This window comes from Nicotiana tabacum, chromosome 6 (assembly GCF_000715075.1).
Source record: "Nicotiana tabacum cultivar K326 chromosome 6, ASM71507v2, whole genome shotgun sequence".
NCBI classification, from domain to species: domain Eukaryota; kingdom Viridiplantae; phylum Streptophyta; class Magnoliopsida; order Solanales; family Solanaceae; genus Nicotiana; species Nicotiana tabacum.
The window spans coordinates 141,694,688-141,766,776 of NC_134085.1; the positions used below are offsets into that span (position 1 = coordinate 141,694,688).

General features: G+C 38.8%; 4 protein-coding genes across 9 annotated transcripts; 1 reads left to right on the forward strand and 3 right to left on the reverse strand.

Annotated features, from left to right (window-relative positions):
• Positions 1-15,379: 15,379 nt before the first annotated feature.
• Positions 15,380-16,551, reverse strand: LOC142182079 (uncharacterized). Its single transcript, XM_075256002.1, has 3 exons — positions 16,230-16,551; positions 15,784-16,121; positions 15,380-15,727 (listed from the first exon to the last, which is right to left on the reverse strand). Exons 1-3 carry the CDS (start codon positions 16,549-16,551, stop codon positions 15,380-15,382), a joined length of 1,008 nt encoding a protein of 335 aa, XP_075112103.1.
• Positions 16,552-30,851: 14,300 nt separating this feature from the next.
• On the forward strand, positions 30,852-34,727 carry LOC142182080 (uncharacterized). The gene is made up of 8 exons (XM_075256003.1): positions 30,852-31,268; positions 31,902-32,024; positions 32,082-32,227; positions 32,863-32,983; positions 33,038-33,041; positions 33,524-33,766; positions 34,141-34,415; positions 34,527-34,727. Exons 1-8 carry the CDS (start codon positions 30,852-30,854, stop codon positions 34,725-34,727), a joined length of 1,530 nt encoding a protein of 509 aa, XP_075112104.1.
• Positions 34,728-37,524: 2,797 nt separating this feature from the next.
• On the reverse strand, positions 37,525-45,357 carry LOC107831691 (putative protein phosphatase 2C 76). 6 transcript variants are annotated; one of them, XM_016659475.2, is made up of 10 exons: positions 45,233-45,303; positions 44,731-44,795; positions 44,129-44,428; positions 42,825-42,952; positions 41,853-41,951; positions 41,179-41,337; positions 40,591-40,677; positions 39,297-39,388; positions 38,319-38,393; positions 37,525-38,050 (listed from the first exon to the last, which is right to left on the reverse strand). In XM_016659475.2, the coding sequence occupies exons 3-10, from the start codon at positions 44,386-44,388 to the stop codon at positions 37,892-37,894; spliced, it is 1,059 nt and encodes a 352-aa protein (XP_016514961.1). In that variant the 5' UTR covers positions 44,389-44,428; positions 44,731-44,795; positions 45,233-45,303; the 3' UTR covers positions 37,525-37,891. The 6 variants fall into 6 exon arrangements, with proteins under 6 accessions (XP_016514961.1, XP_016514965.1, XP_016514964.1 ...); XM_016659479.2 differs by lacking the exon at positions 44,731-44,795 and having other exon boundaries at positions 44,129-44,254; positions 44,371-44,428; positions 45,233-45,276; XM_016659478.2 differs by lacking the exon at positions 45,233-45,303 and having other exon boundaries at positions 44,129-44,254; positions 44,371-44,428; positions 44,731-44,869.
• Positions 45,358-59,413: 14,056 nt separating this feature from the next.
• Positions 59,414-60,004, reverse strand: LOC107831688 (uncharacterized). Its single transcript, XM_016659471.1, has one exon. The coding sequence runs from the start codon at positions 60,002-60,004 to the stop codon at positions 59,414-59,416; it is 591 nt and encodes a 196-aa protein (XP_016514957.1).
• Positions 60,005-72,089: the final 12,085 nt, after the last annotated feature.

Consider the following 72,089-nt stretch of genomic DNA (forward strand, 5'->3'; position numbering starts at 1 on the left):
GGTTAAGTGATTCAGAGGATCAGACCACTTAGGCATCCCAAATCCAACAAAAGATTTATCTTCAAAGAGCTTGTTCTTATCTAGCTACTACCTCAACTGATAGTCCGAACAAGGCTGAAGATAGTGGATCCCCTTGCTTCACACCCCTTGTAGACTTGAAGAACCCTGAGGACTGCCCATTCACCAATACTGATACTAATTATTTGACACCTAATTCCATACCATGTTAATGAGGTGTTTTGAGAATCTCATCTTCCTTAGAACATGTCACAAATATTTCAATGAGACCCTGTGATAAGTGGGGATTTTAACCATTATTTGCTCTCTTTTACTTACGTTTTTGGCTTAAAATGTGTAAAGGTAATCCCGGAAACTGATGTAATATGCTTGCTTGCAGGAATTGATCAAAATGAGCCAAATGAGGCATAATCAACTCATAAAGGAGTCAAATCTGGAACAAAAACCAAGACTAGGCCAGGAGACCTGAACCATGGACCGCACAAATATTGTGCAGCCGCGAAAGCCACAACGTGGCCGTGATCACAAATACGCGGTCCGCGAAGTGAAGAATCAGAGGTTGCATTTTAAGGCCAAATGTTGAGCGAGGTCCGCATTAGAAATGTGCGGCTGCGAAAGTCTCACCGCGGCCATAATTGGAATTATATGGACTGCGGTGGTTGAGATTCAGAGAGTTCACGTTTCAAGCAAAAACAAGGAGTGCGGTTCGCGGTGGAATTACGTGGCCGCAAAAATCCACTACGTGGTTGTGATGAAAATTATGCAGCCCGTGAAACAAACCTCAGCCCAGATCCAGAAGTCAAAAATACGGACTGCGGTCAGTATTACGTGTCCGTAAAAGTAAGAGGGCATCCGCGGATAGAATTACGCAGCCGCAAAACCTTTGCAGGAGTATTTTTGTCCGAAAATTTCAGCTTAGAATAAATAGATCTTTTAAACATTTTTAGGTTAAGTTTTGTTTTTGCTGAGCACATGAGACGACTGGATATTCTGATTTGGGAAATTTTGTATTAGATTCATCTTTTAACATTAGCTTTTCATCTTTTAATCTAGTATTATGGATTTTATCTTTATTTTATCTTTGATTTCTGTTATTTCCATGAGTAGCTAAACCCATATCTAGGGAAGTGACCTAACCCTGGTGTGGGTATTTGATGGATCTTGAATTTTAAGGCTTGAATGTGTATGGGTTAGTAGTATTTAGTCTAGTTCTTGCTAGAACTATGGAATTAGTGGTTGCAAATACTGATTCATGCCTTTATGACTTAGTCTCTACTTGAGAAAGAAGGATTAAGTCTAGGAAAACTAGACTAACAAGGAATTGGGGTGAACTCAAGAAATTGATAGCCCCAATTGAAGGGTTAAAACCTAGAGATAGTAATACCCGACTTGAGCTAAAATCACTTGAATTGCATGAATACCCATTTGTATTTGAGAAAGCCAAATTGGTCAACATTACGCCAACTACCGAGAGGTATAGAGTGAGTACCTGGGTATAATAGCTATATTACAACCCCAATTAATCACATGATTTTCCTAGATTCTTGCTACCCGTTAGATATCTACCTAGGTAGAAGTCACTACCCTAGTCCCTTTAAACCCTTGAAAATCAACAACAAAAACATTATACTTAGGTTCAAATATTGCATGCTATAGAATAGAAGCAGAACTAAAAAACAAAACCAACCATTTGTGGAAGTGTAATTAAGAGCAAAACCCGCATCTAGACTTGGATATAAACCTAATTCCAAACGAATTAACTCCCTGTGGATTCAATCCCGACCTAGTTAGGTAAAACAACATCGACCATCCTCGCTACTCAATAGTAGTGCAGGCTAGGACCCGACCAATTTTTGGCGTTGTTGCCGGGGAGTTAGACGGTTTTAGCTATATATCTGAGTATTTGTGTGTTTTGTTTTTCTTTCCTTCCATTTTTCTAATTTGTGTGTGAATTGCTCTTAGGTACCAAATGGCTCTTAACAATGAAGCCCTTGGAAATTTGCCATTGGGGGAGGAGGTAGATGATGATCACGTGGATGAGATTCAACCCAAACCTCAACCACAAAGGAGAGGCCGACCGCCTCATGATAATATTCCAAACCCTCCCCCACCTCCAACAAGGGCATCACACTGGGTGTTGCCCAACGAAGGCTATGCAAGTGCAATAGTGCCACCCCGGATTAGGGCAGGCAACTTTCAAATAACTAATGTCATGCTTACACTCTTGAAATAGAGGAGTTTCTTCACCGGAGCTCCACACCAAAACGCCTACAAGCATCTCAAAGGTTTTGTTGACACGTGCTGGAGGAGTAAGCAAACTAATGTCTCCGAGGACATATTGCGGTTAAGGCTTTTCCCATTTTCTCTAAGGGGGAAGGCTTTAGATTGGCTAGAAAGGTTTCCCAATCATTCCATCACCACTTAGGATGAGTTGGCCGAGAAGTTCATCAAAAAGTTCTTTTCTCCGGGACATATGGCGACGCTAAGAAATGAGATCCTTGCTTTTAAACAAGAGCCAAATGAACCACTCCTGAGATTTGGGAAAGGTATCGGACGATGGTTAAAGAATGTCCGAATAATGATATGACCAAAGCCATGATCCAACAAACATTCTACCGTGGCATCAATACAAAAAACCAGTATGTAGTTAACCAACTCACCGGGGGGAATTTCATGATCACGCCATATGCCGAAGAGTGTGAAATACTTGATAAGATGGCAGATACTTCTTCGGCATGGCAAAGTCGAGCTAATGTGCCACAAGGCGATCCCAATGTTATTCACCTACACAAGGAGCTCCATGACCATGGCCAAGCAATATCTGAGTTGACTACTACCATGAACTAATTGGCCAAGGCTCAGTTGCAACAAGTTCAAGGGCCAAAACAAGTGAATGCCATGGAAGGAGTGAATATGATGATCAATAAGAGAAGGCAATGAGGTCAACAAGTTCAAAACAATCCGGACCAATTTGAGCAAAGTGGTAATGAGTACAATCAAGATGATTCATATGATGATCAAAGTGAAGAAGTTCAATATGTGAACAATTATCAGAGTCAACGGGGCAATGCTCCGAATCAACAACAGTGGAGATCATAAGGAAATTGGAATAGTAGCAACAACAACAATCAAAATTGGGGTAACTAAGGAAACCAAGGAAATTGGGGTGGCAATAATAATAATAATTGGGGAGGCAATAACAATCAATAGGGTTAGAACAACAATAATCAAGGGAATCGGGGGCCGGAATTTCAAAGGCCTCTGATGTATCAACAACCAAACAACCCCCCTCCATATCCATCACAAGGTCCTAGCTCTTCCAACAATGAGGTGGGGCGGATTGAGAGAATGTTTGAGCAAATGATGAAGAAAAACGCCGACTCCGGTGCCCAATTGGCCTCCTACAACACTTCTATTTGCACTTGGAAGTTCAACTTGGCCAAATTTCTCAAGCTTTGAATACTCTCCCTAAGTGGTCACTACCAAGTGATACGGTAGTAAACCCGAAGGGTGGGAACAATACGGGCCACGCTATGGCGGTGACTACAAGAAGTGGTAGAGGTGAAGTCACTAGTACCTCTAATCCAAGAAAGGTTGTGAGTGATGATGTGTTGGTGCAAGATGATGATGAGTAAAGCAATGATGTGCAAGTGAATGATGAGAATATGAATGATAAAGTGAGGATAGACATTGATGACAATATGGAGGAGACACAAAATAATGTGAACCCATCTAGGGAACATGTGATAGACATATCGGAAACGGTAGTGCCCAAAGCCAAGCCTCCACTATATCCTCAAAGTCTCACAAAGCAAAACAATGAGAACCAGTTCAAGAAATTTATTGATATGATGAAAAGTTTGTCCATAAATGTGCCTTTGGTTGAAACTCTAGAACAAATTCCGAGATATGCCAAGTTCATGAAGGACTTGGTAACAAAGAAGAGATCAATGAACTGTGAAACAATCAAAATGACACATCAAGTGAGTGCTATTGTACACTCTATGGCTCCAAAGTTAGAAGACCCCGGTGCCTTTACAATCCCATGCACTATTGGTAGTACAGATTTTGCCAAAGCTTTGTGTGATTTGGGGGCAAGTATTAACTTGATGCCCTATTCTATGTTCAAGACATTGGAGATTGGGCAACCAAGGCCCACATCCATGAGGTTGCAAATGGCAAATACGACAATGAAGAGTCCATTGGGGATAATTGATGATGTGCTAGTTCGGGTCGACAAGTTCATACTTCATGTAGATTTTGTGACACTTAACTGTGAGGTTGACTATGAGGTGCCAATCATATTGGGAGACCTTTCCTAGCTATAGGGAAGACCTTAGTTGATGTGGAAGCAAGGGATCTCACCTTTCGGGTGATGAAAATATTGTGTTCTATGTTTGCAAGTCAATGAGGCAGCCTAATAGCAACGAAGTGTGTTCGTTTATGGATCTTGTGATCGAAGTGATTGTTGAAGACACAAGTGCCGTGATTAATGTGGAAGACCCATTGGAAGACCATTTTAGGAAGCTCAACAAAGTGACTCAAAAAGACCATTTTCCGCTTCTATTTCTTGATCAAATGTTGGATAGGTTAATCGGACGTGCTTATTATTGCTTCTTAGATGGGTATTTCGGGTATAACCATATTCTTATTGCACCTAAAGACCAAGAGAAGACCACCTTCACTTGTCTGTATGGCACATTTGCATTCTTAAGGATGTCATTTGGTCTATATAATGCACCGACTACTTTTCAGCTGTGTATGATGGCAATATTCACGGATATGGTGGAGGACTTCCTCGAGGTTTTCATGGATGGTTTCTCTATTGTGGGGGATTATTTTTATAAGTGTTTGAATAATCTTGACAAAGTCTTGGCACGTTATGAAGAGACCAATTTGGTTCTTAATTGGGAGAAGTGTCACTTTTGGTTGAGGATGACATTGTCCTCTGCCATAAGATCTCCAAAAATGGTATTGAAGTGGATAAAGAAAAAATTAAAGTGATATCAAAACTCCCTCCTCCTACTTCAGTCAAAGGAGTGAGGAGCTTTCTAGGGCATGCAGGGTTTTACCGTCGGTTCATCAAAGATTTCTCAAAGGTGGTGAACCTTATGCAAGTTGATGGAAAAAGATGCAAAATTTGTGTTCAATGATGATTGTATGAAGGCTTTTGAGATACTAAAGTATAGGTTGACTACCACTCCCATCATTACCACACCAAATTGGAGCTTACCATTTGAGCTCATGTGGCGATGTGGCGGTAGGAGCGGTATTGGGGCAAAGAATCAACAAGATATTCCATCTAGTCTACTATGCTAGTAAGACTATGAACGATGCCCAAGTTAACTATACAGTGACCGAGAAAGAACTCTTAGCCATTTTATTTGCTATGGAAAAGTTCCACACGTACCTCACGGGTACCAAAGTTATTGTTCACACCGATCATGCAGCGCTTCGCTATTTGATGAGTAAGAAGGACTCAAAGGTTAGATTGATGAGGTGGGTACTTCTTCTACAAGAGTTTGATCCTGAAATCATTGACCGAAAAAGGAGTGAGAATCAAGTGGCAGACCACTTGTCCCGTTTGGAAGAGGAGGGGAGGCCCCATGATGGCCTTGAGATCAATGATTCATTTCCGGATGAACAACTCCTTTCCATGTCTCCGGGATGCCTTAGTTTGCCGATGTGGATAACTATCTTGTGAGCGGAATTGTCCCGAATGAGTTCTCTTCAAACCAAAGGAAGAAGCTCAAACGGGACTGCTTGAATTATTATTGGGACGAGCCATATCTTTTCAAAATTTGCATCGATGGTGTTATCCGGAGATGTGTTCTAGAAGAAGAGCAATTGGGTATTCTTGAAGCTTGCCATTCCTCACCCTATGGTGGTCACCATGGTGGGGAGAGAACTGCTACAAAGGTCCTAAGCTGTGGATTCTATTGGCCCACCTTGTACAAAGATACTAGTGAGCTTGTTAAGCGATGTGATGATTGCCAAAGAGCCGGTGTGATTTCCAAGAATAATGAGATGCCTCTCACCACCATCCTTGAGATTGATATTTTTTATGTATGGGGCATCGACTTTATGTGTCCATCTGTAAGTTCGTGTGGGAACACCTATATTCTTGTTGCTATGGATTACGTTTCCAAATGGGTTGAAGCTGTAGCTTTGCCTAAAAATGAAGCACGGAGTGTGGTGGCTTTCTTGAAGAAAAATATATTCACAAGGTTCGGCACCCCAAGGGCCATCATTAGTGATGGGGTTCTCATTTTTGCAACAAAGCCTTTGACACTTTACTCTCCAAGTATGGTGTCACTCACAAGGTGTCAACCCCCTATCACCTCCAGGCAAGTGGACAGGTTGAGGTCTCCAACAGGGAGATCAAGAGTATTCTTTCCAAGACTGTTAATGCAAACTGGACTAATTGGTCAAGTAAACTTGACGATGCTTTATGGGCCTATAGAACAGCTTACAAGACTCCAATTGGTATGTCTCTGTATCGATTGGTATTTGGGAAAACATGTCAGCTCCCAGTGGAATTAGAGCATAAGTCCATGTGGGCGTTGAGGAAGTTGAACCTAGAGTGGGATGTAGCTACCAATCTTCGGGTGGAGCAATTGAATGAACTTGATAAGTTCCGGTTCCATGCTTACTCCAGTTCATCATTGTATAAGGACAAGATGAAGTACCTACATGAAATATATCTGGAACAAAGAATTCAAAGAAGGTGACCTTGTTCTTTTATTCAACTCTTGGTTACGGATGTTTCTAGGAAAGCTAAAGTCAAAATGGAGCGGTCCCTTTGAAGTGGTGCATGTAACTCCTTTTGGTGCTCTAGATTTGAAAAACAAGAATTGTGAGATCTTTAGAGTCAATGGGCACCGAGTGAAGCACTACCTTGGTAAGGTTGATGATGGCCACGTTGTGGCGTTGATACATTTCAAGTGAATGATGGTAACATGCGTCGTGCCACGACGTTAAATCAGGTGCTTCTTGGGAGGCAACCCATGTGTTTTTCTTTCTTTTGATTTTCTTCTTAGATTAGGCATTGTTTTGGACTAACTGGTTGTGAAGTGTATGTAGGAATTGATTGTGCAGTGCGGGAAATTGACAAGGAAAAATTTGGCTAAGTGATGAAATTTCGTGGACCGCGCTCAAAAATATGTGGACCGCGCAAGCACTTCGCGGTCGCACAAATTTGACCGTGCAACTGGTTTATGGAAAATGCCAACTCTCTAAAGTTGGCCTATCACAGTCCCTTCATTTTTCGCGGCCGCATTCATATTTTTTCAGACCGCATAAATTTGGCGGCCGCGATCAATATTTCGCAGACCACGGCAGTGTATTTGAAGCATCTCTACAAAAATGTAACGAGTGCGGATCACGATAAATGTTTGCGACCGCACTCAGGTGAGTTAGTGGGTCCTCTAGGTCTGAGTATAAATAGAGGCTTTTGAAACTTTTTACACTTACACACCGTAACTGTTCAAACTCGCCTAAAATCAACTGTGCATTCTTCTTGCTCTCATTCTCATCTCCCTCACTTCAAGTGTAAAATTCCCATATTATACAACTAGTATGTTAAATTCAATGGATTGCTTTATTATTTTTTCTTTTCTCTTTGTTTTTCTTTTCCTTTTTTAGTTAGGATTGAATGCATGCCCTAACGACAAATTAATTCATTGTTGCTTAAATACGTGTGGGTACTGTTTGTATGCCTAGTGGGGGCTGGGGTTAGTAACTTTGAAAGTTTAATTGCTATAATTAGTGTAACTAGTGAAAACCCTAGTTATAGTTTCTTCAGTGCCGATTTCAATTGATTTTTGCGGCCGCAATCACTTTTTCGCGGTCCGCGGTAGGGTATGCAGTCGTGTCCAAAACTTTGTTGTCCACGATACCCTAACTTCAAAGCACTGAGAATTGTTCAGCTCTCACAACTGCGGTCACTTTTCCGCGGTCTGTGGTTAGTCCTTCGCAGCCGCGACCAAGTTTTCGCGGTCTGCACTTCTTAATTTCAGAGAGCTTATAGTTTGCCTACGTGACCGAGTTTGCTTTTACGTGATCCACGATAGATCATTTGCGGCCGCGTTCCATTTTTGTGGTCTGCGTTTGATCAAGTACAGAGAGTCAATAGTCTGAGCCTGACCTCTTCGCAACCGCATTCACTTTTATGCGGTCCACGGTGAGCATTTCGCGGCCACTCTCACTTTTACGCGGTCTGCGGTGCCCTGTTCTGAGAAGCAATGTTGCATTTCATCTATATTTTGTTTAACACCAGGCACCAGCTTGAAGCCCTTTTCTGACTATATTTCACTGCTTGTATGCTGCAAACAATGGTCTGTTCCCAAGGTAGAGGAGATACATCCAAAGGGAGGGCACTTACCCCCAGCAGTTCAAAAGTCGATCGGCAAGTTAAGAGCCTCCATCAAAGCTGCGAATAGAGACACAGGCCATTCTAACACCAGTGAATATGTCCCTTCCTAGGAAGTTTCGAAAGGAGACTCTGTGCCAACACATGTCCCCACACAATTCTAGGGGAAATTTTATCTAGTTGATGAACCTACCTCCTCTTCTGAGTCGTCTGATGGCTCAGAGAAAGGTAGTGAGGCTTTGGCCCTATCTTCCCCACCTGCTACAATTTCGGCCTCACCAGTTGTCCCTATTACTGTCGATGATGATGACGAGGTCCCGGATGAAGGGAGAGAGGGTGATACCAATGTGGGAGAGTTGGCAAGGTCAAGAAAGCCCGAGGTGTGGGCTAGATTCGTGAGCAACATAGCTTATCTGAAGTTCCGAGAATGGTGGCACTAGAGGTCGCTCACCCTTGAGATAGAGTTCATAGAGAGAGACCTCCTTCCCCATCAATCCAAATGTGAAGAGTCAATTTGAGGAGAGAAAAGGGTGGAAGTTCTTCACCAGCAAAGTGCCGGATGCAAATGAATACCTTGTCAAAGAGTTCTATGCAAACGTTGCCTACATAAAAAAGGGCACCACATTGACAAAGGTCTGGAACTTAAAGATCCAGTTTGATGGCCACACTTTGAACGAATATTACAATTTTGAGGATGTGAAAGCCGTGCAATACTTGGAGAAGCTGGCACTAGATGAAGCAGCCCGTCCATGGCTAGCAGAGATATTAGCCCCAGGGACGACACCAGCATGGCTCACAACTGGAGTCCCAATAGCCAGAAACACCTTCAGCTTTGAACCAAAGGGTGGTCCACATTTGTGTGCAGCCGGCTGGACCTGTGTCAGCATGATAATGTCCTCCCACTCACCCGAGCTATCTTGATATATTCCATCATGGTGAGGTATCCAATCAATGTGGGGACCTCGTGTACTATCACATCACCAAGGCAGTTGGAAAAGAGGAAAGATCATCCCCCTACCCCAACTTCCTCACTATGTATTTCGAGACCAAGGAGTTGAGAAGAAGCATTATGACACAAAGGCAAAGCCTAAAAACCCTTCTCCTAGTATAGCCTCCAAGGACCGAACAACCCTAAAGTAAAGGGTAAAGTCGTTATCTCCACTGGCCAGTCTAAAAAGCCAAGGGTAGTAGCCACCGGGTTAGAGCCTTCCACAGCAAGGGGATCTTCAGCTGCCATGCCTCCTCTTTCATCTAGGTTATCCGTCACAGTGCCATTATCTGTGCCTTCATCTTCCACTTCCCCCAGACTGCACTGCGGGTTTCTCAGACATTATCCAGCATCAACAACTGGATTAGGCAGCTACAACAAAGTTGTTTGTCTTATCCAGTGCAATAGCAGCACAGTCGGCCCCAACACAGCTTCAGGTACCTCCATCAGTGGAGGATTCATTGAAGGAGCTTCTGGACAATCAGAAGACGATCCTGAAGACTTTGGATACACAAGGTAAGCCCATCAAGGATCTGGGCAAGCAAATGAAGAAGATGAAGAAGACTCAGGCCTCAAAGGAGTCAGTAGAGCAGCTGAAGAAGGAGGTAGAGAGGTTTACTTCTGCTGGAGACATCCCACTGGATTTGCTCATAGAGGAGCAAGTCCCAGTAGCATAGGTAGCAGAGCATGAGGCACCAACAATTGGCATGTCTGAGGAGTCGGCTGCTACTACACATATTGCTGAGGAGATGATCCAGATGCTCCGCAACCACGTGGTCCCCCAGTCACAGGATTTTGAGATCCAGTTAGAGGACTCGGAGGGAGCTACTGATCCTATGCAGTCCGAGGATACCACTTATGTGCCTGACCCAATGCAGACCATATGGGGAGTTTCTTCACTCTCTAACTCTTTTCCTGATCTTATTTTGATATTAGCATTGACAACAATGCTATATTTTATTTGGGGGGTGGTCTATTTTGATTGGTGATGATTTGATGACATTGGTATGTAATAACTATGATACTATTTTTATTTATCTTTACTTTATTTTCACTTTTGGTATGTATATATTCGTTACTTTTACATTTTGGTATGTATATATTTTTACCATTTGATGTATATATTCATTTTCATTTATGTATATATTCGCTTTACTTCAAGTTTGTATATATTCAGTTTCATTTCCGTAGTTTACTTCATAACTTCTTTCGCAATTTTACTTCATAACTTCAAATTTCCTTTAGTAGTTTCTTTTTAAGTTGTTAGCTTCTTTTTAAGTTTATGTTGACAATAAGCCTTTGGTTTTCTTAATGTCATGGTTCTTTCCAAATGTGGATGTTGAGTGAATCGGGTGGCTCTTCCCGACGTTGGATGGCGTGACAACCTTCTTAAGGGATTGAGTCCGTTTTTTATATGTTTTGGTGTAAATAGTAGTAATGAATAAAAGTGTCTCTATCAGGCTTCACTTGAGCCTAGCACATTTAGCTTCAACCTTATAGTTAGAAACAAGTTGATTGGCAAAGAATAGTTCTAGTAGTGACCTTTAGACTCTTGTGTTGACTAAACAATCATCGAGTGGCTTCTTGGAGCTATTTGTGATCCTCAATCTTAGCTAGGGTAGTTGTGGGCCCTCGAATATGTCCTTTTTAACAATCCAACAACTTGTGAGGTATTGAATTGCAAGTCCAAAGTCTGTGCCAATAAGTCTAGAACTTGTCCTGAATGTTTGTTTAGGCGAAATTCTAAGTGTAGATCGACTTGAGAAATGATTGTAGGCTCTCTTTGATCCAATTCGAAACTTGAAAGCTTCTGTATCCTACCAATATGATATCCCTAGTCAACCCCTTTGAGCTGAAGCCCTTTTTCTTTTAATAACCACGTTACAAGCCTTTATTTGTTCTATAATGACCCTCTCTTGGCACCCGATATTTCCTTGGCATTCTTGATATACAAGTAGCAAAAGCATAAGTTTGGGAGAGAGATGAGGAATGTAAAAGTGATAAAAGATACAAGAACAAAAAGAAATGAAGAAAAGGGAATGCAAAAGAAAAGAAAGAAAAGCCAAAAAGTCAAAAAGAAAGTGAATAAGATAGAAAAGTGAAGGGATTCAATGAAAGCAATGATGAAAGGCATGGAATGATTAGAAAAGGAGAAAAATGATCGTCATGAGCAAGAAAGAGTGACCGTGTGTCTCTCTAGTTCCCCTAAGGAAGAAGAAAATGACTCAAAGAGTCAAGAAAGTATGAGCCGAAATGAGAAAATCGAGTGCTTAAGGAGAGATGAAACCATCATATGCCAATAAGTCATACCTTGATCCAAAAAGCCTTCATTACATCCCGCTAAAGCCCTATAGGATTTCAAGTTGAGTGAGCTTACATTAGTGGTAATTTACATAAGGGGCAAGCTTATGGTACTTAGAGCCGGACTTGTGACATTCTTTTGAGAGTGATGAGCGCACTTCTTTACAATCCCTGTTTTGAGTGTCACATTCTATAAGGTGAGATTAGCTCATGGAGAGTAGAGGAGGAGGAGTCTGGGATCCACAATGACCTACGTGAGAGAGCGAGCTTCCTTAGTGAGTTAAGTCAACTCTTGATAGGGGTGGGCATCGGTCGGTTCGGTCGGTTATTATAAAAATACGGTTCGGTTTATCGATTTTCGATTTTGTAATATTAATAACCAAATCAAACCAAAGTATTTACGGTTTGGTACGGTTTTTTCAAAGTTCAGTTCGGTTATTTCCGATTTATTTTTTCAGTTTTAAATGGTTCAAGAAAATTTTATGCTTCTCTGGAAATGCTGGAAATGCAGGAAATGAAGCAAACAATAGCTGGAAATTATTTACATAACGATATTCATTCACATAACAAGGCTTGAAATACTTCAACAGTAGCAAAATGGAGCAGAACACACTGTGTAGAATTACAAAAAAGGAGGGACTTCATGTCCAAACTCTAACAGGACTTCACGTCCAAACGTGTTCTAAACACAATAGCAAAATCTAGCTGCAATAGGACTTCACGTCCAAACTCCGGTGTATAATATAAATCATGTGGTAATTTACTACAAACCTTTTATATTCAACATCAACAATTCCCAATTTGAGAACGTCTTTAGCTTTTCCCTTGTTGGCCATGGATATAAGAGCTCGGCTACTGATCACAAAATCCGTTTGGTTATTTGTATTTAGATCAGTTACAATTATAGTTGTGCCCTCTTTTGAACAGTCTTGAGTCCTTGCATCTAATCTGCAATTCAAACAAGTTTATTATTCATATTTAGTAATTCAAATTAATATTCGTAGATTAATTAAATTGTATTAGAAATTAAATTAAAGGTATTAATGATAAAGAATTATGTAGTAATACTGAAATGGGAAATAGGAAATGAGAAATGGGTTTGGGTATTACTATCAGTAAGTTTGGGTTTGGGTAAACTAAATTGGGATTCAAAGTTCAAATAGGTATTGGGCTTCAGCCTAAAATGGGTAATAACTAATATCCAAAATTTTGGTTTTTTGGTTTAACCGAAACACCAAAACCGAAAACCGCATTGAAAACCCAAAAATTAATAATTTAAAAATGGTGCACCGACTGAAAAATCGATTAAATCGAAACTGAAAAATCAAAATTCACAGTTTGTTCGGTATTATGCCCACCCCTAACTCTTGATGCTCTGTGTCGCATTAGAACTATGGTACTCAAAAGGTTTTGTGTGTCGATAATTTATTTGTGTTGAGGGTAATTGTTAGTCCCAATTGATGCATGATTGATTCACATTAGGGCAGTTGAAATATCCTTCTATTTTGTTTTAGTGGAGGTGTGAATTACCTTATTTGCTTGAGAACAAGCAAACACTTAAGTTTGGGGAATCAATAAGTGGGAATTTTTACTATTATTTTCTCTCTTTTACTTACATTTTGGGCTTAAAATACGTAAAGGTAATCCCGAAAACTGATGTAATATTCTTGCTTGCAGGAATTGATCAAAATGAGCCAAATGAGGCATAATCAACTCATAAAGGAGTCAAATCTGGAACAAAAATCAAGACTGGGCCAGGAGACCTGAACCGCGGACTATACAATAAGCCACAACGCGGTCGCGATTACAAATACGCGGTCCGCAAAGTGAAGAATCACAGAGTGCATTTTAAAGCCAAATGTTGAGCGAGGTCTGCGCCAGAAATGTGCGGCCGCGAAAGTCTCACCGCGGCTACGATTGGAATTATGCGAACCGTGGTGGTTGAGATTCAGAGAGTTCACATTTCAAGCAAAAACAAGGAGTATGGTCCGTGGTGGAATTACGCGGCCGTGATGAAAATTATGCGGCCCTTGAAACAAGCCTCAGCCTAGATCTAGAAGTAAAAAACGCGGACCGCGGTCAGTATTACACGTCCGCGAAAGCAAGAATGTGGCCGCTGTCAGAATTATGCGGCCGCGAAATCTCCGCAGGGGTATTTTTGTTTGAAAATTTTAGCTTAGTGTAAATAGATCTTTTTGATATTTTTAGGTTACATTTTATTTTTGCTGAGCACGTGAGATGGCTAGATATTTTGTTTTAGGCAATTTTGTATTAGATTCATCTTTTAACATTAGCTTTTCATCTTTTAATCTAGTATTATAGATTTTATCTTTATTTCATCTTTGATTTCTGTTATTTCCATGAGTAGCTAAACCCATAGCTAGGGTTGTGATCCAACCCTAGTATGGGTATTTGATGGGTCTTGAATTTTAGGGCTTGAATGTGTATGGGTTAGTAGTATTTAGTCTAGTTCTTGCTAGAATTATGGAATTAGTAGTTGCAAACACTAATTCATGCCTTTATGACTTAGTCTCTACTTAAGAAAGAGGGACTAAATCTAGAAAAACTAGATTAATAAGGAATTGGGGTTAACTCAAGAAATTAATAGCCCCAATTGAAGGGTTAAACCTAGAGATAGTAATACCCGGCTTGAGCTAAAATCACTTAAGTTGCATGAATACCCATTTGGACTTGAGAAAGCCAAATTGGGCAAAATCACTCAAACTATCGAGAGGTACAAAGTGAGTACCCGGGTGTGATAGCTATATTACGATCCCAATTAATTACATGATTGTCCTAGATTCTTGCTACCCGTTAAATATCCATCTAGGTAGAAGTCACTACCCTAGTTCCTTTAAACCCTTGAAAATCAACAACAAAAACATTATACTTAGGTTCAAATATTGCATGCTATAGAATATAAGTAGAAGTAGAAAACAAAACCAACCATTTGTGAAAGTGTAATTAAGAGCAAAACCCGCATCTAGACTTGGATATAAACCTAATTCCAAGCAAATTAACTCCCTATAGATTCGATCCCGACCTAGTTGGGTAAAGCTGCATCGACCATCCTCGCTACTCAATAGTAGTGCAGGCTTGGACCCGATCACCCTGTCATAGGCCTTAGCCATGTCTGGTTTAATAACCATATTTGCTGGCTTGTCTCTCAATCTTATATCAGTCACAATCTCTTGAGTGAGTAATATGTTCTCAAATATACTCCTCCCCTTCACAAATCCGGATTGATTTGGAGATATTAAGGTAGACAGAAATTTCTCCAATCTATCATGTAACACTCTAGACAAGACCTTGTTGATGAAGTTACTAAAACTAATAGGTCTTAGGTCGGAAAATGTCTCCACTTTGGGTTTCTTTGGCAGAAAAACTAAATTAGTATGAGTGATGGATTTAGGCAATACAGCTCCTCCATAGAAGTGTAGCACCATGTTGTGTATGTCAACACCAATAATATCCCAGTATATTTGATAGAATAGGCGAGTAAATCCATCAGGACCACTATCACTCTCCCTACTAAGCTCAAAAACTGTTGCCCTAACTTCTTCAAGTGCTGGCATTCTACTAAGCTCCAAATTCTGCTCCATAGTGACCATGGAAGGTATATTGTTAAGCAATGAGAAATCAATAGTATCACCTTCATTGGTGAACTGCCTTTGATAGAAATCCACTATAGTTGTAGCCAATTACTCTTGATCTTCAATCCACACCCCTTTTTTAGTTTGAATGCTTTTCAGTTGCAATTTCTTCCTCTTGCCATTAACATGCTTGTGAAAAAAACTTGTATTCCTATCACCCTCTGCAAACCTTGTCATCCCAGCTTTTTTCTTCCAATATTGCTCTTCAATGCTCAAATATTTCTTCAATTCTGATTGAGCTTTTTGAAGAACAATTCTATTCTCTATAGTAGGTTCCTCTTCAAACAACATCTCCTTTACTCTAACGATGTCTTCTAAGATAGCCAACTGCTTGAAGATATCACCAAATATTTCCCTACTCCATTTTGAAAGAGTTGCCTTCAGCTTCTTGAGCTTCTACTTAAATATCAAAAAAGGATCTCCTATGAAATCAGCTTCCAATTCTGCCTCACCACATCCAGAAATGTAGCATGTTTAGCCCAAAAATTCAAGAACCTAAATGGCTTGAAAAAGTTGGCAGTCTGCTCCCCACATGTCATGAGAAAATCTGCATGATCTGATCCAATTCTAATAATGTGCTCCACTTTAATGGTTGGCAACATGTTTTGGAAAGGAAAATTCACCAAAATTCTATCTAACCTCTTGAATATACATGCTACATTAGGTCTACCCTTCCACCATATAAAAGGACTCTCTTTGTACTCTTGATCAAATAATCCACATGAATTGATACAAGAGGCAAAGTCCTCATACTCAGGAGGGTGTATTGGTAATCCCCCTATCTTCTCATCTTCATGTAATACCACATTGAAATCCCCTCATACCAACCATGACAACTTCATATCACTTGTTAAATAATATATATGATCCCATAATTCCGATCTCTCTAATGCTGAACATTTTGCATAAACAAATATCATTATCATGTGCTGCCCTAAGTCATGGTGAAACACTTTCACAGTCACTTGTTGTTCAGTATCCTCCACTAGTTCCCATTTCACTATTGCATCAAAGAGCAGCCATAATTGCCCATTAATATTTGAGTAGGCAGTATCCATATTCAACCTCCTTCTATACCTATTAATGAATCCTTTCTTTTGAAAAGGTTCCATCAATGCAATTACAAAGAAATTATGTTCCCTTTGCATGTTGATCACTCTAGGAAAGGCCTGCTGTGTATTCACAGACCTTATGTTCCAAATAAGTGTTTTGATCATCATCATTCAGATTGAGATGCACCCTTCTTGGGCATTATTCTTGAAGGTGGAAGTTGCTCTTTATTCTGATTCTTCTTAGTCTTCTTACCTCCATTTGCACTAGCTATAGGTGATAAGTCAGCTTCCTTGTAACTTATTTGAAATTGGTTGTAGTTGATTCGTCATCTTCTTCTTCCTCTATTGGATTCTGTCTCAATATGTATTCCTCCACATGTGCTATATTTTGTGTAATTATATCATGTAAATGTTGCATAGGGGTCTTCAAAGGTACATTAAGTTGCAACTGCATGATTTGATCCGCGCTAGGTTTACAATCAATAGGAGCTGCCTCTAATTCCCCAGCTGATCTTGGTACAATAGCTTGCTCAAATTTATCCTTAGCCTGTTCATTCCCTTTGTTGTGCTCTATAGAAGAAACAACAACCTTCATCAATTTGAATTGCATCTTATAAACACTGCATAGCCCAGGATTTACTATAGCAGTCTGCCCAGAAATCATTGTTCCATTGGGATCACCTTCCTTCCCATAGCCTGTCTGTTGGTCTGACCCCACTATATCATCCCTAACCTTTATATTAACATCCTCATTAGGTCCTTTGTCCACTGCATACACCGGAGCACCATCAACAAAGGCCAAAACCTCCCTAGTTTTGCTAGGGTTTACTGTTCCATTGCCTTTCTTCTTACTCAGAGATAATTGAGTTGATCCATCTTGTTTTCTAGCTTCCTTTGATGATCCTCTATCACCTCCAGTTGATGGTTTAGGTTGCAAAGCCTTATAACTCGAACTACTCTCAACTCTAATTTCTGGACATTTAGGGTTAGGGTTTACTGTAGCTAGGGTTTCAAGTCCCCTTCTTTATTTCTATCTTGGACATTATTTTTATCATTCAAATCCTTTAACATTTGTGTTCTCCACTTCCTCAAATTCATCACCCCAAGTCTTCCTTGCATCAGTTAAGGTCTCAGAATTTGGCAAACATTGTGAACTATCACCAACTGTTTGCGTAGGGATTTCTTGACATGAGTAATTAGTTGCGACATGAATGTCCTCCCGACCTGCGTTGAACCTTCTTACCACCCAATCCGCTATTCTTTCCCTCCTCATATCTTCATTATCCTCATTTCTAGTATGGTTAGGAACTGATCCATCGACAACATTAGTAATTCCATCTCCAGCTCCTTTCATAGCTGCCTTGGTTTCTTTCCCAGTAGAAGTAAGAGATTAATTCCCACTCTTTTCCCTTTCAAGAACCTTTTCCACTGCTTCTTTCTTCACACGTACTAGGTCTTGTAATTGGTTAATCCCTTCTCCCTTAGGATTTGTGATTCCTACCTTTCTAGATGCCCTACTCCCACTGCTATTAGGAATAGGATTGGGATTTCCAAAATTCTTCAACTTCTCCTTCTACTTCCTTTTTTTGGATAGATCTTTGCCTTGCTCTTGCCTTTTCTCCTTGTTATTTTATTCTCCCTTTCCTTCAGCCATTCTCAAAATTATGTTGCATGATTCATCAACCTCCAAAACATCAAAAGAATTCTTAGTTGAGACTTCATCTTCCTTAGCCTTCCCTTTCAATTTGTCACCATCTTTTTCACTAGGAGCTTCAATAATATGACCATTTTTTTCTCTTTGGTATCTATTATTCTTTAGTTGCATCCATTCTTGTTTTGCTAGATTAGGGATAGGTTTCCCCAACACTTTTTCATTGTACAACACCTTTGAAGTATTAGCAGCAGTCCCAATTGCATCACTACGTACCACCAATACCTTCTCCTTACCTTGATCATCACCCTCCTCATTAAATTTCTTGTGCAACTCTGGATGAATTACCCAGCATTCACCTTCATTTTAACCTTATTTCTTGCATGTCTTGTAGTACTTTGGCATGTAATCATACTTTATCTTGATCCATTTATATTCCTCGGGTCCAGTTTCATATGCTTCATCAATAATCTTGATTCTTTGTGGTAATGTAGCAAGTAAATTAACTTCCACCTTAACCTTAGGACAAATAGGTCTTGTGCCATTTTGTGTAGCCAAATCAACATGTAATGGTCTGCCTATTGCATTAGCTAATGAGAACACAAAGTCCTTACCAAAGAAATTTGGTGGGAGGTCCTGAAAATATATCCAAGCAATTGCAATTGGTGTTTCAACATCTGGAGACCACCATGGACTCCATTTAGTGCATCTCATCTGCCAAAACTCCCCTTGTGCCTTCAAATAAAATGTTGGCTTGGACAATAAGTGAATATAATCCTCAATTAATGATAATTTAATCAAAACATGTGTATTTTCTATTAAACCAATCGAGCGTGATCCTTTAAGTTCACACTAGATTGGTATTGCCTTCCTCAACTCTTGGATCACAGGTTTGCCATATGAAAACTTTCCTAGAACTGCTAGATGAAGTCCTTGTTGTACAATTGACTGTTTAACTTTCTTCCACTTTACCATTGGTTCGCCATGAAGGAACTCTACTGGTTTTATGGAGTTTACGTGCATGGGAGCATTTAATAATTGTGGATGGAGTAGGGTTAGCTGGTGTTTGTCGGAGTGGTTTAGGGATGTTTGACGACTGACCAACCTCTGTTAGAGGTTGGCCAATGGCCGGCGCGGCCATGAAGAAGCTAGGTTTAGGCGTCAAGTTTAGGGTTTTTCATGAGAGAGAAGAGAGCGTTTCTTGAGTATTTCTTTCCTTGTTTAGTGAGCTGTTTCGATGCAAGTGGTGCCACTTTTAACGATTTTATCGTATATTTTTGTTTTACTTATTATATAGATTTTGTCTTAGATTGATCTTCAAAGTCACGAAACTGCAATATATATCCACTAAAAACTGATTCACATAATTTCAGCAACATAACCAGAAAAATTATGTACAACTATAAATATCTCTAAAAAAACTTGTGCGTGGAAAAAATTAAATAAAGCTTTAAACTCGGATGCAAATCCGTCTTCCTCCACCTCAAGCCATCTTCAATTTTTTATCACATATCATCTGTCATTAAAAATCTTTCAGGGAGATACATCACAACAAAAACAAAAGTTAACCACTTAGTAAAAAGTGAGGAAATATGTCAAGTATTTTCAAAGAACTACAATTATCTTGACCGAGGATTCTAACTCATATGGCGATCTTAAATGCTTAGCATCATATGATGTATTTATCTTCCAAGTAAATCCGGCCTAAGCACACAATAGAAGCTTGAGAGCTTTTAGATGTAAACCAATAGCCATACAAATATTTTATTCAAGATGTATACTTCATACAACATACCACATGACATAAGCCAAAATCCATTCCTAGTTCTACTTGAACATCAAATGCAATAGATGCTACAAGAGCAAGCTTATTTCTGGTAAATCGGCTCAACCAGTACATACACCAACGTGGAAAAAAGGTAAATGTATTCTTGGAGCAAAAGAGTTTGGCTACAAACAGCAGCGAGTTTGAAGCAATTGAAAAACAACAACAACTGTTAGAGCTATATGCACAGATACAACAAAGTAGGTCAGAAAGTTATATATCCTCCATGAATCCCTTTTCTTGCTCTTCTTTTTTGTTATCTTATCGAATATATATCTCTTATATTAAATGAGGAACTTAATTATAAGTCCTTACTAGTTTCACCAAAAAAAATAATCTAGGAACCCACACAAGGAACTGATGCTCTTGTGGTTTCCTCATAGCAGTACAGAGTCAATTGGACAGCTGAAAATGAAGTGACTGACGACACTGTTTCTGCCACACTGCACTGTCCGCCCACTCATTCTCTAACCAAACAAAGTACTCACATCATTTCAAGTGATGAGATCAAGATGTACCCACAATGGGCTTTATACAAAACATCACTGGAAGGTTTCTGTTTCTCATTCAAGCATATTGCAAAAACAGAAGAAATCAATCCTCACAAGCTTGAAAAACAAGGTTGAACACGACTTCGGACCAGTTCCTAAAATATATCCTATTATTGTCCTAGTTGAGTTGTAACCTTGTTGTTGTACTTATTGTATCTCCTAAACTGCTTACCTAGAAGCGTTTGATTAGGAATCCTCTAGAAAATCCGTAAACACCTTGAGTTTATATTGTGACTAGATTTATTCATAAGGAAAAGCCTGTGTAATTGTAGAGTTACAAAGTGGCTTGTGGTGAGAGCATCACAAGTTAGAAAAAGCCTTTGTAACTAGGAAGTCGCAAAGTGGCTTATGGTAAGAGTACCATAAGTTAGTTGAGTAAATCCTTTGCAATAGGAATTATTGTAAAGTGGCTTGTAATAGGTAGATTACAAGTTAGTGAAGTTAAAAGCCTACAAGAGTAGGTCGTGGCTTTTTGATCCCCTTGTGTGGGATTTTTCCACGTAGAAATCCTCTGCCTTATTTACATACTATTTTTTTAGCATTCTCAACAGAATCTTGTAGAGGACCAGATACTCTACAATTTGGTGGACCCATACAAACTAACAATTGATATCAGAGCGGGTTCCTCCTATCAAGATAACACCTAGGAAGGATCCTCACGGCGGCTCCACCAAATTTTGAAGAAGGTCATTCCATATACCGACCCCCCAAGTTTAATGGACAATGCTATTGGTGGTGGAACGCTAGAATGCACGATTTCATCATGGCTGAGGATTGTGAGCTATGAGATATCATTTGCGATGGTCCTTATGTTCCAATCGAGGTACTAGATGAATTTCTATTTTCAATGGCAAAAACCAGAAAAGAATACACTGAAGCAGACAGGAAAGCTGTGGAGAAGAATTTTCGTACCAAGAAAATTCTAGTATATGGAATGGGACCTAAAGAGTACAATAAAATCTCTACCTGCGACACTGCAAAGGAAATATGGGAAGCTTTGCAAATAGTTCATGAGGGAAATACACAAGTAAAGCAGTCTGAAGATAAACCTAATACTGGTGATAGTTCCATGATGGCAGTTGAAGGCGAGGAGATTGGATATGACTCAACTTTTGCTTTGATGGCTCAATCAGATGATGATGAAGATAATAGAAACAAAGAGGTAAACTTCAGGGATGTTCAGAGAAATCTGAAATCCTATTCTCCAAAAAAACTCATGTCTTTAGCTGATGTTTTAATCACTACCTTTCATAGTCTTGCGGAGGATAGGGATTCTTTGATCTTAGAATTAGGAGAATCTGAACATACTAGAGACAACTTAGTGGCTATAGTTACTGACCATAAGAAAACCATTGAAATCCTCAGAAAAGAAAAGAGTGATCTGTTCTGCAATGGGAAACAATAGTGAAACCATGGACTAAGTCAAAACCTGAAAGTGCTGAAAATGGAAAGGAGATAGCAAGTGAGGAACACATTAGGCTTGAAAATGAGGTGAAAGCTTTGAAATTTAGGATGTGTGCTGAAATTGAGAAAAACGAGCTTCTCCAAACCAATCTAGAAAGAGTAATGAATGATCTAAAAAAGTCTCTAAAGTGGACCTGGTCCTCAGAAGCTACCACTGCCTTGCTTACTAATGATTGTGAAAAAAGGTAGGGAGTAGGATTACAAAGGGAGAAAACTCCTCACAACCATCACAATAAGTACGTCACTGTCTTGGATAACTGGTCTCGTAACCGATGTGGGAATACTGGGAGCTTCAAGGAAGGTGTCCAGGCCAAAAATCAATCAGTTCAGAAAGATAAAGTGGTTGCTGAAACCGCGACTACAAAAGAGGGACTAGGTTCCACTCACAAAAAACGCACATTACCTGCATGGACTAAGAGAACTCTTATTCATCTTCTTGCTTACTACAAGAGACCCAAACTTGTTTGGGTTCCTAAAACTAACTCCTAATCTCTTGTGCAGGGAACAGTGAAAGGAAGCGGTCAACAATAGTTCATAGATAGTGGGTGTTCGAAACACATGACTGGGAACACCACAGACTTTCTTGCACTAAAAGCCTACAATGAGGGAGTGTATCCTTTGGCAATGGTAAAAAGGGATACATTCTTGGAGTTGGAAAAGTTGGGAAGTCACTCACTCATTTTATTGAAAATGTGTACTATGTCAATGGGCTTAAGTACAGTCTCCTGAGTGTTTCTCAAATATGTGATAAAGGAAACAAGGTGGAATTCTTGTCCAAAATATGTACACACTGACCTTGTGACCGGTGAAATAGTACTGGTGGCCAAAAGATACAAGAACATCGTGCTAATTTTGAATCTTTACAGAGTGGTGATCTGAGTTGTATGAAAGCTATTGACGATGATGCTGAACTATGGCATCACTCACAACTTCTCAGCTCCCAAAACTCCCCAGCAAAATGGAGTAGTAGAAAGGAAGAATAGAACTCTGAAAAAAATGGCAAGAATAATGTTGATTGACAGTGGAATTGCAAAAAACTTCTAGGCTGAAGTTGTCAACACTGCATGCTACTTAGTGAACAGGTGCATGATCAGATCACTTCTGAACAAGACCCCGTATGAATTGTTGAATGGAAGAAACTCAAGCTGACTCACCTAAGAACATTTGGATGCAAATGTTATGTTCTCAACAATGGAAAGGATCAGCTTGGTAAATTCGATGCCAAAAGTGAGGAAGGAATATTTCTTAGTTACTCTTCTCAAAGCAAGGCTTACAAGATATATAACAAGAGGACTCAATGTGTTGAGGAAAGTGTCCATGTTATTTTTGATAAATCTTATCCATCATTTGAGAAGAGTGCTGAGGAAGATCAAGATGGAGAACCCTTATTCGTTCCTAGTGAAGTCATTAACATGACAAACGGAAAGGCAGATATGATGAGTCAAGTAAAGGAGCCAAATGAAGACAACACTGCATCATCATCAACAGAACCAAGCACTTTAACTACAACCACTGAAGTTGAAGAAAGGGTGGTTGATACAGTTCAGGTAACTCCACTAGCACCTGAGAGAAGGATAGAGGAAAATCAGCCAAACATACCTTCCTCCTCTCAGAATTAACCTCAAACGTCTAACTGGAGACACCAAAGCTCTCACCCTATAGACAACATCATCACTCTTCTAGATTCCGGAGTACAAACCAGGTCAAGAGCCAGAAATTCACTTGCCTTCTCAGCCTTTCTTTCCCAAATAGAACCCAAAAACATCAAGGAAGCCTTGAAAGATGTAGATTGGATTACAGCCATGCAAGACGAGCTGCATCAGTTTGAGAGAAACAATGTGTGGCACCTGGTACCTAGACCCCCCAAATCAAACTATTATAGGAATCAGGTGGGTATTCAGAAACAAGCTCGATGAATATGGAATTACCATAAGGAACAAGGCCAGGCTAATGGTCCAAGGATACACTCAAGAGGAAGGGATTGACTATGATGAAACGTTTTCTCCAGTGGCTCGCATGGAAGCTATCAGAATTCTAATCGTTTTTGCACCTTATATGGAATTCACATTGTTCTAAATAGATGTCAATAGTGCATTTTTGAACGGACTCCTTAAGAAAGAAGTCTATGTGAAGCAACTCCCAGGGTTTGAATGTCATGAGCACCCTGAATATGTGTTCAAACTGGACAAAGCTCTGTACGGGCTAAAGTAGGCTCCTCGAGCTTGGTCTGAAAGACTGTCAAATTTCCTCTTAGAAAATGGTTGTAAGAGAGGAAAAATTGACAACACTCTTTTCTTAAAGAAATGAGGAAGGAACCTGCTCATTATTTAGGTTTATGTTGATGATATCATTTTTGGAGCAACAGATGACTCTCTGTGTGAAGAATTTGCAAAACTTATGGGAAGTGAATTTGAAATCAGCATGATGGGAGAATTAAACTTCTTCTTGGGTCTTCAAGTAAAACAGTCCCTAAAGGGTACTTCCATTTGTCAGCAAAAATACATTAGAGAATTCTTGAAGAGGTTTGACATGGAAGCATCAAAGGTGATAGACACTCCCATTGCAACTGCCACTCGACTGGACATGGATGAAACTGGATCTCCTGTGAATGAAACAATGTATAGAGGCATTATTGGGTCTCTCCTCTATCTCACTGCCAATTGACCTGATATTATTTTCAGTGTGGGGTTGTGTGCGAGTTTTCAATCAAATTCCAAGGAATCTCACTTGAAGGTTGCCAAAAGAATACTAAGATATCTCAAAGGAACACAGGACCTGGTGCTGTACTATCCATCAGGTGAAAGTTTTAATTTGATTGGGTATGCTGATGCAGACTATGCAGGTTATCTTGTCGACAGAAAAAGCACTTCTGGAATGGCTCACTTCTTAGGTTCATGTCTTATCTCTTGGGGGTACAAGGAAGCAGAATTCAGTGGCTCTTTCAACAGCTGAAGCTGAATATGTAGCTGCAGCATCCTGTTGTGCTCAGCTTCTATGGATCAAGCAACAACTGGATGACTTTGGGGTATGAGAGTGTGCCCCTTCTATGTGACAACACCAGTGCACTCAACATGGCCAAGAATCCAGTTTAACATAAAAGGACAAAAAATATTGATGTGAGGTATCATTTTCTGAGAGGCAATGTGGAGAAAAGGTTGATATATATGAAGTTCTGCAGCACAGAAGATCAAATTGCAGACATTTTCACCAAGGCACTAAGTAGGGAACAGTTTGAAAGAAACAGAGTAAAGTTGGGACTGTTGAAGCCAAATTAAGAACCTGATTCCTCTTTGGCTGGCTCTTACCCCTAAGAAATAACTGGCTCAAACTATTTTCTGGCCATGTCTAACTCACTTCAATACCGTTGCAGGTAAAAATGCATGATGAGCATAGAGGCGATAGATGCAGTGCATGAATGATAAAAGAGGATTGATTCTTTTCCAAAAAAAAGGGGAACAAAGAAAAAAAAATCTAGAACCAGGTTCTTGTACTAAAGGTTAGTAGTTCTGTGCATCCTTTTAATACACGTCTTAAAAAGGGTACAAAATACAACTGCCATGTCATCAAATTTTCAGATCCTGCTGTCACGTCCCTTTATTTTAAAACGTTCCATCTCCCTCTGAAATATTGCAATTCTCCATGCCCAACCGCCATTTCAGAACCGGTACATATTCCTCTCTCTTCATAATTATCCTCTCCTTTTAAAAACACTCTCTTATACTCTTCTTCACCATACGTCCTACACTAGAATCACCCAAAGCATAGGATCGTCACACCACTTCTTTCAATAGCTGAGAAAACTTCCGATCTTTCTGCCTCAGTTGTAACTACCACTAACACATCTATGGAACCTTTCATTTTCACTGAGCCTTCCCCACCCTCTATCACTCCTGCTGTTGTAGTCACACCTTCCCCAGTTTCCCAAGCTCTTCCCAACTCAGAAACCCTTGAAACTACTGTTCTGTTCTCCCCATCGTCTGTTGTTCCCACCAATCAAACCCTAAGTGGAGAACAAGGTCAAAATACTGAATTCAAAAAGGGTTCTGCTATCGTTGCCACCGATTCCTTGGTTGTGGAAGCACCAGTTGAAGAAGATAAAGATGTTGTAACTGTGTTTGTAGTATCCGCTGATGGGGTATTGCATGAAATTACATCCTAGAAAAATGAGACACACAGTGTGGAGGAAGAAAGGGCCATTGTGGCTGCTGAAGGAGATGCAGTAGCAGATACTACTAGGGCATCACATGAGGAACCTGATCCCTCTACGGAGGACCCAGGTTAGGGATCTCATCCCCAGGACAGTGTTGTTCCTTCATTCGATGTTGTGCCTCTGGAAATTCAAGCACCTGAAATGAGATCCGGTGATGAAGAAGACCTAGATAATGTGGCTCTTGATGCATTCATAAGTAAGTGAAGGGTTGTGTCCACCTCTGAGTCTGAAATCAAACGACCTACTACCAGGCTTCAAGTCAAAGTGGCCAATGACTCTTCTCTCTAAAAGAGCAAGAAAAGTAGTAAGAAGAAAAGAAGAAAGTTGGTGAAGGATGGTATACCTGTAAGTGATGAAGCGATCCCTGTAGTCGAGGTGGAAGAAGGAACCCCTGAGTAACCTGGTTCACTTGTTAGCTGTCCTCGAAAAAGTCAAAGCCTGTTTCAATAGAGAAAGGGTCAACATCTAAGTCTAAGATGAAGGAGGTAGTGAGTGAGTTTTCCATGTCTGATGAGGATGTACTAGTCAAGTCCAAGGGAAAAGGCTAATTCAGTGGAGAGAAGTTTAGGAAATGCAAGTCTGAATCTGTTGAAGAACGTAGTTCTGTCAAGAAAATGAGAAGTGAAATCAGCCCTGGCTTTGAGCGCTTGAGGCATCAAAAGGTTCTGCTGGGTTGTACGTTTGACCCAGCAACCTCTAAGATGGCTAGAATGCGCCAAATTCTGGAAATGGTAGAGTTTCAATGTTGGGTGCATTTATTTTACATTGATGCACCTAAGGTGTATAAGGAGGAGGTACAAAGTTTCTTCGCTAGTCTCTTTCCAGTTGATACTGACTATGTTTGTGCCTTGGTCAATAGGATTGACATCGTCTTTGATGTAAAAATGCTTGGAGAAATCTTAAAAGTTCCTACAGTTGGTGTGTCGAGTGTAAGAGATGTATGTCAGTATAACTTCAGAAATGCAGTGGTAAAAGACAATCCAAACCAGAAAGGGGACCAGATCCATAAGAAAGCCCTACTTCCGGTTCACCAGCTGCTGTTCGAATTGGTTAACAAAGTCCTATTGCCTCGATCTGAAAGGAGGTCAGTGACTTCTAAGTCTGACCTATTCCTAATGGAGCAACTGGACGGTTTCAATCTTGTGAGTTTGCCTGCTATTATGATTGAACACATGCAAAAGGTTGACACCTTCAAGGACGGTAATCATGGCCTTCCCTTGGATTCTTGCTTACCCCAATGTTCAAATTCTTTAAAGTCCCACTGGGAATGGGTAAAGTGGGGACTCGAAAGCAGACCTTCTCACAGACAACTTTAGAAGAGTGTGAGTGTGTGGAAAAGTATATGGGGGGTAGGAAGTACATCAACCGTTTCTCAGCTTATCAATGCCCAGAACAGTGCAACCAAGGAAATTCGTCGGTTGAAGGCCAGGAATGTTATCCTGGAAGGTCAGCAAGCCCGAGGGGTTCCCATATCGAATGATGAAGTGGCTCGTTTGACACAGGAGAATGTTGATCTCAGGGCGCAAGTAGAGAACCTGAAAGTAAAACTGCTCAATAAGCAAAAGTCGGTAAACGCCCGAATAGACCTCGTTCTCCAGACACTTGCTGCAGCTACCAAGCCTTTTACTCCTAGTGCCCCCTAAGTACCCCTTCAGTGACCAGTTTTCTGGATATGTTTCTTATGTTTTTGTTTCTTTGTTGATGGTTTGGCGGATGTTTTTTTGTTTTCTTTTTTTTTTTATGGTTGGGATGAAACACTACTGCTCCTGTTAACAAGTCCAATGTTGCCTCTTCCTTTTTTTTAAAAGGCAGAGGCATATTAAATCGTTATTAATATAAATCCTCTTTTTATTATGTCAGTACTCTCTCTCTCTCTGTGTTCTATTCTCTATCATGATTGTGTGCACATATGTGGCATGAGTTAGCTTAGCTGGACTTCTTTGTGCTGTTGTTCTTTTTAATAATTCCAAAAGGAGGAAAATAGGACTTAGGGGGAAACACATGGGGGAAATGGTTCTTACTGCTCTGACCATGTAAACTATTGTTACAATAAAGCATAGTCTCAGGAGGAATTCCCTGCACTTTAAAACTGGTTCTTATTGCCCAAATTCCACCCTATAAATGTTAAGTTTGTCATCATCAAAAAGGGGGAAATTGATAGACTTTAAATACTCTTGCCTTATGTTTTGATGATCTAACAAACTTATTGTTAAGAACCAGACAGGGAACCTGACCTACTTGGACTGCTGCAAGCTTTAACGGATTCTAGCTAAAGGTGAACTGCTACAACTTCAGGAGCTAGGAACCCATATAAGGAACTAATGTTCTTGTGGTTTCCTCATAGCAATACAAAGTCAATTGGACACGACTGGAAATGAAGTGACTGACGGCACTGTTTCTGCCGCATTGCACTGTCCTCTTACTCATTCTCTAACCAAACAAAGTACTCACATCATTTCAAGTGATGTGATCAAGATGTACCCACAATGAGCTTTAAACAAAACATCATTGGAAGGTTTCTGTTTCTCATTCAAGCATCTTGCAAAAACAGAAGAAATCAATCCTCACAAGCTTGAAGAACAAGGTTGAACGCGACTACGGACCAGTTCCTAAAAGATAGCATGTTGTTGTCCTAGATGAGTTGTAACCTTGTTGTTGTACTTTTTGTATCTCCTAAACTGCTTACCTAGAAGCGTTTAATTAGGAATCCTCTTGAAAATCCGTAAACTCCTTGAGTTTATGTTGTGACTAGATTTAGTCATAAGGAAAAGTCTTTGTAATTGTAGAGTTACAAAGTGGTTTGTGGTGAGAGCATCACAAGTTAGAAAAGGCTTTTGTAACTAGGAAGTTGCAAAGTGGCTTGTGGTAAGAGTACCACAAGTTAGTTGAGTAAATCCTTTGCAATAGGAATTATTGTAAAGTGACTTGTAATAGGTAGATTACAAGTTAGTGAAGTTAAAAGCCTACAAGAGTAGGCCGTGGTTTTTTGATCTCCTTGTGTGGGATTTTTCCACGTAGAAATCCTCTGCCTTATTTGCATACTGTTTTATTAGCATTCTCAGCAGAATCTTATAGAGGACCAGGTACTCTAAAGTTTGGTGGACCCATACAAACTAACATTAAATGAATGTGCACGCTTGGTGCTATAATACTTAGCATCATCTGTATGAATCTCATATTAGACAAAGTAGACAACAACGAAATATAACAAGCATAGATAAAGAAAATAATCTTAAGCTTCAACCTGGATTCAAAAATCGTGTTCTTCAAACTTCAAATGCAAAAGCCTAATTGGAGCATATGAAAGGAAAAAAACACATGAACTACTAATTGTTAAAGTTACAAACTCATCAAAATTATCGAATAAAGACAACATATAGAAAGATACAAATCTTATTATTACAATATTACTATTTAATAAGAGAGGCCTTTCACTATTTTGAATAGATACATTAAAATAAAATTAAAAAAAATAGCAGATTTAGAAATAGGCAAAGTTTTCCTAAAGAAGATTATCAGGCACTTTATGAACATCACAAGTCTTAAAAGCGGATTCAAAAAAGAGAAATGTATGAAAATCCACCAAAAGTCACAGACTATATAAAAATAAATCGTCAAACATACATGTGCAAATCAGATACTATTAAGATATTTATGTATAAAATTCAACTAATAAATATCCAAGAACAGAAAAGAAAGATATATCCATCAAAATCCCTGTAGTATTAACAGACAAAATGAAGATAAACTTACCCAAATTGATTCATTTTAAATCCACAATTTTTTCGTTGCCCGTGCAGGATGAATATCATTGCCAAGAACTGGGAACATAATTGGTCAATTGATGGTAATAGAGACGACAAAGATGTGCAAGAGTAGAACTACCAAAATAAACCTCCAAAAAATAAATACTATTGAGTATACTGGAAGAAAATAAGAAGTATAGACAGCTATAATTCTAACTCATCTTACATGTTCAAGAAGTTAGTTAAGTTAGTTGAAAATCAGTTACAGAGATGCACTTAGTAGCAGTGCTCTTAGAGCTGTCGTGGATATTTGATTCTCTATATATACATGCAACTATACTCAAAAATCAATCAATGGAGCAAATTCACTTTAGTCTCACTCAATCATATCTCAGTTTCTCTCCCTCCCTCCCTTTCTTCTTCTTCTTCTTCAATCTTCATTCTTCTTGTTATCAGCTCTAAATCTTGCTGTGAGCAAGGTGTATGCTTGAATTTCTACATGGTATCGGAGCAGTAGAATCCAATTACTTTTGCAAAATCTACAGTTCTTGAAATTTTCCAATTCTTTCAAAATCTTTCTTCAATTCTTAAGAGTTCTGAGAATCTGCATTCTAGAAATTCATATCAAATCAAGTGTTGTTGGTTAATTCTATTCTGAAAAACGGTTCAATCTTTGAGACATGACAATCGATAATTCCGAAAATCTGGAATTAGAACTGAAACCACACCACCTGTGATTCAAGTTGATGCAAATGGAACGCAGTCTACACCATGAATCATACCAGTCATGGATCATAATCATCCCGTGTATATGCATTTAACAGATGTGAGTGGCATTTCCCTTATCTCTTTACAATTAACTGGATCGGACAATTACTCTCTATGGAGCAAATATATGAGAAAAGCTTTATTAGGAAGTAACAAGTTGGGATATATTGATGGTTCTTGGATAAAAGAAAACTTTAGGGAGGAATTCTGGTACCAGCGGGAAAGGTGTAATGTCATAGTCCAATCTTGAATAATGAATACTGTCTCTAGTAATCTGTTGGGAGGAATGGTATATATTGATAGCGCTCAAGATGTTTGGGAAGATCTGAAAGAAAGGTTCAATAAGGTGGATGGATCAAGATCTTTCAGTCTACATCAAGAAATTGTAAGACTAACCCAAGGAACAGCTTCTGTAGCAACTTACTTCACAAAGTTGAAAGAGTTGTGGGTTGAATTAGAGGCTTTAGTGCCACCACCTGGATGTAAATGTGATAAGTCAAGGAAATTTGTTGCCTATCTCCAACGACAAAAATTGTACCAATTTTTAATGGAGTTGAATGATAACTATCTACAAGCTAGGAGTCGAATTCTTCTTATGACACTACTACCTTTAGTGAATCAAGTGTATACTATGATAGTCAGTGATGAATCACAAAAGGCTATGGGGGCAGTATCTAACTCAATTGGTATATTGGGTACTATGCACAGCCTTGATCCCACTGCCATGTATTCTAAAACAGGATATCAAAACCAGAAGTTCAAAAAAACCAACAATCTATATTGTGATCACTACAAAATGAGAAATCACACTAGAGAATTGCTATAAACTGAAAGAATATCCTCAAGAGTCTAAGTTCAAAAGGAAAGGAGGATCAGGAGGGTCACTGCTGCTTACAATGTGTTCTCAAAAGAAGCAAATGAACAGCTAACACGGCTGGATAATCAAGGAAACCATAAAGAAAGCATTGTTTGCTACACAGACACTCCTACACAAATGGCTCAAATGAACCAGTTCCCGGGGCAAATAACTCAAACTGGAGCATGTACCTTCACTCAGACTCAATATGAACAGATTGTATAACCGCTGAATCAAAACCATCAACAAAGTACAAATTCCAACACTGGCTCTTCAGCCAATGTAGCAGGTAAAGAAACAGGTATTAGTAGCAGTAAGGCCATGTTAGTATCCAAAATTTTTAGCGATTGGATCATTTACACTGGTGCCACAAACCACATGATGTTTGATATCAACATGCTAAATAAAGCCTTTTTGTTAAAAAGTACAAACACAAAAAATGTGCAGTTACCAAATGGTGAGGTATCACAAGTAGCTCATATCGGTTCAAGCACAATTTCTGATAACAGTACTCTAACTAATGTGTTCTTAGTGCCTCAATTCAAATATAATATTATGTCAGTGTCACAGGTAATAAAACAATTGAATTGTGTAGCTGTTTTCTATCCTAACTTCTATGTGTTTCAGGATCTTTGCAATGGCAAGGTGAAGGATATTGGTAAGGAGTGTGATGGTTTATACCTCCTATTAAATAATTCAACTGGAAAACTTGGAGAAACAGGCTTAAATGTGCATCAAGCTATTGTTGTCAGTGCAAAAGAAATAAAACTATGGCATATAAGATTTGGCCATGTAGCTAGTACGACTTTAGACAAAATTCTACCTGCTAACAGTCAGATTATAGTAGAAACTCTCAACAAATGTAGCATATGTCCATGTGCAAAATAGTGTAGGCTACCTTTTCCTACTAGCTTAAGTAGAAGCACTGCTAAGTTTGATCTTGTTCATATGGATGTATGGGGACCTTATAAAGTTCAAACTTTTGATGGGAGCAGATACTTTCTAACCATAGTAGATGATTACACTAGAATGACATGGGTTTACTTGCTAAAATTAAAATCTGATGCCAGTACTGTCATTCCATTCTTTCTAAAATATGTCCAAACTCAATTCAATATTATGGCTAAAGTTGTTAGATCAGACAATAGTACTGAGTTCCTTAATGAAGTTTGTAATAATATATTCAACAATTAGGAATAATACACCAAAGGTCTTGTGCCTATACACCTCAGTAAAATGGCTTAGCAGAAAGAAAATACAGGCATGTTCTAGAAATAACAAGAGAAATTAGATTTCAAGCAAACATTCCTCTGAAATTTTGGGGATATTAAGTTCAAACTGCTGTATATTTGATTAATAGATTGACATCATCTATGATTAAAATGTCTTCTTATGAAAAAATGTACAGCAAAAAACCTTCTCTTAACCATTTAAGAGTAATGAGATGTCTATGTTATGCTAAGAACATTGCTGAAACTGATAAGCTTCAGCCAAGAACAAGAACAACTATCCTAATGGGATACTCAGAGGTACAAAAAGCTATATACTATATGATTTAATGACAAGTGTTTCTTTGTCAACAGGGATGTTAGTTTCAGAGAAGATGAAAATGGAATACTACTCAGATTCCAATATTTACCAACATTATGTCAGAAATGTCACAAGGAGATGAACACAATACACAAGTTCTGGAACTACAAACTCCTAGCTGTTATCAGGGGTCGAGCAGTAACAATGAGCCAGCACAATAACAACAAACTACCACTTCACCAGTACCTTTAGTCCAGATTACTCCAGAAACACAACCTAACTCACAGTCTCAGACTAATATAGACACATAAACTATGTTACAGATCACCAGGGCATCAACAATTCAACAACTGCCTACTCAGTTTGGGTCAAGATCAAAACCAAGAGTGGAACCTACCAGAAAATCTATAAGAACTTCAAGGCCACCTATATGGAAAAAGGACCTCATATCACTCAACTTACACAACAAATCCAACTATCCAATCTTAGACTTCATTTCTTATGACCAGATCTCACCAAAATACAGTGCCTTTTTTTAGCTTTTTCGTCTATCACAGAACCTCAATCCTATACTGAGGCAGCTCAGGATCCAGCATGGATTGAAGCTATTCAAGCAGAGATTAATGCTCTGCAAGAAAATAATACATGGGAGATAGTAAGTCTACCAGAAGGAAAGAAGCCAATTGGCTGCAAGTGTATATACAAGGTCAAATACAAGGCAACAGGTGAAGCAGAAAGACTTAAAGCAAGATTAGTAGCAAAAGGCTATAGTCAACAAGAAGGTATAGACTACCAGGAAAATTTCTCTCCTGTAGTCAAGATGGTAATAGTCAGAACAATTTTATCTATAGCAGCTGCAAAAAGTTGGCATATACACCAAATGGATGTATATAATGCCTTCCTACAAGGAGACCTTACCGATGAGATTTACATAGAACTGCCACAGAGATTTTAGATTCAGGGGGAGACTAAAGTGTGTAGACTCATAAAATTCCTCTATGGATTAAAGCAGGCACCAAGGTAATGGAATGCAAAGTTGACAGAAACTCTCTTGAGTTTCCAGTTCACTCAGAGTTAATTTGATTATTCTCTATTCATTAAGAGAACAGACAAAGGCACTACATTCTTATCTATATTTATGACATGCTGATAACAGGTGACAGGTTGGACCTCATAGAAGATACCAAAAATGCACTACAGAAGGCCTTCAAGATGAAAGATTTGGGTGAATTAAAATACTTTCTAAGGATTGAATTTGCAATATCAGAAAAAGGAATCTCATTGCATCAAAGAAAATATGCATTAGAACTAGTATCTGAACTTGGACTCTCAACTGCAAAGCCAATAGGTACACCTATGGACAACAACCTAAAACTCACAACTAGGGAATATGATGAACATCTCTCAACAGCTTCACTCGCAGGGGATGAAGTCTTATCTGACCAAGGACCATATCAAAGACTTAATGGAAAACTACTATATATCACAGTCACAAGGCCTGACATAGCTTTCAGTGTGCAGAACCTAAGTCAATATCTGTAGCAACCAAAAAGGTCACACATGAAAGCAGCTCAAAGAATAGTCAAGTATATCAAGAATGAGCATGGACTAGGTGTACTTCTATCCAATAAACCACAAGATAAAATTACAGCATTTTGTGATGCTGACTGGGCAGCATGTCCACAAACAAGAAAATCTATCACTGGTTTTCTAGTGAAGATTGGGGAGTCAACTGTGTCTTAGAAATCAAAGAAGCAAACCACAATTTCAAGAAGCTCTACTGAATTTGAATACAGGAGCATGGCCTCAGCAGTAGCAGAATTGACATGGTTATTAGGAATGCTTAATGAAATTGGTTTCAAGTTTGAACTTCTTGTAACTATTTACAGTAACAGCAAAGCTGTAATTCAAATCGCAGTTAATCCAGTCTTCTATGAAAGAACAAAACATATTGAGATAGATTGTCATTTCATAAGAGAGAAAATACAACAGGGACTTGTGAAGACAGAATACATCAACACCACTGAACAGCGAGTTGACATACTTACAAAAGGATTAAATAAAATTCAACACATGTATCTGAGGTCCAAGCTAGGATTACTTGACATCTTTACTCCACCTAGCTTGGGGGGGGGGAGGTATTGAGTATACTGGAAGAAAATAAGAAGCATAGCCAGCTATAATTCTAACTCATCTTACATGTTCAAGAAGTTAATTAAGTTAGTTACACGATTGCAGTTAGTAGCAGTGCTCTTAGAGTTGCTGTGGATCTTTGATTCTCTATATATACATGTAACTATACTCAAAAATCAATCAATGGAGAAAATTCACTTTAGTGACACTCGATCATATCTTTGTTTCTCTCCCTCCCTCCCTTCGTTCTTTTTCTTGTTTCTCTTACTGTTACATTCTTCAATCTTCATTCTTCTTGTTATCATCTCCAAATCTTACTATGAGCAATGTGTATGGTTGAATTTCTACAAATGCATTAGATTCACTCTCTAAGTTGTAAAACGCGAGGAAATTAGTGAAATTAGAAGACCATCCGGTGGTATTCGAGAAGCAACATTAATACTGAGTTAGAAAAGAAACAGACGTAAAGTTGTAGTAGAGAAAAGAAGTTAGCAACCTGGGGTTTGATAATGAAAGGGGAAGAAGATGAATTTTCAAAGTACACATGTTTGCAAATGAAATACACGTGTTTATGAGAGAAAATGCCACAATTTAATCACCAATGAGAGAAATTCAAGTTTACCGTACAATTCACAGTACAATTTGTACAACTTTCAGATGCAGTGTTCGTACGCTTTGTTCACTTATATATATATATTAAAAAATCTCAACGAAGCAGTGGCCCGTGACACCGTTTGGGTCCATGTAAATCCGCCCTTGAATCATCTTACTTCATTTGAATCATCCCATATTTTAATTAGAAACTCATTTTGAGTATTCTTGTAATAGAGAGTTTTGTTATATTCCATAAAGTTAGTATTGGGAAACACTTTGAGTGAACCTTTTCTTTATGAGTGATTGTAGCGAGGTTATTCTCTTGGGATAGATTTGGGATAATTAGAGTTTCATTATACCCGTTGTTATAGTGAAATTGCTCTTCTCCGCTTGTGGGCGTAGATCACCCTAACCGAACCACATTAAATTATGTGCCTTCTTTATCTTCTTTAATTACCGGTGTTATCAACTTGCATTGCCGTTGTTATTGTTATTATAATGTTGTTTGGCTAAATTTTGCACTACCTGGATTCTCGATCCTAACGTCTCGTCAATATGAAATTGTCACAAGAAGAAATTCTTGTTCTTCATAAACAAATCCATGTTACGAAATGAGACAACAAGAAAATAATTTAAATACGCAAGGAAAGATTATGAAAAGATTTGGAGAATTGGAGGTAAAAATAAGGATCGACTAAAAAGAAAAGTGTGACACATAGAATGCAACATGTGAAGTAATAAACAAATAATCATAGGAAATTTCATTTATGAATCATGGTGATCTAGGTTGGCAATGGAGGCAAATCCAACATATATATAATAATCTTGCTTGTTCAAAACATTTAAAAATTTGGATATTCAGGGAGTTATAGTTTAGATATGTTTGTAATTCTGGCTTCTTAGTCAAAGCTTACAATCATTGTTGAATTTCTACGAATGGTCCTGTCAGAAAAATTCAGCTCTTCAGATATCCGGAAGGAAAAAATAAATAAGGAAACTGCGATCTTCGTTTAAACAATATTCAAATCAAAATACATGTATAAACATAGAGAATATATTCCATCCGACAGCTTATGCATGGAGCAAAAAATGTCAAATATGAACGAGATCAAGTGTCAAATATGATTTACGTAGATGTCCATATTTCAACCGTGGTAGAATTAAATTTATCATTTATAAGCTGCTCGTTGAGTTCAAGGTGGTACAGAAGAATCTAATCTATTTTCAATTACTATATAAATCTCCTCGTATGCACACATTGGTTGCTAGGTTGACTTACAGCAATTATGATAGTCTCTTAACACTATGAACTATTTTGATTTGACTCAAATGTCGTAAGGCAAGCCGAATTCCTGCACTCCCAACTCCTAAGTCACTCGATTTTCACTTCACTCATCCAGGACATATTCAAGCATCAAAAAGATGAACTCCCATGGTGTATTTTAACTATACCGGTGCAACAGAAACACTCATCCACAGTTACGCGGGAATACTTTAATTTCAGGATTGCTGGGTTTGACTTGGTTTCGAACTGCAAATAACTTTTAACATAAACTCGCTACATAAAAGCACACGCTTGTGCATATATATCTTAGCATGAGCACTGCACGTCTATATTGTAAGAGCTTTTTGTTTCCGTCACAACTACACTCTATGATAGTAAACAACGCTGCATACTCCACACACTACACTTCCGGCACCTCCCTTCCTCTGGCACGACAATATGTCACTCACCTGAAGGTGGAGTCATTTACCAACTTGGTTTAAAACTGAGGTTAGCGATACACATCCAACCACTTCGAAACACTAGTAAGTAGTCATTCATCAAATCATCTTTCTGTGAGAGGTAATATGCCAAATCATAAGGGATGCATGGAAATCCTTCAATGGCTCCATGCAGCCAGGTCGTACTTAAAGTAGAACTACCAAGTTTTTTTTAACCTTTTAACTACGTTTCACAGTAAAGTTTATCCAGACAATACCTCTACAGAAAAGGAGAAAGCAGACGCACAAACGCAGACACCTTAAATACAACAGTTAAACAGGATGACGGGGAAAAACAATGCAAAGAAATGAATGAAAAAATGACAGCCCCTGTGATGCTATCGTCAGCAACTTGCACCGGCATCATTGAAGCAGCCTTCCACCAGGAAAAGGCAGATGCAGCATCAACAAATTCTTCAACCTTGCTGGCTCCCCTCTGGTTCAACCTTCTTGTGGTGAAACTTCACCACTATGCAGGTAATATTGTCAGCACTACCCCGAGTAAATGCAGTTTCTGTTAGCTTCCTAGCAGCTGCTTCTGGTTCTTCTTCTGCTTGTGCAAGTGAAATAGCATCCTAAAGGAAGACAAAAATCAGCAACTAAATGAAAAAACACTGATATCAAAGGAGATCACCCACAAAAGAGAAGCCAGTCTAGAAGTTCAGGCTTTGAGTTCTCACAACAATTACAGAAATCTGTCAGAATGCTGTGACATAGCCTAAAAATCTTCAAGTTACCACCGAAAGAAGGCCACGAAGACTGGAAACAGCGCGATTCCGAGGGGCAAAAAGATATGGAACGAAAGAAAGAGCAAGCAAGCGTGCCTACACGCACAGGATTTACCTCATTTGGTACAACATCCCAGAGCCCATCGCTGGCAAGCACGAGTAGTTCTAATTCCTCATCAATCTCTTGATCCTGAAACATATAGAGAGATGATAAATGACTATGATAAATATCAAATGCCTTCAAGGCTCCAACACTTTAGTTTCATAAGTAAATTCGTCCAACTTAGCATCCCTTTCCAACTATCCCTTTCCAACTCTTTAGTTTCATAAGTAAATCCGTCCAACTTAGCAGCCCTTCTCCCCTCTATCCTCCCATAAACCAATTGGTCTAGTTGTTTTATTCCTTAAAAGTACACCATTCTTGGTACTAAATTCTTGACAGGCCAACTTCACTAAGACTTAGACTGTTAAAAAGGGCGTGTGACGGATACTAGCCCTGGCAACTGAAAAAAGATTCCGAAGATGTGGAAATGACAATTTTTATTAACTGTTCATTAGGAAGCTGCTGCTTCTGTAGCCCCAAAAAAAAAGGAAATTGAAGATTTTCCGCACGAGCGAAGTAATCAAGTCCTCTTTGAATAGAAATATAATAAAATTAAAACATCTATCTATTTTAGCCAAATAAGGCAAGAAATTATGATGCATAACTCATACACACAGGGCTTTAGCGAAGATGACGGCGCTAGATAAATTGTTCATGAAGTGCAAGTGTTGGGCATAAGTCACATACATTTCCCAGTTATCTCAACTCTTAACAATCCCTTGGAGCACATGCACTGACCTGCACCTCATATAGGCTACAATCCATGCCAGTGCATGAAACCTTAAAATATTGCAGTACAGTAACTGCTGGCAGGTAGGCTGTAGGTCTTGCCAGATGGGACAGGGCATCCTACTAATCCAATTGCCCAGCAAGTATATTCTTTTTTGGTTGGGTGAGGGAGCAAAGTATCGCAAGTCCTCCAGCCACTATGACTTTCATTTTTACACATCTAAAGAAGCAAAAAAATAAATAGATAATAGATAAATCTACCTGAATCTCAGGTTCAGCCACAACAAATTGCTTCAACATACGGTTGCCAAAAGCACGTGACATTGCTAATACACCACCAACTCTCCAGGTACCTGATAATACAGAAACAGAAAGCATAAATGGTGTTTAACGCAGAGATTATACAAAAGCTCATGCAACAAATATGACAGCAGCAAGGGTCCACTCACCAAATAAGACGTTCATTAAATGTGAGAACATTAGTTTAATCCAGCAGTAAATACGGTTTTCCAAGAAAACAAATAGTTCGTTAGATGGATGCAAGTGGACATTACCCCACATGCAAAACATCAATTTCAAGATGGAAGTGTAGCATGCACACGTGCAACCATATTTTAATACAAGTATAAGCGTAACTTGATTCCCACATGACCTATACCACTCTGCCCAATCTACCACTAACAGAAAGGTAAGAATAAACTGGAGGATTACCGAATAATTCAAGTCAAACTTTATGACAACAATGAAGTCTCCTCCCGCTAGCTTCTTTATTCCAATAAAACAAATAGTTAGTTAGATGCATGCAAGTGGACATCCACATAGGCAAGGCATCTATTTCCAGATGGACACCTGCTCCACTCCCACGCACTAAACATCTCATAGTTGTAGCATGCACACATGCAACAACATTTTAACAAAATTATAAGAGTAACTTGATTCCATGACGACCATGGGCAAAGCTACACTATGGTAAGGGTGGTCAATTCGATGGAAAATTACACTGCATATATAGGTAAAATATTTGGTTTTAGAGGTATATAACAAATATTGAACACCCTTTGTCAGAAATTTTTATTACTTTTTTCAAGTTTGAACACCCTGCGGAAAATTCCTGGCTTTGCCACTGATGACGGCCTATAACACTCTACCCAATCTACCACCTAAAGAATGGTACGACGAAACTAGAGAACTACCGAAAAACTCAAGCCAAACTTTATGACAACAGTGAAGTCTCCTTCCTTTAGCTTCTTTCTTCCATTCTCCATGGTTTGGAGACATTTTAAACCTCTACAATTACATCCATGTAGCCTAAAAATCTTCCCTTTCACAACTGTCTGCACCACAATGAATTACATCAATGCAAAACAAATGGAGGACATGCAAGTTGAGTCTTTGTATCAGATGACTAATTGATGACAAAACACATTCTCTTAAAGCATCAGAAAATTCACTACGATGGTCCATTTCTGACGGGACAACCCACAAGTTGAAACTATCAATTAACAGGCAAGCAACCCAAATGAGCAATGCCTTATAGGCAGAGAAAATTGCTTACCAGCCCACATCACAACACCTCCGGCACTTTCAATTCTCTTCCTCTCATCAGTTCGATTGGGCTTATGATCCTCAGAAAGAGCAATTGCTGTCAAGCATGAAACTAAATTAATTGTCTAGCCAAGATGCTAGTTGTCTCAAGATTTTAGGCTACAAAATGACAAGAGAGTGACGATAAGCTATTAACTATAACATATGAGAGAAATATTACCATATAAAATAGAGCATAAGGCATAAGAAAATAACAGAACTTCAGGACCATGGAGGATACCAATTATTTATTGCTTCAATTTCCAGCTATGCTATCACTTCCACTTTTGTATACCACAAAACGGGAAAAACCTACGTAATTGTACTAACTTACTTAGTTGTTATCTGGTTTTACATGGTAATGCCTGCTTTAAAGGAAATGAAATTTCGCGTTTATAGAAATCACATGATCTAGCGAGTCCGCCAGTATCACATTTTTACATGAAGTAGAGATACCTATACAATTAAAAAGGGATCATTCCTCACCCCTGGTGGCTGCTGAAACTATTTCTATTATCAAATTCCAGAACTTTTTAAGCTGTTAACAATCTGATGTTACCTTTTCCGCCCTTCGATATTATAGTCCGTGAATCTCCAACATTGGCAACATAGAGATGGTTACCAACTAGAACTGCTGTTGAAGCAGTGGAACCATCATCTCGGAAGGTATCTTTTTCAGAATCTAAGAAGTCCATGTCTGTTTGTTGATATGTTTCACCTGCAATATGATGAAAGTAGTCCACAAACTTAATGTCATGAGCAAAATAGAGTCGCACACCCCTTTGTCCCAGTGTGATAATCATGAATTGGACACACAGCTACAACTTCAGAAGTAATAGAATTCAAAGAGAGAGAGACAGAAGACACCCACCCACACACACACACACACAGAGAGAGAGAGAGAGAAAGAAAAGTTTCTAAGTTTCAGTATGCTTGAACTGATGTGCTGCTCAAGTAATTTGCCCTTGTCATTTTCATGTGCGATACATTTTAGATGTTATGACAGCATAAATATGTCAAACTTAGATATATCAGCTTCAATGCACAGATAGCACATTTCGAGCCCACTGAGAAAGTACAAAAGTGGAGATTCATATTATCCATCCGTAGGACAACAGATATGAACTCTATATGTCAGCTTCAATGGACGGATCGCACATTTCGAGCCTACTGAGAGAGTACAAAAGTGGAGATTCATATAATGCATCCGTAGGACAACAGATAGGAACTCACTTATGGCCAACTTGGCGTTCGTTGGGAACTCTGGATGTTTCATTAGATTCTCAAAGAGATGTTTCTTCAGAAACTCAGCTGCTCGGGAACCACCATGGCCTGCAGTAACATGACATAATGATTAAAAAAGAGCAATGCTTATTCTACCTAGTCTGCAGAAATGTAAGAATTTAACAGTCAACCTCAGAAAAGACCAAAGTTGTCACACGCTCATAAAATATTTGAGACTAATATAGAAATACAGTTTTTAGATTAGAAAACTGTTCAGCTAGCTGCCAAGTAAGAGAAATCAAATAGCTGAAACTAAATGGAAAATAAATTTCAGAAACCCCACTTGGAGATCATTATTAGTCTTTCGCTGAGGACCGCCTCTCTCTAAAGCCCCCACTGGGAAAAAAATTAAAGCAGTTAGATCGAAGGATATGTGATTTTAGAAAGGAGTACAAAACTCTCCCTAGTTTGAGGTTCTACCAATTCCATTCCAGTAGAGCATCCCTCTATTTTGAACAGTAGGTAGCCTTTGCATTTCAACCGGAGTTAGATGTTGGTTTAGTATTTGTATGGTTTTATTTTGGAAGACAATAAGATCTTACATATGGATTTTCATTTGTTATGGAAGAATAAGTTCTGAGTGTTAAAATAAGTGTTTTCGGGAAAACAACCTTCTGGCTAGTTTTTTGTTTTCCGGAAAACAAAACAGCTCTGTCCCGCACAATAAAAACAATAGCTTTTGGTTTTCAAAAATAAAACTGCTTTCAGGAAAATAACTAAACAACAGACCCTTAGATTCACCAGTTCATGCAAACAATAGCTCACCGACCCGTATTCATGCAAAACACTAAGCTACTAATATAAAGACGAGGCATAGCAAATACAAGCTTCAAGCCAGAAGATTCGCAATGATTGACTTATTGGTCATTATGTAAATCCTAAATCACATTCCAAGCTGAAGGATGATCGGCAAGTTCTAACCATCAAATATCCCAAATAAGCTAACTGTTTGTCCATCAACTTTGGAAGTTTTAATGTCATAAAAATCCTCCATGGTGGCTCTTTTCCCTCTAAAGCTTGAATAACCACAACTCAGTCTTCCATCTTCACTGCCAAGCGGGAATGGACAAAAATAAGTATGAGCAATTTTTACAAAGAATTTTGACAACAAGTATGAGTTACTCATAGCAAAATACAAATGAACATCTATTATACATGTAGAGTAAACATGGTGATAAAAATGAAACATGTATCTTGTCAACTCACAACGAACAACATATATAATTTCATCACAGCATATAACACTTACTTAGTCAATCTCAAAACCTTTATCAACATCATCCCTTTGTATGGCAAGGGTAAAGAAGCAAATGAATGAGAAAAAGTTCACTCTCCGAAGAAAATATCACCAATACTACAAGCAGTTAAACACTCTACTTTTCCACCAAATTAGGAGTTAAAATAGAACATACGAAAGCTTGCCATTTTTAGAAGTGAAGATCACAAATTCTCTATCACCAAGGAAATCTTATAGGAGTAATAGTTTTGAACGGTTTTCTGCATATGATATCCCTAAGCTCTTTTCGTTGATTTTGTCACAATATTCTGCTAGAAATTAAAAATTTTGTACATCTCAAAAAACATAGCCCACAGGGCTGAAAAATTAACATGTAAACCATCTGTTCTTCCATCAATAAGTAGAATATTGATGTTGCAAGCCTGTTAAACATTAGTATCATGCATCTGTACTCAGGAGGAGTAAGTTGTGAGACAAAGCTATCGACTACGACAAAGAAAAGGCAAACAAGGGAGCAGCTTTTTGAATGATCTAGTCGAGGAAACTGTTGAAAGTAAGAGTAATATTAAACTTCAGAATATCAACTCTCCATACTCACCCATACCCTGTGCTAACTTCTTTTATTTTTTTGGCATGAAGTGCTAAGTCGTAAAACACGAGTTATGTTAAGGGACACTAATTTTTCGACAAGGGCTGCACATTTGTCCCCTTAGACATCTGGATGATCAAGTCAAACATTGTGAGTATATGTCACAGTCACAAAGCTTCATGGAGCTTATCAGCACCGTGCAGTGCAAAGTATGCGCCTTACTACCTCAATAAGCCAGAAGAACGCCAAATGGAATCTACGAAGAATGCTATTTGTTTTGCATGACAAAGTCTATGGTCCATGAATGCTCCATCAGGTAAAACTATAATTGGTTATCTTGCAACAATACATATCTCAAGGATATAATATTACAATATTATATCTGCTAAAATGAATCACCTCTTCCATCCTCCGCTAGCGAAACCACCATTATTATCATCCTTCTCCGGTGAAACATCAACGACAGGTCCTCCTTTAGCAGTTGCTCCAGTATCCACCATCATCGTTCTCCTTGCTGTATATACACTATTCCAAGAATAACTTATGCTACGAGTTGCATTCAAACTTTTAATGAGTTTGATAAATTGCCTTTGCACAATGTGTGTATCAATATGTGCTGCTTGAAAAAACACAAATCTTACGCAGCTATTGCATAACATCTAAATTTGAATTTGCCGCATTAACTGCCGGAACTTGAACCTGAGAAGAAAAAACACCAGCACCTACGATCATCAGATAATCCGTTAAACAACTTTAATAACAAAAAAAAAATAACAATTCCTCAAAGGCTATTAATTACCGTTTCTATCACTTTAATTGCTAAACATTGTTTAAGCATTTAATGAAATTACAAGTAGAGAGAGAATTAAACAATTTCCCCATATTCTCAGTGAATTAAATACAGTTTAAAAAAATATACCGTCTCTACTTCAATTAATTCCTTCTTAAGAAGATCAGAAAGAGAAAAGAAAATAAAAAAATCATGATGGATCTGATCTTACAATCAAAAGAGTAGATTCCGTGAATCTCGAATACATAACTCGAACGGTAGATCCTATAAATCAGCCTTTATTCCACGATAAGGTAAAAAAAATTGAATATTAACAGATCGATCTGTGTAAAACATGCAGGTTCAGGTCTACAGAAATCGGAATCGAATGATGAAAAAAAAGCAAGCACAGAAGATCGTAGAATATCCGGAATCAGATTCACCGAATCAGCTCCAACTTTATTTTCGATCCACAAAATAAATATATAAAAAATAATAAAAAAATTAATCCGAAGATAAATTAAAGAGAGAGGGAGAGACAGAGAAGAATCGAAGCCTTTTTTAAGCTTTCTCAATCCAGAAAGCTGAAAAGGAAGAATCAGGAAACCCTAAAAATCTAGAGAAAAAGTAATATGATGATAATATGGAGAGAGGAGAGTAGTGTGTGTGTATGTGAAAATGAGTGAATGTGTTTGTTGTGAAGTGGCGGAGGAGAGAGAGAGAGAGGAACTCACTCAGATACGAGAGAGACGCCTGGCGTTTGAAGCTTGTCACCGAAGAGAGAATGGCAACGTGGCGTTCCACATGCATCCACTTTACATGCTTATAATCCTCTGTGCTTTGGACCCCACCATTTTATTGAAATGCCAGATCCAATAGATTTATTTCTCTTTCTTACTACTAAATAATTTTACATTTACGAGCTTACGTGGAGAGGATGCCATTGGGGTACTTCCATGCCTCGTTGTGTATACTGAAAATTTGGCCAAACTTTTACTATGTTTGATTTAGGATAAATGTATTATTTTATGTAAAATTGTAATATTACTAAAAAAAATATATGGGATAAAATTATTATACAAAATAGTTAGATAAATAATAAAATATGATTATTTAATAATAAAAAAGGGCAAGATGAGAGGAAAAAACAAGATAACAATGCCACCATATTAAATTTATCGTTCCATAAAGTAACATTTTTCGCCGTTACGTAACAACCGATTTAACGATACGATACAATAAAATTTAAGTAATAATCAAAACAAACATTGTATTTAAAGTAACAATACAATACGATCAGGGGCGGAGCCACCTTATCGGAAGCGGTGTCATCGGAAAGATTTATTAAATTGACATATATAAACATAGGCAAAATCAGATTATTTGTATAATCAGAAAGAGGTGACACCACCTAGACAGGGAAGGCTCGCTGGTTTGGCGGTCAATTGCTTCAAATTTGTAGTTGAGGTCGAGTTTGAACCTGTTTATGGCATTCTTATGTTTTATCATTTTCGAGATGTTACTTGTTAAAATATACTTTGTATTACCGATACTTGAATCATTGACCTATAACAAAATTAAGGAGCAACAAAAAAAAAAGACATATTTAGTACTATTTCATGAGAATGTTATTGATACATTTCAAAAAAAGGAAAACTAGCCGTACAGAGTTATAGTAATATTTTCGGATTTTGTGCCTTTTTAATATGATATTACTAAAGTAATAATTCATTTATTCACTTAATTCTTTGTCTACTTAAAAAAAAGACACTATTTACGAAAAATTCTGTCTAGGTCATTGAATACAATACAATATGTAACACCATCCAAACAGCTTGTTAAAATCAGTTATTTTAAAAAGTATTTCTAAAATACTTTTAGTAAAAATAATTTGTATTAGAACAAAAAAAAAAAGCAGCAACTAGTATTTGGCTTTTAAATATATATTTTTCTCAAAAGTAGGAGAAGATACTTTTTTTTTGCTTTTCAAAAATTACTTTTAGTTCTGCTCAAAAGTAATTTTTTCTTTCTAAAAACTTAACCAAACAACTTAAATTTGAAAAAAGAAAAACTAGCCAGAAAAGCGTGGCCAAACAAGCTATAATTTTACTGAAATCAAAATCACCCACGCCTGTGGTAAAATTGATAGATTCCCTTCATATTTACTTGGATGCTTTGATTTCGAGCCTAAAACTAAAGGTGTCTAACGGGCCGGGTCAGCCCGTTTTCGGACCGGCTCAGACCGGTTAAAATCGGAACCGGCCCGGACCGGTAGAAGGGGGCCAGGTGGGGCTGGTTATAGGGGTTGGGCGGTTTGCACCGTTCACTTTTGAACCACCGGTTAACCGAACCGGTCAAACCCGGCAATGAACAGTATTCTCCATCCGGTTAACCGGCCCAGACCGGTTTAACGGTAACAATTTTTTTTTAAACATGGGCTCAGATTTCTTACCGTTGGCAATGGTCCATTTCACAATATGGTCGTTGCCCAACGGCTGAATTGCACAAATAGCCCATTTTTGGGGTTTTTTAAAAAAAAAACAACAAATTAACCCCCCTCGAAAAACTATAAATACCCCCCCCCTTCCTCATTTCTTCACTCATCTCTCAATCTCAATTCTCATATTCTCTCATTCTTCAATCTTCATCTATTAAAGTGCAATCAACTATTTGGCTCTTTTTTTTTTGGAATTTAATTTATTGTAGTATTTATTATTTGAAGTTTGAACAGTTGAACTTCAAAATTGGAACAATTGACGTTTCTTCATGGTAACATTGGAGTTGCGAAATCATCAAGTGCTCGATGTATTGTCGAATTCGGTGCACTCCCTCCAACTCTTTCTCTCGTTTACTATTTTATTTGCATATTTATTTGTTTCTAGTAGTTAAATTTTTACAATATGTTTAATGCTGCAAAAAGAGTTTGTAACAAGGTTACTAATCGGAAAAATAAAAAAAGAGGTAGTAGTTCAGCTTCAGCATCTTGTAGTAATTTAAATACTTCTCCAAATATTCCTGAAACATTACCTAATAATAATATAGATTATGAACAATTCCAGGAAGATTTTGGTATAGAAGATAATGAATTAGAAATGGAAGATGAGATACCACTTACACCTATTAGTGTTGGAACTGGTAGCAAGGGTGGTGGTCGTAGTGCTAGTAGTAGACCACTTGTGGCCCCGACTAGTAATCTTAGAAAAAGAAGTAAAATTTGGAAATTTTTTGAAGACTTGCCGAATAGTGATAGAGTTAAATGCAAACTTTGTAATGATACTTTTAAACATAAGACTGGAGGACAATTAGGGGGGACTGGGACACTTAGTAGACATATGAGAATTGAGCATCCTATAGAATGGGGATCTAATGGAGATGGAAATCAATCAACTCTAAACCCTACTGCTAGAGGTCTTGTGAAATATGATAAAATGAAGGATCGTAATGAGTTAGCAAAAATGATTGCTTTGGGTTGTCTACCTTTTTCTTTTGCTTCTTCATCATATCTTATTATGTATATTCAAATGATTTACAATCCTTTATTTAAAGGTATCCCTAGAAGTACTTGTAGATCTGATATCTTTAGACTTCATGGACAATATCAAACATACATACGTTATTTGTTTAGCCACCTTCCTTGTAGAGTTTCTCTAACTTCTGATATTGGCCATGCTTTTAATGGAAATGATTATTTGACAATTACATGTCATTGGACAGATGATACTACTTGTATGCAAAAACGTATTATCGCTTTTAAATATGATGAAGATCAGAGTCATATTGCTGCGTTTATAAGTAGTACTATTTGTGAAGTTATTGAATTTTATAATCTCAAGTAAAAAGTATTGTGTATGTCTTTTGATAATGCTTCTAACAATAATGCCGCAATTTCAATGTTAAAACTGCATTGAAACCACCTCTTAATGAAAGTTTTTCATGTTATGTGTGCATGCCATGTTTATAATTTAATTGTTAAAAGTGACCTTGATTTATTTTCAACTGAGATTACTCATGTTAGACGAGTAGTTGGTGTTATTCAAGGAAATAATAGATAATCTAGAATAAAGGAATTTAAGAATAAGTGTATCCAGTATAACCTTAAACCCAGATTCATGCCAGACGAAATTGTTACTAGATGGAATTATACATATATATTTTTAAAATGTTGCTACAAATATAGATTCCCAAAAACTGGAGTTGCTAATGTGCATTGTACTAATCCAAATTGTATGTTAACAACTACTACTTGGGAGGTCATTAATGATGTTGTTAAATTTTATACAGCTACTGTTGAGTTTTCTTAAGCATATTATCTTACTGTTACTATGGCTTTAGTACATATAGCTGAAATTTCTTTTCTACTCTTTGAATTTAAGAAGAAAGATAAATATAGGGATGTTGTTGAAAAAATACAAGCAAAATTCAAAAAATATTTCTTTTCAATTCCTCCGATTTACTTAATTGGTGCTGTTTTAAATCCTTCTATTAAGATGTCTCATTGTCACCAATTAATGAATGTTTTATATACTTATATGGAGATTGGACCAACTGAAACCCCAGGTTTATATACTTGTATGAACAAGCTAAATGACTATTTACAACAATTATATAATTATTATGCAAATGTAATTGATGTAGGCAATGTTAATCCCACTATGCATTGTACCACTTCTGCTACTGTGGATGATGAAGAGGGCCTTGATAGTTTTAATATTTTTTCTACATTTTCTAACGCTCAAACCAATAGCAGGAACATTGATGAACTTCAATTCTACTTGCAGAAGCAAAAAAAGCCTCGCACAAAGAAATTTTCACCGTTGGGATGGTGGCATGAGAATGGAAAGCAATTTCCTGTTCTTTTCACTATGGCTCGGGACGTGCTGAATGTGTCAATTTCAACTGTTGCATCAGAGAGTGCATTTAGCCAAGCAAGACAACAACTTGGAGACACCCGTCACTCATTGGGAAGCTATACTTTGGAAGTTTTAGTATGTTTCAGAGATTGGATTAGATCGGAACGAAGAAATCAAGGACGTGAAGATGTTGATAGCATAGAAGACGAGGAACTTGGAGATATATTAACACATGATAACCCATCCGAATTTAACACTTCAGAAGAAGGTCACTCAGTTCATATTGATTATGAAGAACTTACTAAGGCAATGCAAAACCTTTGAATTTACTCTTTTTTGGTAATTTACTTGTTGTTAAATGTAAACCTTTCAAATTGTAAGTTTGAATTTTGAAATAAATGTAGCACTTGCAATTTATAAGTGCAATTTTTTCTCATCTTCCTTGTATTTTTTATATTTTTACTTTATATTAATATAACTTACAATAGTTATATTAAAAAACCCGACTCGGCCCGGCCCCATGAACCCGTAACCCTTACGGTTCAATTTTTACCCGTTGAACCCGGTATGCCCCAACCCATAACCGGCCGGGACCATAACCCGTACGGGTACTAAATTTCCCTACCCAGCCCGCCCGGTCCACCCGTTAAACATCGACATTCATTTATTCATTGTTTTTCTATTATTTTGCACAAAGTTGGACAGCTCTGTTAACAAATGTTGACTGCAAAATTGCAGGCAACTCCAAAGAATTTAAAATTTGCACGAGTAGTTGTGTTATTCCTTGCATTATGGATTCGGAAGTCATCACATTTTATGAAAAGTGATTATGGCCTCAATGTTGAGATTTCAGCCAACATTTTGAAAGTGATTATCGTGTTCCTCACCTTAATGTTGTAGGGAAAATAAGTCAGGTTGAACTGAAAAATGATTATTTTCAAGTGATTTGTTCCTCACCTTAGTTGCGTTAGTATTTGCTCTGTTGTTCTTTTTATATTCCAAAACGTCTATCCAATCGAAGTTGAGCTAGCCTGAGGATTATACTGAAGCCTGAAAGTCTGTTCAAGCTTTAGTGGATTGTTTTATCTCATAGAAACTTCAACCGGGTCAATCTGCTAATTGTCAAGTTGCTCAGCCTCCATGCTTGAAAATTTTGGTGGTGGTGTCACGATCCATCTCGCTTATAGTTTAGCTTGAGTTCCCATTGTTTACATGTACCTTCAACTAGATGTCTTTTCTTTAGTTTACAGTTTACCTAAAATTACATAATTGCAGTCAACTTCAAAGAATTTAATTTTGTGACTATTCAAAAGCAACATAACGCCTCCTTGCCTGAGTCAAAGTTCTTAGAGCATTATGTGCTGCCTTTCAAGGATGAAATGCCTGAGGTCTATGATGTATACATAAAAAATAGGAGTTGAGAAAATTACTTTCTGACTAAGCTGCAGGCAGACTATAGAGAATGTTCGTCAAGATTTTCTACTTTCTTAGTAATGTAGAACTTTATTGCTACTCACATTTCATTGTTGTGTATTCTCCTTTTCAAATCATGATAATTTCTGGTATATGGAGAAGGAAAACAGTGGGGAATTTCTCATGTTTTCCTTGTTCTATACTGTCAATTGTATGAGTCCATATCTTAATTAATGAGGACAATATGCCTTTTCTTTTCTTCTTTGTTGGTTGACTCATTTGATAGTAGTAGTCCTGTATTGCAACTAACTTTAAGCTTCTCTATGCGTTTGTCCGTGTTTCTTTGACTAGAGGGAGGTGGACTGAGGTCTTCACTTGTTCAATATACGAGGGAGAGTAGCTTCTCTCAATTTGGTCTACTATATTATTCAAATAAATAAAGAAGTTGACCTTTGGATTGCAGTTTTGAAACAAATTCATCTGAATTGGCTGTTTTATGGTGAGACACAAAAATATGAGACGAAACAAGCTGGAAAAAAAAGACGGAAAAAAAATACTCCAACATTGCTTATAAGGACAGATATGAGAGACTCTATTTTAGGTCTAGGCCAATTACGTCACAAATACAAAACACATATCATATCTTTTCTTGAAATCATAATTTGTACTAGAATTTGGCATTGATCAGTTTTCATAGTACTCTTTTTTAAAAAAATAGCCTCTTACTGATATAGCTATCCTCAATGAATGTACAGATTAAGAGAGAACCTTTAGTGTTTCATCAAAGAGAGCAATGCAAAACTTTACTGTTTGAATGGGGTAGATACCAGCTAGCTTGTGCTGTAGCTAACATACAAAGAAAAATAATTTGTGTGTTAATTCAACTCATGTGATTATTCAAGTCATTTGATTTTCATATCGGATTCAAGGTACTTTTACTCTAAAAAGAGTTGTTATTGCTTATTGTTGTGTAGTCTGTGTTCAAGATCAAGTTATCCTTTGGTACTTGTTTTTCTGACACATTGTTTTTCGGTATGACAGTTGGTAGTACCATAAGGCAAAAACCAAATGTCTAACATTTGTTGCTCTATATATCTTTCTTACCCTTCACCCTTCAAATTTCTAGTAATGTTTTCTATTGTAAGCTATGTTGCTCGAACTCTCCAAAAGTGTCGGTGGGTGCATGTCGGATCCTCCAAAAAGAGTAAAATTTTTGAAGGATCCACACGGGTGCGGTAGTTATTTTGGAGAGTCCGCGCAACATATGTCGTAAGGTACTAGACTTAGTGACTGACACTGGTTACTGCAGAACAGTAACCAAATTGATTTGTTGTAGTAGACTAGTAGTTACACCTTGCTTTGCTCTCCTCTACTTGTATTTTGAAGTAGTAACTAAGTAATGAGGTATTGATCACATCATTCTCCTTGGATAATTCCAAAAAGCACTGGTTATCCTGTCTAGTTCACAAACATAGGTTACCAAGGTATCCTGCCCACCAAGAATGGAGCAAATGAGCTACTGGTTGGACTTTGGAGCAAACGCCCATCTAAGAATTCCCTTTCTAAAGAGAATTAGTATATCAACTGTATATAATCCTTTTTGAATTGCTAGTTGCCGTAATAGTAGATAAAATGTTGGTGTTAACTTCATTGAAATGATAGCTTAGCTGTTCTCTTTAATTGTTCTATATTCTGAAAGGGGTATCAGCATTTGCGAAAAACACTTTATCTTTACCAATGAGCAACTTTAACTTCAGAGTGGATATACATACATCTGTTTTATTGAAAATTGAAAAATGTGTGTTTGGTTAATTGAAAAGGAGTATCAAACTTTAAAACTGGTGGTCTAATCAATAGTCCTGGACAAATATATAAAGACAAGAAATTGGAGCAGCTATCTCCTTCTAGGTACAACACAACCAAGATAATTCCTCCGATGTTCTTTAGACTCGTGGTCTATTGCTTGAGTTTTAGCTGTCTATTGATCCCTTGTTATTTAAAATATTCAGATGATTTACAAAATGTCTTAAATGTTCATTGTTTGAATGGATATGCGTGTTAGATGTTTACTGTGGCTGATTAATGATTGATCTTTGTGGAATAACTTTCTGCAGCTCAGTTCATTGACATTGTTTTACCTCTTATGTGGTTAAAATTTGCAAAGTCATCTATTTATTATTTCTTTCACTAAATTTTGTTGTCTGGGTGGGGGAAGCAAGTTGGTTGTATCCTAATCATTGTTGAGACTAGACTCTTTCTGAAAACTTGAGTATCTATACGTCTGTTATATATAGTTTTTCTAACTTAAATTTCTTATTTATTCAACAGGTTTTTGATATTAAAGCTTACTAGAAGCCGATTTTTGACAACATACAGATTAACCATCATTTTGTTGGGAATTTCAAGAAATTTTTTCATTGCAATCGAAGGATATTATTAGTATATGTAGTTTTTTGCTAAATGTTTATGAACACAATGTTGTGACTAGCTTACATCATTAATGTACGGTGCAACTAATTAACTGATGTTGATCATTTTTGGTATTATTTTATGAAAGCAACATTATCTATATATTATAATATTCCTGATTTTCTAGTTGCAAACTAAATGTGATTTAGGGACTTGTGACTTGTTTCTTTAGGGACCAGCTTAAAACTTCTCCTAATAGATATAATGGCTAGCTTCTAACTGGTCGTGAAATGTTTTAATGACCACATTTAAACTAGTCGCGAAAATATTTTAAGGACCATGAATTTAGTTCCTAAAATATGCAAATAAGTACCAGAAACATGGTCCTTAAAACCCATTTAACGGCCAGTTTTAAACTGGTCGCGCAACTGGTTTACCGACCAGCACACTATCTCGTCCTTAATAACCTTTAGCGGCGGAAGCTATAAGGATCAGATTAGCTGGTCGCTATTGAGTTGCGACCAATTCCTTACTTTTTGGGATCATCTTTCCCTTAGCTACTGAGCATTTTTCTTGTAGTGTCATACCTAAAACCTAGATATCTATCTTTTTAATGAGGCTAATCAATTCAAATTTGAATTAATTGAATTTCAATACAGATTACAGACATGGAACACCAATTTAGGGAAATATAGAATAATTGATTGAGAAACTAGGGGCCAAGGAGGAATTTTCGGGTAAGCAAGTGATGTGTAAAGTTGTTTCTGATCTTTTTTTTTTATATTTACCAATTAGGTCCTAATCCTCTCTTTCTAATAATTTTTAATTCATTGAAAGAGATGGTCGGCGAAGGCAATAAATGTTAGTACAAGGGTTGGATCTTCATCATCAATATTACGATCGAAAGGATTAGCCATTTAATCTTGTTCCAAATGATCTGACTTAAATTTAACAATAAGTAACAAATTTAATGCTTCTTTCAATACATTTGAGATCCATATACTAGTACTTGTTAGTATCTGAAATGGCTCTCCCAACACGATTAGTTGTCTAACTTTTTGAGATTTGTACGCAAATAATTTCTTAACTGGTACACATAAATTATGATTTTAAATGCTAACATGTGATTCTTGATTTCTTATGTGCCTCCTCGACTATTCTGATTTTGGAAGGTGACTAATGATTCTACACTATCATTCACCACTAACAATGCGCATTGGTGCTAGATCCCATTCTTGTTCAGGCAAATTGAAGTCTATTTCAACGTTCATGTCAGTGTCATTCCAAGAAGATAGTAAAAGCAATTGTTTGAGCAAAATAAATGCTAAACCAATTAATAACAATTTAATGGGGTGAATCTTAGTTGAGCTTAATAAATTCCAAACCAAAATAGAACGAGACTCTCGTATAGTGAGAAGAGTTTAGGAGTATTAATTAGTGGGTTAAATATACTAAGATTCGCAGAATACGTAATATCATAAACGTGCAATAAATGCAAGAAATGACAAATGACAATAATGTAAAAGAACTGTCCCCCAATAATTGTGTGATTGGGTGCCTTTTCCCTCTGACAACGTAAAAGGATATGCAGTTGATATGAACGTGGGATCTTTGAGATTTATGGATGAAGGTTAAATAATATATGCTTGAATAAAGTGAATAAGACATATCTTTCGTATATTCTTCTCTTGACTTTACAATGTGTTTCTCAGCTCTCAAAAAGGTAGATCCCTCAATTGTTCATTGTTTCCTCCTATTTATAAGGGACATTCCCCAAAAAATCCTAAAAAGTACAACACGGAGAATATCCAAAGGAATATTCTTCCTGTCTCTTTCTAAGTTCAAGTTACCGTTATTCATATCATCTCAGCTGCCCGCTTTTGGACTTCGGCCTTTATCACAACGATGGTTGGTCACTATGTCGTGGTCGACCCCGTCCTGTGTCTTGCTTATCCGTTACCGTGATTGCCAAATTTGGACCTATACAGTTAGTCCCTCCACTTGTTGAGGTCATAGCCATGCACATCCTCGATAAGCGGACATCGTTCGTTTCCGTTGTGGGAGAATTTGGCTACTAAATTACATCGAGTTGACCAAGATCGAGAGAGCGACACATCCTGCTGAATCCTGATTGATGTGGTTATCAAGATGTGACGTCACTCCCACACGCGTCATCATTACGCATCTTTCCTAGGCAGTGTCTGAATGCTTATCGCTTTGGTTTTAGCGCCATTGGCGGTCTTCCGCTTCGATTCTCATGCCATTTAGCCTTATAAATAGGTGAGGGTTTTGTTTTTTTAGTAATTTTTCGCCATTTCCTTCCTTCTGCATACATTGTTCTCCTTTGACCATCTTTCTCAATTCCTAGCTCTGTTCATATGATTTTGCTTCTCTTCTTCCCATTCAGTCATCATTCCTCCTTCCAAGTTTTACTAGCATATCCTCTATTATCAAGATGCCCCAAACCTCTCCTGTACACGATAAAGTTTCTGACGTCACTCCATTATCAGTGGCTCCTCCTTCCAGTGGCAATGATATCGTGGCTGAGGAGGGTGACAATTTCCCTATCGTGGAAGAAATACTCCCCAGAAACCCTATGTCCAGGAACGATTTCCACAAGGAACCTATTTTTTCTCCCATTCCGGTGATCTCTGAAACCGGGCCATCTCAGATAAATGAACTCCGGTCTACGTACAATAGTCCTCCTCATGTCAAGATGGTTTCTGTTGGGAGGGACATCTTGAAAGTCCACAGACCTGGATATTGTGCTTTTTACGTATATCCTTTCGTGATTGGTCATACCTTCCCTCTTCTTCCGCTGGCGGAGGAGTTCTATCGGTTTTACGAAATCTGTCCAGCAATTTTGTCTCCGTACTTGTATAAAAATTTTCTAGTGCTGACGAAGTATGCAGAGTTGGTTGGGTGTGAGGTTGGCATTCACCACCTTTTACATTTATTTTCCCCGAGCTTTCATAGGGGTACCATGATACATCTGCGACATCGTGGGACCAGGGGATTGGTGGTTGGAATGGATGACAGGGCGAGTCGAAAGTTTTGGCACTAGTATTTTTTCATCAAAACGGAGCACTTATTGTCGGACCCCGCTGGATTTCCAAAGCAGTGGAATCATAATCGTATGTGTTGGTGATGTACATATGTTATTTATTTTCGTTCTCTTTGATTCTTATTCACTTGTGACTTTTGTGTACATCTGAGAGGCGTGCACCTTTTCCCGTTGTCGGTATTGAGGATTGGGTAGCTCGCGTGCTACCTCGCATGGTGAGGATTTGAGATTGGGCCGCTTTCCTCAAATGCTTTGGACCGAAGGTTCCATCTGGTAAGTGTTTCTTTTGCTCTGACCTTCAGTTATTTGCCATCGTTTATTGATATGACCTTTTTGTAGTGACAGGCCGACAGATTTCCAAAAAGAAGGCTCCAGTCCTAGCATTTCCCCAGGCTGTTGCATCGGCGAGGATGTAATTTAATTAGCTGAGTCCGTCCGCGGAGGTCATACTCAAACTGAACCAACAAGGGACCCTCCTCGGGACGAGATCTCTTCCCAGCTTACCTACCATTTCTTAGTTAAATCTTCCAACGGGGATGAATCACAATCGAGAAAGAGGAGGAGGGTGGATCTTGGGAAGGCCATCGCCACCGATCTTGAAAAAAGAAAAATTATTGCTCCGAGAGTGGCGTCTTCGCCTAGGTCAGGCACAAGGGCTGTTTTAATGGCGGATTCCATTTTGGTGGGGAGGTCCCCTGGGGTCGAAGAGGTATGCCAAGGCGGGGGACCTGTACGATCTGCTGAAGGCGGCACGTTACCTAGTACCGGAGGAGACGGGACGGTGCACGCGGAGGATAATGGTTCGGGCTCGGACATCGATCCCGAAGATGTACAAGCTTACTTGGAGCGACATACCCGCATGGAAGTGAAGACGGAGGGTCCTAACCAACACGTGGTCATTCCTGTGGATTATGACCTTTTGTCGAACTCCGAACAGGCTACATCGGTATTTTCCCCTTTGTGCGCTGCTTCCGAGAGCACGACACTTCAGGCGATGAGTGACGCGGAGCTCTCGCGGAATATTTCCGGCATGGCTTTGCAGGTAAGCATTTTCTCTCTTCTTTTTATTTTCGGATTTGTTTTGTATGTGTGATTTACTTAAGTTGAGATTCTTTTCTCTGCATGTCAGACTCACATCATGGAGATCGAGCGCGACTGGAGGGATAGGCGAAGGACGGTCGTTTTTGGGAAGGTGGCCTCTAAGTACAAAGACTACCGAACCAAGCATCGCGTATTGGCTGATGTTTTCACTCAAGATAGCGATTTTCAGTTGTTTTGTGACGAGCTTAAGCAGAAGGAGAAAGAGTTGGCGGAGAAGGTTAAAGAGCTAAAAGAGCGGGATGAAGAGCTGATGAAGGCCATTGGCCGGCGTAGTGAACTTGAGGCAGACCTTAAGGCCAAGGAGGATGAGTTTGAGGTGAGCAAGGGGTGATGGCTGAGAATGCCGACCTTCAGACGCAGGTGGCCGCCTTGACTGCTGAGCCTTGTCGAAGAGAGGCGGAGGCTGTCAATTTGAGGGGCGAACTGAGTGTTAAGGCTGATGAATTGGTTCGTGCTGAAAAGGGCAGGGTGACTGCCGTTTCTGAGGTAGCAGCTCTGAAAGATGCCCTTCGCGTTTGTAGGTCTGAGCATGACAATGAGGTGGAGACGTCGGCGCTCAAGGTAGCGAGGTTGGAGGAACGGATCCAAGATTTGGAGGCGGAGTTGTCCATCTTGAGCGAACAGGTTGTCGCTTTGAAGGCGGAGGAGGTACGGCGGCAGTCGCAACCTTCCACGTCTCATACTTCAGTTGATCCCATCATACCGTGGGAGTTGTATGAGATATAGGTCCATGCCGAGGCCCAACTTGATGTGTACAAGCCCTTGCAGGCTAACAGGAAGGTGTCCGAGGCAGAGCTCGAGGGTATTTGTTTTAAAGCACGTGCAACCCGTGAAGAATGTGGTTATGATCCCAGTACCCCCAGCGGGGATGTCATCGATGACGATGATGATGCGGACAGGCTTGCCTCCGATTCTTGGTGTAACAAGGACTATGCCGTGGGGGATGACGCGGCGTAGGGCTGTTGTACTTATTTTGTTTTGCTTTGCTGTTTTTGTGAGGGCGTCTTTGAGCCCTTTGTAAAAAGTTTTTGTAATACAACAGTTGTAATGGAATGATTACCTTTTTGCTGTGCACTTTCAGATTGTTATTTATTTGCTTTGAGGGGGTTGCCGGCTTTCCCGCCGCCTATGTATAATTGTTTTGGCATAGTCGATTGTAGGTCTTGGTAATCCGTGCGAGATCGAGTGCTTAAGTAATTCGAGCGAGGTTGAATGTTAAGTAATTCTAGAAAGATCGAATGTTAAGCCATTCGAGCAAGGTCGAATGTTTTCTTTAGAGATGGCCTTTGGACGTAGAGGTGTTATTTCGAGTTAGGGTCGAAATGTTAACCTATTATAATTCGAGCGAGGTCGAATGTTTTCTTTTGGCGATGGCCTTTGGCCGTAGAGGTGTTATTTTGAGTTAGGGTCGAAATGTTAACCTGTTGTAATTCGAGCGAGGTCAAATGTTTTCTTTTGGCAATGGCCTTTGGCCGTAGAGGTGTTATTTTGAGTTAGGGTCGAAATGTTAACCTGTTGTAATTCGAGCGAGGTTGAATGTTTTCTTTTGGCGATGGCCTCTGGCCGTAGAGGTGTTATTTCGAGTTAAGGTCGAAATGATAACCTGTTGTAATTCGCGTGAGGTCGTATGTTTTCTTTTGGCGATGGCCTTTGGCTGTAGAGGTGTTATTTCGAGTTAGGGTCGAAATGTTAACTTGTTGTAATTCGAGCGAGGTCGAATGTAAGATGCAAAAGAAAATGACGAAAGGTAAAATATTGCTTTATTTCACTTCGTTGGAGAATATCTTGATGGAGTACAAAATGCTGCTTTATTCCATTTACTAGAGTACTATACATGTCTGTTTCATACATATGTTGGAGAAGTTTTTCATGTATCTAGTCCCTTCATCGTTCGGCCTGGAGAGGTCATCGGCAGGCGGGGCGATGAATTATACTTTGAACTTCGAAATGTCCCCTCGTAACCTCGTTAAAAACCTCTTCGAGAAAACCTAATTGGGACAAAACTCGGGTAAGGGAAAAAAAGTACGACTTGAGGGGCGTCCTCTTCAGAAATTGAAGTATTTGAGGTGGGAGACATTCTAGTTGTTTGTAGTGGTTTCCCTTCCATTGTTTCTAGTTGGAATGCTTCTTTGCTTGCTGCCACTGTAATTTTGTACTGCCCGTCCCAATTTTCCCAGTTTGCCTTCTCTTGGGTCTTTTGTAGCTTGTGTTTTTGCTTTGAGAACATAGTCTCCGACTTTGAGTGGTCGTATTTTGGCCTTCTTGTTGTAGTACCTTTCCGCTTGTTGTTTTTGGGCTACCATCCTTACGTAAGCCATGTCTCTTTGTTCTTCTGCCTCGTTGAGGTCTTGTCTTCTATTCTCGTCGTTATTTGATCCGCTTTCGTTGGAGTATCTTAGGCTAGGTTCTCTGACCTCAACAGGTATTATAGCATCAGTGCCGTACACTAATGAATATGATGTTTCCCCGGTGCTTGTTTTTGGCGTGGTGCAATAGGCCCATAATACCTCTGGTAGAAACTTCGGCCATAGCCCTTTGGTATCCTCAAGCTTTTTCTTTAAGATATTCAATATGGTTTTGTTGGAGGATTCGGCTTGACCGTTTCCAGCGGGATGGTATGGCGTGGAGAGTATTCGCTTGATGCGCCATTTTTCGAAGAACTTGGCCATCTTTTTCCCGGTGAACTGGGGTCCGTTATCGCATCTGATTTCTTTGGGGATGCCAAAGTGGCATATGATGTTCCTCCATATGAACGTGATGACTTCCTGTTCGCATATCTGGGCGAACGCACCTACTTCCACCCATTTGGAAAATTAGTCAGTTAAAACTAAAAGTAAACATGATTTACCTCGCCCCGCTGGGAGGGGTCCGACGATGTCCATTCCCCATTTGATGAACGACCATAGTGAGGTGACAGAGTAGAGGTGTTCGCCCGCTTGATGTATCATAGGAACGTACTTTTGGCACTGCTCGCATCTCTTGACATAATCTGTAGCTTCCTTTTTCATGGTGGGCCAGTAGTATCCTGCCCGAATGAGGCATTTGATGAGGGGTCAGTTGCATGTATGGGCACCACAGTGGCCTTTGTGTACTTCTTTGAGCACGCTCCTGGTCTGACTCATCCCTAGGTATTTAGCCAAGGGGCCCCCAAACGTTCTCTTGTACAGGTCGTGATTTATGATGTTGTACCTAGCCGCCTGTATTAGAAGATTTTTGGCTTCCTTTTTGTATGACGGGAGTATTCCCTCCTACAAATATATCATGATGCGGTTGCGCCAGTCCCAAGTCAAATTTATGGAATGTACTTCGAGTTGGTCTATTGACAAGTGGAGGATGGTGACCACGCTTTCTTTAGTGATATTTTTGGTGGCAGCTATTAGTTTGGCGAGTCCGTCCGCCTCGAAGTTTTGAGCTCGGGGTATCTGGTCGAGTAGGCATCCATCGAATTCCGGCAGCAGTTTGGGAATTTCTGCCTGGTACTTTTGTAGCCTTTGTTCTTTGACTTGGAAAGCCCCTATGACTTGGTTGACGACGAGTTGTGAGTAGCATCTGAGGACGACTCGTCGTGCTCCATACTTGAGAGCTAGCTTTAACCCTGCAATTACGACCTCATACTCGGCCTCATTGTTAGTCATATCGGGGAACCATATGGACTGGCGGATAACTTCCCCGGTTGGGACCTCGAGTACGAGTCCTAGTCCCGAACCTAACGCATTAGATGCACCATCGGTGTAAAGAACCCAAAGGTTGGGTTGCCCAGGGGAGGTACGAGAAGCTTCCTGCTCGACCTCGGGCATTATTTTGGCACTAAAATCGATGATAAAGTCGGCGAGTACCTGTGATTTTATCGATGTTCTTGGCTGATATGTTATATCATGCTCATTTAGTTCGATGTCCCACTTGGCCAGTCTTCTCGACAATTTGGGTTTATGTAGGATGCTCCGCAGAGAGAAGGTTGTCACTACCGATATAGGGTGGCACTAAAAATAGAGTCTAAGCTTTCGTGAAGCTATAGCCAGTGCTAAGGCCAACTTCTAGAGGTGGGGGTACCTTGTTTCGGCGTCGACCAGGGTTTTGCGAATATAATAAATCGGAGATTGCGTACCTTTGTTCTCGCGGACCAGCACCGCGCTTACCACGACTTCTAAGACGGCCAAATACAATAGTAGGTGCTCATCGGGCTCTGCTTTGGCGAGTAATGGGAGCGAGGAAAAATACGCCTATAGTTCTCTCAAGACATCGACACATTCTGAATTCCACTGGAGCCCGTTATCTTTTTTCAGCACATTGAAGAATTTGTGGCATCTGTCGGATGACCGCGAGATGAATCTTGACAGAGCGGCTATGCGGCCAGTCAATTTTTGCACTTGTTTCTTACTGGTCAACACCTCAAGTATCCCTTTAATGGCTTTGATTTGATCTAGATTAACCTCGATGCCTCCTTGTTGTTACACCCGCAATATTATGATGATATTGTGCCTTATAGTATTATATTACGATGATGTTATGCTTCACAATATTAAATTACTACAATGTTGCATCCTGTAGTATTGTACGTTGAATTTTTCGTAAGGTAATTGACATCAGTCCAAGGAAAAGATTATTTGGAGATTATAAAGATTATGTTATTTCACAAGTGATGAGTAAATTCGTGAAGTTGAGAGGGGAAGCAAGTCAAAGAAAATGAATTTTCGTCCAAGTTTGGCATGTTGGGATAAAATTCGGGCCGAGCATTAATATATGATATTTATGGACTATTACCATACGAGGTACCATATAACCATTATAGTATGATATATAAAAGGGTATTAAAAATAAGTAGAATTTTAAGTAATTTGAGACAATTTTTAATTATGCGGGTAATTGGTTAATTACCGGGTAACGAAATATTTTCTAATTAATTAATTGGTTATGGGATAAGAATATACCCCCCACACCCTCCACTTGGCAGCAAGACATTAACCTACCAAATGACTCTTGATCAATTTGGATTAGGTGGCAACATAGTGTATTAATCTCAAGAAAACTCATTTCTAGAATCTAAAATACCAAGACTACAATTCAGACGAGAGCTTTGCTATTTAGAAACATGAAATGCTTACAAAATCCTACAAAGAAGTACTACAATAGAAGACGTGTGCTTTGCCATTTAGAAACGTGAAATGCATGCAAATTCCTACAAGTTTCAATAATTCCAACGAAAATTATTTACACATTGTCACACCTCCTTTTTCACCTACACCCCGAGGAGGGTATAATAAAGGGAGTTTTTTCCAATTTAAGTGACAATCGAAACGGGATTATTTTAATTAAAATTTAGAGTCGCCACTTGGGATAATTAATGGTGTCCCAAGTCACCGGTTCAAATCCCGAATCGAGGAAAAGATTGACTCTGTATTACAGTCTGCGAACATAGAAATTCGGGTAAGGAATTCTGTTAACCCGGGAGAAGGTGTTAGGCATTCCCGAGTTCCGTGATTCTAGCACGGTCGCTCAACTGTTATAATTGGCCTATTATCTGATTTTAGTACATGTTTAAACCTATGTGCAAATTTTAACTTAAACCGCTTTTCTTTATTTAATTTTTTAAGAAAAATTCAACGTCATCTAAAACACGTCTTGAACCCCGTCACATAAATGCACCCGCGGTCCATGACGTATTTTATCCAACATTGTTGAGATTTAGATTTGGGTCACATAAATGCGCACCCGAGTTTAGGAAGATAAATTATTAAAATAACGCGCCTAAAGCAACTACGCACTTTCAAATTTGCGAGGGCCATGGAAAATTCAACTAATGGCACGCCTCGATTTCTAAAGGATTAAAATTAGTTATATGCGGGCTATGGATTATGAACAAAATATATTGTGGAAAACCATCTTCAATAGGAGAACTATTGTGGATACATCTGCGGTACATTACTGCTAAAGTAAACATTTGCTCCAATATGTGCAGAAAACAAGCATATCAAAATTGTTTGACATAGGTTCAGGTGAAACCAAAATAGAATAGATCAAAAGATATTAAATTCTTTATTGACAAAATATCGTGAGAATATTCATAGGATTTAATAATATGGAACATGGCCATTTCACAAGTAGATATACGATACAGTACATCATTCAGGCATCTTTAAAGTTAACCGCTAATATAATAAATAAAGGCACTAATTTGACAACTACATACAACACATCGTTAAAACACATCTAAAGGACACAATGATATAAATAGCAATACTTTTCAACTTTAGCTAACAATTTCCATAGCTTTTGTTGTTTACTTTCTAAATAATGAGTTTTAAATTCAAAGGGAAATCATGTACTTCTTCAACAACCTTCAAATAAATCAAAAGGCCTTCAACTTAAACTCACGTTTCCAACTAACCAAAGATAATGAAATATTTTACGTCAAACAAATACAGGGATGCAAAATCGACAATAACCAAACTAGCTGAGAAGATCAACACTGATACAGTAGTATTATCAAAGTGCTAGAAAATAGGAGCTGACCTTATCTTCCAAATTCAAACAAAACAACAGCGGCAAAGTCAAACAGGAACCGCAAGCAAAATCGAGACCTCGAACCGGAAACCTCAGAACTACGTTCTTCGACGACCTCGAAACTCGCCGGAACAGTTTTGGAAGTGGACTATTTGGGGCGTCTTATGAGGTGTTTTCAGGTAGAGAAGATGAGCTCTCATGGCTCTTTCATGGTGGATGTTAAGCTCTAGATGTAGAATTTTTAGGATGAAGAAGACCCTCTTTTCGTTGGTTGTCCATGTATATCCAGTGTATATCGAGAGTATCTCTAGTGTATATAGAATGTATACTGACTGTATATCGAGTGTATACCCCCTGTCTCCGTTAAGAAGAAGTCATCTTTTTTTCCTCTCTATCTTTTGAACTTTCCCCTTCATCTCTTTCTCCAGCTCTCTAATCTCTAAATAGGCATCAAATTAGTGCATCTTCCATTACAAACTATACTTTTAACTTCTTCAATTATCCACTAGTTAGTGTTATTATTTAATTTTCATTAGTGTTAGTTTTACCCTACCAATATAGAAGCTTCCTAATTAGTTAGGTAAGACTCTTTTTTTTTTTTAAATAAAACCTAAATTAATTTCTATCCCCAAATTATCTTAGACAATTAAATTAATTAACCCTAATAATTATTACAACTAATTAAAAACCAAATTAAAAGAAAATTGCCAAAATTTGAAAATTAAAGAGTAAAATGTAACATGACTATTTTTTATGATCTTTTTCTATTTTTTCAACAACAACTTACTTAATTAATCTAAAAATGTAAAATAAAATCCAAAATGCAGATGCAATATATATTTTTTTTGTATTTTTTCATAATCTGAAATACTACATAATGCATTTTAAAATAAGATAGAAATATTGCACAATACCAAAGCTAATCCTAATTAATTAAACTAAATATAAACTATTTTTATGTTTTGAAATTATATAAAGATAAAAATAAGGTACTATTTTTTTAAAATTGTTTTTTATGAAAAGTACATAAACTAAAATACTTGTTTGTAATTTTTATTTTTCTTGTAAGAAAATAAAATAAAAGAGTTAAAATGAGTTGAAATAGCTATATTAGGCCTAAATTAAATATTTACGTGCTAAAAATATAAAAATTTTGGGGAAGGTCAAAAATCACATGTCTACAGCTTCCCCTCTTTGACTGGAAACGTGAAGAGTTTTCAGACAAAGAACGACTAGACATGTTTTTTGACCCGACCCTTATTTAAAGAGACCAAAACTTAAGAGAAAAGGGAAATGTGACCGAGCCTTGGTATTTGGGCTGCCTACATATCCTTAGCTATAAAGGAATCAGGTCACGTGTAGTTCAGAAGTGAGTGAGATGATCGAGTATGCCGAGGTGGAGAGCCAGTCGAGGTGCCGTTCCGTCGAGGTTCTGATCCGCGGTCCTGTTATTACATCAAAATGAAAGAAAAAAAAAACTAACTAAGTCTATCAACTATGAGTTACAAGATTTCTATCTATATCTTCAAACTCGATCTTGCAACTCTTGTTGCCATGTTGACTTGTATTCTCCCGGTGAAATCCATTGTTGCCACTTTGCACCGACTTCTTGAAATGATCTCCCTCTCACTATGCTAGTACCTGATTACTGATCCTTTAAATGTCTCCATCTTGATCATTGTCGTCTTCCTTTGCTCTCTAGGCGAGCTCCTGACTTCTTGATCTTGAATGTATTTCTCTTGATTTTTGTTGTATTCCTCTTGATTTTTGTTGTATTCCTCCGCTCTCCCGGCGGGTTACTGACTACTTGACTTAAAAAGGTATTCCTCTGTTCTCCAGGCGGGCTCCTGACTTCTCTATTTTTCAGGCGGGCTCCTCACTTCAAAACATGAAATGTATCCCTCTATTATCCAGGCAGGATCCTGATTTCGACATCGAAATGTATTCCTCTGTTCTCCAGGAGGGCTCCTAACATCTCTGTTCTCCATGCGGGCTCCTGACTTCAACACTTGAATTGTACTCCTCTGTTCTCCAGGTGGGCTCCTGACTTCAAAACTTGAAATGTATTCCCCTCTGTTCTTCAGGCGGGCTCCTGACTTCTGAAACTTGAAATGTATGCCTCTGTTCTCCAGGCGGGCTCCTGACTTCAACACTTGAATTGTACTCCTCTGTTCTCCAGGCAGGCTCCTGACTTCAAAACTTGAAATGTATTCCTCTTTGTTCTTCAGGCGGGCTCCTGACTTCTGAAACTTGAAATGTATGCCTCTGTTCTCTAGGCGGGCTCCTGCCTTCAACACTTGAATTATAACAACCTCCGTTCTACAGGCGGGCTCTTGACTTCATCAACTTAAAATTTAACAACCTCCATTTTACAGGCGGGCTCCTGACTTCATCAACTTAAAATTTAACAACCTCCATTCTACAAGTGGGCTCCTGACTTCTTCGACTTAAAATTATAACAACCTCCGTTCTACAGGCGGGCTCCTGACTTCATCAACTTAAAATTTAACAACCTCCATTCTACAGGCGGGCTCCTGACTTCATCAACTTAAAATTTAACAACCTCCATTCTACAGGCAGGCTCCTGACTTCATCAACTTAAAATTTAATAACCTCCATTCTACAGGCGCGCTCCTGACTCCAACTTAAAATTTAACAACCTCCATTCTCCAGGCGGGCTCCTGACTCCAACTTAAAATTTAACAACCTCCATTCTACAGGCGGGCTCCTGACTTCATCAGCAATTACTTCCCTCAAACTAGTGTTTTCACTTCTCTGAAACCTGTCGGGGATAACACTGTTGGGGAATTATCTTCCTTCTTTAAGACTAGTTACTTTCCTCCTTTTAACAATGGTGGGGATGATACTGATTCAAAGACCACTACCCTTAAAACTTGGGTTATCTTGCTTCTTCCAAGATTGCTTTCTTTAAAACTTGTATTGCCTTCTCCCGTAAACTGTTGGGGATTCCACTTCCTTCAAAACTTGTGTTATCTTCCATCTTCCCCAAGTGGGTATCTGATTTCAAGAAAATTTTCGCAATGAGAGAAAATTTTCTGCCCCAGTTTGATAATCTTCTTTGTGGCCATGTCTTCCCACTGTCAATAACATTTCCTTTCCCTGCTTCAAATCAAAGAAAAATTTGTTAGTTTAAAACGTGGTGAGTGGTCGTGCCACTCCTACTGGGGATGGGTTTTCCCTTTTTCCTTTCCCTGCTTTGCGTTTTATTACAAAACTTGCTGGGGATGATATTATTTGTTGGGGATGATATTCCTACTGGGGATGATTTTTCTTTTATCTTCCTTCCCCGCTCTATGTTGTCCGACCATTGCGGAACTTGGTCGATAATATGTCGGAGTTGTTCCTACATCTCGCAAATCTGCTGGGGATCCTCTTGGAATTTGATCCATAACTTTTCAACTGTTGTTTTTTTCTGTTTTTCTCCAACTTCCCCTGGAAATTTGGTCCTCTTGGAATCTAGACCCATTCATCATTTGGTCTTGCGACAAACTTCTTTTCGCTTTGTCGCCTTATCTTTGGCATGTCCTATTTGCATTTTGCTTTGCACCGTTTTGGCAACTGGTAGTAAGCTCTGAAAAATCTTTCTCAAAACAAACTGCTGGAGGAAAAATTCTTAAAACAAAAGAAATGAAAAGTGATGATTTCAAAAGTTGGAAAAAGAAGAAGTCTTTCCGAACGAATGCTGGGGAGAAGAAAAGGAAAAGGACTTATCTGAATGATATAACTGATCCCAACGATCATGTCGTGCATTCCGGATTAATCAACCCAGTCTATTTGTATCAATCAATCTTTCTGGTGGCCTCATTTCGCTGGGGGATATGCAGACGCCGAACTCTTTTTGCCAAATCAACACTTTTGCATTGTTTGATGCCTCGACGGATCCTTTCCGTCAATCTTATCTTGTCGCCTCATAGTGCCCTTAGCGGGGTTTTCACTAATAAGACTCTCTCATTTCTCTCAACTCCCGTCGCCTTCTAGTGACTATGAAGGTTTTCACCATAAGACTCTCTCATTTTGTTTCTCTCAGCTTTCGTCGCCTTACGGTGCCTGTGAAGGTTTTCACTATAAGACTCTCTCATTTTATTTTCTCTTTCTCAGTTAGGGATTGGAGTGTTGCCGATAAGATTCTCTCTACTGGGGATTCCTTTGGCTATCAATTCCGTCGGTTCATAATCCTCTTTCAGTCGAGGATCAATGTGTTATTCTCGGCTTTCATTTGCCTGCTCGGCATCTCTCGGATACTGATCGGGAGGTCTTTTTGGACATCAAATATGGGTTTTTGTGTGGGTCTAAAAGGAAAAGGATATCAAAAGATTCAAAATAACTTTAATGGGTAAAACATTACAACTCTCGGAATCAAACTCTTTTCCACAATTTAAAACGTAACTTCTGCCCCAGTTTTCTTGTTTGGGGGATTTTTTGATTTTTGTTATACTATGACCGAGTCGTGAGGCGCCTACATATCCTCTTTGAGGGATCAGGTCGAACGTAGTTCATTCGATTCCTTTGTATTTCTTTTTCTTGTGGCTTTTCTTTTTGTTTTGTTATTATTTTTTCTTCTTTTTCTTTTTTTTTCATTTTCATTAGTGATTCCAAGAGAGGGGTATGAAAGAATAAATAAGGCTCAAAGGGGGAAGCAATGTTTAAAGTGTTTGGATAGAAGAAAGAATTGCCTCCGTCATTTCATTCTCCGATAAATGCCAAGTACAAACAGACAAACATCAATTGCAATCAAAGGAATTACACATAATATCTCTTGATTGCGTCAGAATTGATAGGCATATCGATGCATCTTCCCTCGACATCTGTCAGACATAAGGCACCGTTGGATAACACTCTGGTCACAATAAACGGCCCTTGCCAATTCGGGGCGAACTTGCCCTTTGCTTCGGCCTGATGTGGCAAGATTCGTTTCAGCACCTGCTGTCCTACTTCAAATTTCCTGGGATGCACCTTCTTATTATATGCTCTTGCCATCCTCTTTTGATACAACTGGCCATGACATACTGCTACAAATCTCTTTTCATCAATCAAGCTCAACTGCTCAAATCGGGCTTTGACCCATTCATCATCATCAATCCCAGCCTCAGCGATAATCCGGAGGGACGAAATTTCTACTTCTACCGGTATCACTACTTCAGTTCCGTATACCAACAAATAAGGAGTTGCACCTACTGAAGTGTGGACAGTAGTGCGATATCCCAACAATGCAAATGGCAACTTTTCGTGCCATTGTCTGGACCTTCTACCATCTTCCTCAATATCTTCTTTATGTTCTTGTTGGCTGCCTCAACCGCGCTATTCGCCTTGGGATGATACGGGGTGGAATTACGGTGTGTAATCTTGAACTGTTGATATACTTCTTTCATCAAACTGCTGTTAAGATTAGCGCTATTGTCCGTGATGGTCACTTTGGGGATCCCAAATCTACAGATGATATGGGAATGAACGAAACCCACCACTTCCTTCTTGGTTACCGACTTGAAAGTTTTAGCCTCAACCCACTTGGTGAAATAATCGATGGTGACCAGAATGAACCTATGACCGTTGGAAGCTGCCGGCTCAATCGGTCCAATGACATCCATGCCCCATGCAACAAATGGCCATGGTGCTGACATTGTATACAATTCTGTTGGCGGAAAATGAATCAAATCTCCGTGTATCTGACACTGATGGCATTTTCACACGAAATTGATACAATCACGCTCTATAGTGAGCCAATAATACCCTGCTCGAAGAATCTTCTTTGCCAATACATATCCGCTTATATGTGGCCCACAAACTCCTGCATGTACCTCTATCATCACTGTCGTGGCTTGACCAGCATCTGTACATCTCAACAATCCCAAATTTGGTGTTCTTTTGTATAACACTCCTCCACTGAGGAAAATCCATTTGCCAATCCCCGAATGACTCTTTTTTTGATCTCTGGTGGCCTGCTCTAGGTATATCCCCATCCTGAGGTATTCCTTGACATCATAAAACCATGGCTCGCTATCCATTTATTCCTCTATCATGTTTCAATAAGCATTCTATCACGAACCTGGATATGCAACGGGTCAACATGAATTTTGTCTGGGTGGTGCAACATCGATGCTAAAGTGGCCAAAGCATCGACAACCTCATTGTGAACTCTTGGGATGTGTCTGAACTCCACTGATCAAAATCGCTTGCTCAGATCATGCAAACATTGTCGATATGGTATAAGCTTCAAATGCCATGTTTCCCATTCACCCTGGATTTGATGCACCAGGAGGTCCGTGTCTCCCAAGACCAAGACGTCCTGGACATCCATGTCTGCAGCTAACCGTAAGCCCAAAATGCATGCCTCATATTCAGCCATGTTATTGGTACAATAGAAACGTAGTTGTGCCGTAACAGGATAATGATGTCCTGTTTCAGAAATAAGTACCGCTCCTATTCCAACTCCTTTCGCATTTGCGGCTCCATCAAAGAAGAGCTTCCAACCTGGTTCCTCAGATAATTCCAACTCATCTATATGCATCACTTCTTCATCAGGAAAATACGTCCTCAATGGCTCATATTCTTCATCAACAGGATTCTCAGCCAAGTGATCGGCCAATGCTTGGGCTTTCATGGTCGTCCTCGTCACATAGACGATGTCGAACTCCGTGAGTAATATTTGTCATTTCGTTAACCTCACTGTGGGCATAGGCTTCTGGAAAATATACTTCAGTGGATCCAAGCGTGAAATGAGATAAGTAGTATATGATGACAGATAATGTTTAAACTTTTGTGCCACCCAAGTTAGGGCGCAACACGTCTTCTCAAGTTGAGTGTACTTAACCTCATAGACTGTAAACTTCTTACTGAGATAATAGATGGCTTGTTCCTTCTTTCCTGTGATATCATGTTGCCCCAGTACGCAACCAAATGAATTCTCCAGTACCGTTAGATAGAGAATCAACGGTCTTCCTGGTTCAGGTGGGACCAACATAGGTGGGTTTGATAGATAACCCTTGATTTGGTCGAAGGCTTCCTGACATTCTGCCGTCCATTCTACCGCAACATCTTTCTTCAGTAGCCGAAAAATGGGTTCACAAGTTGCCGTGAGTTGAGTGATGAACCTGCTGATATAATTCAACCTTCCCAACAGACTCATTACTTCTATTTTGTTCTTTGGCGGTGGCAATTCCTGGATGGATTTGATTTTTGACGGGTCCAACTCAATGCCTCACCGACTGACGATGAATCCCAACAGCTTTCCAGATGGAACACCAAATTCACATTTGGCCGGGTTGAGCTTAATGTCGTACCTTCGAAGTCTTTGGAAAAACTTCCTTAGGTCTGCCACGTGGTCTTACTGACGCTTAGATTTTATGATCATATCATCTACGTACAACTCAATCTCTTTGTGTATCATGACATGAAACACCGTAGTCATTGCTCTCATGTACGTTGCCCCAGCGTTCGTTAAGCCAAAAGGCATTACCCGGTAGCAATAAGTCCCCTACGGCGTAATGAATCCCGTCTTTTCCGCATATTCTTTATCCATCAGAATTTGATGATACCCAGCATAGCAATCTACAAAAGATCCGATCTCACGTCCGGCACAATTATCGATCAAGATATGGATGTTGGGTAATGGAAAGTTGTCCTTGGGGCTTGCCGTGTTCAAATTGCGGTAATCGACACACACTCTTATCTTCCCATTTTTCTTCGGCACTAGCACCACATTAGCCAACCAATCAGGATATCGAGTGACCCGAATAACCTTTGCCTACAGCTGCTTGGTTACTTCTTCTTTAATCTTCACACTCATATCTGTCTTGAACTTCCTCAATTTCTGCTTGATGGGAGGGCACGCCGGGTCAGTGGGAAATTTGTGAACTACTAGATCGGTGCTTAAGCCCGGCATGTCATCGTACGACCATGCAAAAACATCTTTGAATTCAATGAGTGCTTTGATTAGTTCCTTCCTGATGTTCGGCTCAATGTGGATACCGTAAGTGCTTTGCTCGCGCTGTTGTACCTTTTGCCCATCTGGCCCGAATTCTTGCTATGCAGGCCTCTGATCTTGCCAAACCCTCTCGGCTTTCAATGACTTGGTTTCTCAACCCAGTTATCAGACCTTCGTTAGACCGGCTCCTTTGTTGGTTGTCGGCATCCATTCTGACTCGTTGGATTTGGGCTTTCAAGGCCTTATTTGCTTGAGTTAATCTGTTCTTTTTTCCTGTGTCAACATCGACTTGCACGCTATTTTCATATTTC

What these genes read in the sequence shown, in the direction of transcription:
- LOC107831691 (XM_016659473.2), bottom strand. Translation starts at nt 44,388, where the DNA reads ATGTTATGCAATAGCTGCGTAAGATTTGTGTTTTTTCAAGCAGCACAT. An exon ending in GCTAGCGGAGGATGGAAGAG is followed by an intron (nt 42,953 to 44,128) that starts GTGATTCATTTT and finishes CCCGCTTGGCAG; the next exon opens with TGAAGATGGAAGACTGAGTT. An exon ending in CTTATTTGGGATATTTGATG is followed by an intron (nt 41,952 to 42,824) that starts GTTAGAACTTGC and finishes ATGTTACTGCAG; the next exon opens with GCCATGGTGGTTCCCGAGCA.
- LOC107831688 (XM_016659471.1), bottom strand. Translation starts at nt 60,004, where the DNA reads ATGGCCAAGTTCTTCGAAAAATGGCGCATCAAGCGAATACTCTCCACG.
- LOC142182079 (XM_075256002.1), bottom strand. Translation starts at nt 16,551, where the DNA reads ATGATGATCAAAACACTTATTTGGAACATAAGGTCTGTGAATACACAG. An exon ending in GATATTTGTTTATGCAAAAT is followed by an intron (nt 16,122 to 16,229) that starts GTTCAGCATTAG and finishes TATTACATGAAG; the next exon opens with ATGAGAAGATAGGGGGATTA. An exon ending in ATGCTACATTTCTGGATGTG is followed by an intron (nt 15,728 to 15,783) that starts GTGAGGCAGAAT and finishes ATATTTAAGTAG; the next exon opens with AAGCTCAAGAAGCTGAAGGC.
- LOC142182080 (XM_075256003.1), top strand. Translation starts at nt 30,852, where the DNA reads ATGAATACTGTCTCTAGTAATCTGTTGGGAGGAATGGTATATATTGAT. An exon ending in CACAAAAGGCTATGGGGGCA is followed by an intron (nt 31,269 to 31,901) that starts GTATCTAACTCA and finishes AAAAATGTGCAG; the next exon opens with TTACCAAATGGTGAGGTATC. An exon ending in GCAAAAGAAATAAAACTATG is followed by an intron (nt 32,228 to 32,862) that starts GCATATAAGATT and finishes AAAAATGTACAG; the next exon opens with CAAAAAACCTTCTCTTAACC.